This window comes from Arvicanthis niloticus, chromosome 1 (assembly GCF_011762505.2).
Source record: "Arvicanthis niloticus isolate mArvNil1 chromosome 1, mArvNil1.pat.X, whole genome shotgun sequence".
NCBI lineage: Eukaryota > Metazoa > Chordata > Mammalia > Rodentia > Muridae > Arvicanthis > Arvicanthis niloticus.
In genome coordinates, this window is record NC_047658.1 from 146,708,125 (window position 1) to 146,778,721 (window position 70,597).

General features: G+C 43.1%; 1 protein-coding gene across 2 annotated transcripts; it reads right to left on the bottom strand.

Moving 5' to 3' along the window:
* Positions 1-16,493: 16,493 nt before the first annotated feature.
* Positions 16,494-60,736, bottom strand: Pdlim1 (PDZ and LIM domain 1). 2 transcript variants are annotated; one of them, XM_034487638.2, is made up of 7 exons: positions 60,525-60,736; positions 41,252-41,403; positions 38,848-38,932; positions 33,815-34,008; positions 22,654-22,805; positions 17,278-17,395; positions 16,494-17,031 (listed from the first exon to the last, which is right to left on the bottom strand). In XM_034487638.2, the coding sequence occupies exons 1-7, from the start codon at positions 60,618-60,620 to the stop codon at positions 16,845-16,847; spliced, it is 984 nt and encodes a 327-aa protein (XP_034343529.1). In that variant the 5' UTR covers positions 60,621-60,736; the 3' UTR covers positions 16,494-16,844. The 2 variants fall into 2 exon arrangements, with proteins under 2 accessions (XP_034343529.1, XP_076776673.1); XM_076920558.1 differs by lacking the exon at positions 60,525-60,736 and adding an exon at positions 55,624-55,750.
* Between the last annotated feature and the right edge of the window lie 9,861 nt (positions 60,737-70,597).

Sequence of the window (70,597 nt, forward strand, 5' to 3'; positions counted from 1 at the left end):
ACCCAGTCTGACTTGCTTCAGCATACTTTCCCACACTGGGCATCATCCAAACTGGCAGTCTCTGTGTCACCCCAGTGTGTTGACTTTGACACAGTGTTCTAAGGTAGAAATATTCCATGCCCACAGCCCAAAGAGATCATTTCTGTGATAAGAAGCAATAATTACAAAAATGCAATCATTTCCCCTTTACAGAACCTTCTAGTTTCTCAAACCAAGTACTCACATAGTATGAACTGGAAACCACCTTTGTCAGCTGTCTGCAGTTCGGCAGTTAGAATAGCTACAACTTCCTGATGGAGTTGTTCGGAGTTCATTGACACTTCCCGGTACCTGTCTTCTTGTAACATGAACCAGAATGGGGACAGAGTCAGTGACAGAGCACTTGCCTAACAGACACAAGCCCTAGGTTTGACCCCAGCAGTGCAAAATAAGTAAACACATTACTAAAAACTATTCATTCCAGACCTTTGAATATTCTAAAAATGACCATTTCAAACCCATCCCATGGTTTATTTGTGTATGTGTTTATTTGTGGGCTGTGATTCTTATGGATTTTGAAGAATATTTTTTTATTTGGAGAACTGGGCTTTTGCAGGGCATTTTGTTATGCAAGGGGAGATGAGATGTTTCAAACTTTCTAATTAGCCATCTAGTACCTGTCTCATTGGCCAAGGAACCAAGTAGATGTTATGCCAATCACCAAGTATGCTTATGACAACTACATTCAGAGGTCAGGAAAATATCCACTGGTCCCTATATGCACTCACTCTAACAGAGAGGCCATGTTGGTGTTTTGGATCTATGAGTATCAACATATCTCAACCTGGATCCAACCAACAGTCTCCAGAAATATCTTTTTTTTTATTAATTATTCTATTTACATCTCAAATTATATCCCACTTCCCAGTTACCCTTCCACAACCCCCCATCCCACAAACTCCCTCTTCTCCCTCCCCTTTGCCTCTATGAGGGTGCTCTCCCACCTCATCTGTCCAGCATCCCCCTATGCTAGGGCATCAAACCTTCACAGGACCAAGGGCCTCCCCTCCCCTTGATGTCAGACAAGGCCATTCTCTGCTACCTATGTCTATGGAGCCATGGATCCCATCCTGTACACTCCTAGGTTGGTGAGCTAGTACCTGGGAGCACTAAGTGGTCTGGACAACTGATGTTCTTCCTATGGGGTTGCAATTCCCCTTAGCTCCTCCAGTCCTTCGGCCAGCTTCCCCTCCAGGGTCTCTGAGCTCAGTCTGATGGTTGGCTCCAAGCATCCAAATCTGCATTGGTCAATTGCTGTCCAAATCTCCCAAGAAACAGCCACACCAGGATCCTTTCAGCAAGCTCCTCTTGGCAATGGCAACAATGTCAGGTTTGGTGTCTGCAGACAAGATGATCCCCAGGTGGGGCAGCCCTCAGATGGCCCATCCTTCAGTCTCTGTTCCTTTTTTTTTTTTTTTTCTTCCTGTTTTTCCTTTGTACAGGAACATTTCTGGGTTAAAAACTCTAAGATGAGTGTGTGGCCTTATCCCATGACCAGGGATGTGCCTATTTACTGAAGGTGGTCTCTTCAGGTTCTATCTCCCCTTCTTTGCTAAAAGCATCCCTTTGGGTCCTGGAAGCCTCTCATTTCCCTGGCATATGGGACCCTCCAGTGGCTATCCCCAGTTCCTCATCCCCCACTGCTACATATTTTTATTCTACTTCCTGACCCTCTGTACCTCTTTCCTGCCCCCTCCAGTACCTAATACTGCCCTCCTTATTTCCTCCCCCTCCTCTTTTTCTCCCAGGTCACCCCTCCATTTCCCACAATCATCTCCCTTCAATGCAGAACCTTCATTTTCCTTCCTCCTAAGCTCCACATGGTCTCTGAGTTGTATAATGGGTATTGTGAGTTTTGGGGCTAATATTCACTTATCAATGAGTACATACCATGTGTGTTCTTTTGTGTCTGTGTTCTGCCTCCCTGTGACTTAACTATACTGTTAACTGAGAAAATGGCCAAGAATGCTGTGCTGGCTAGTTTTATTCTTGTCAACTTGACACAAGCTAGTTAGTTTTACTCTTGTCAGCTTGACATAAACTAGTTTTATATGAGAAGAGGAAACCACAATTGAGATTATGCCTCCATAAAATTAGCCTGTTTTAGTTTCTTTTTTATTGTATATTTTGTTTATTTACATTTCAAATGTTATCCTCTTTCCAGGTATCCCCTGTGGAACCTCATATGCCATTCCCCCTCCCCCTGCCTTGCCACCACCCACCCACCCATTCCCACCTTCCTGCCCTGGCATTCCTCTACACTGGGGCATCGAACTCCCTCAGGCCCAAGGGCCACTCTTCTCACTGACATCCAACCAGGCCATCCTCTGCCACATATGCGGCTGGAGCCGTGGGTCCCTCTATGTGTACTCTTTGGTTGGTGGTCCAGTCCCTGGAGTACATGAAGGGTCTGGTTGGTTGACAGTGTTGCTCCCCCCATGGAGCTGCAAACCCCCTCAGCTCCTTCAGTCGCTTCTCCAATTCCTCCATCTGGGACCTGAGCTCAGTCCAATGGTTGGCTGCAAGCATCTGCCTCTGTATTTGTCAGGCTCTGGCAGAGCCTCTCAGAAGACAGTTATATCAGGCTCTTGTCAGCAAGCACTTCCCAGCATCTACAAAAGTGTCCAGGTTTGACAACTGTATATGGAATGGATCCCCAGGTGGGGCAGTCTCTGAATGGTCTTTCCTTCTGTCTCTGCTCTGTACTTTATATACATATTTCCTGCTGCATTTTGTTCCCCCTTCTAAGAAACACTGAAGCATCCCACTTTGGTTTTCCATCTTCTTGAGCTTCACATGGTCTGTGAATGGTATCTTGGGTATTTCAAACTTTTGGGCTAATATCCAATCATCAGTAAGTACATACCATGTGTGTTCTTTTGTAATTGGGTTACCTTACTCAGGATGATATTTTCAAGTTCCACCCATTTGCCTGTGAATTTCATGAAGTCATTGTTTTTAATAGCTGAGTAATATTCCATAAATGTACCATATTTATTGTTATTATTCCATAAATTTACCATATGTAAATGTACCAAATTTTCTGTATCCATTCCTCTGTTAAAGGACATCTGGGTTCTCTCCAGCTTCTGGCTGTTATAAATAAGGCTGCTATGAACATAGTGGAGCATGTGTCCCTGTTATATGTTGGAACATCTTCTGGGTATATGCCCAGGAATGGTATAGCTGGGTTATCAGGTAGTACTATGCCCAATTTCCTGAGGAACCACCAGACTGATTTCCAGAGTGGTTGTACAAGATTGCAATCCCACCAGCAATGAAGGAGTGTTCCTCTTTCTCTACATCCTCGCCAGCATCTGCTATCACCTGAGTTTTTGATCTTAGCCATTCTGACTGGTGTGAGGTGGAATCTCAATCTCAGGGTTGTTTTAATTTGCATTTCCCTGATGACTAAGGATGTTGAACATTTCTTTAGGTGCTTCTTGGCTATTTCAGTTTCCTCAGTTGAGAATTCTCTGTTTAGCTCTGTTTCCTATTTATTTTTCAATTTTGAGACTTGGCATTTATTAATTTTAAGTAACAATAATTTAAAAGGTACAATGGGTTCTCATGTTACAGAAATATATTTATATAACAAAGAAAACTGACAAGGGCCATAGGCTGATATATAATAGCATCAGTTACCAAAGAAGCTAGAGATCAGTGTGAATTACCCTAGGGAACACTTGCTTTTGCTGGTTTGATTTTTTAAGAGAGTCCCACATATGTACCCACCACTGGCCTCAAACTCACTAGGTGAATTCTGCCTATTGTTCTCTTCCCTAAGCACAGATTAATGTACATAAACGAAGATCGGGGTTAACTAGATGTTAGTTGTCATCTACAGGTCTGTGTTCCAGTCTGAAAGGAGCACACATTAACATCTCAGACAGTACTGGTTTTCTGGTGTTTGGAAATTCACTGAATAAAGTCAGGTATGGTGGCAGAAACCTTAATCCCAGTATTTGGGAGACATGGGCAAGTTTAAGGCTAACCTGATCTACATAGCAAGTTCCAGGCCACGCCAGAGTTACATAGTTAAGACCCTGACTTAAAAAAAAAAAAAATAGAAGTCATGTGACACTCATATTTAGGCAAATGGTGGAATTTACAGTACCATCATAGCATTTGCAAACTTCAAGATGGTACTGAGCATTTTAAAAAAAGCATACAGGTAAAACCTCATAAGATGTGTAGTATAATTTTTCTTTAATTTAAAATAAGTGGATCAAGTTTCAATTTCCTCTGTTTCCGTTGTTAGGTCTCCCTTTTCTTACCTGATTTTGTTAATTTAGATACTGTCTCTGTGTCCTCTGGTTAGTTTGGCTAAGAGTTTATCTATCTTGTTGATTTTCTTACAGAACCAGCTCCTGTTTTGTTGGTTCTTTGTATAGTTCTCTTTGTTTCTACTTGGTTAATCTCAGCTCTGAGTTGGATTATTTCCTGCCATCTTCTTGAGGTTTTTTTGTTTTTTGTTTATTTGTTTGTTTGTTTGTTTGCTTTAGAGCTTTTAGGTGTGCTGTTAAGTTGCTAATATATGATCTCCCCACTTTCTTTTTGGAGGCACTCAGAGCTTTGAGTTTCCCTTTTAGCACTGCTTTCATTGTGTCCCATAAATTTGGGTATGTTGTGCCTTCATTTTCATTAAATTCTAAATAGTCTTTAATTTCTTTTTTTATTTCGTCCTTAACCAAGTTATCATTGAGTAGGACATTGTTCAGCTTCCATGTGTATGTGGCTTTCTGTTGTTTTTGTTGTTATTGAAGGCCAGCCTTAGTCCATGGTGATCTAATAGGATGCATGGGATTATTTCAGTCTTCTTGTATCTGTTGAGGCCTGTTTTATGACTGATTATAAGGTCAATTTTGGAGAAGGTACCATGAGGTGCTGTGAAGAAGGTATATTCTTTTGTTTTGGAATGAAATGTTCTATAGATATCTGTTAAATCCATTTGGTTCATAATTTCTGTTAGTTTCACTGTGTCTCTGTTTAGTTTCTGTTTCCATGATCTGTCTATTGAAGAGAGTGAAGTGTTGAAGTCACCCACTATTATTGTGTGAGGTGCAATGTGGGCTTTCAGCGTTAGTAAAGTTTCTTTTATGAATGTGGGTGTCCTTGAATTTGAAGCACAGCTGTTCAGAATTGAGACTTCTTCTTGGTAGATTTTTCCTTTGATGAGTATGAAGTGTTCTTCCTTATCTTTTTAAATAACTTTTAATTGAAAGTCAATTTTATTCGATATAAAATTAGCTACTCCAGCTGGTTTCTTGAGACCTTTTGCCTGGAAAATTGTTTTCTATCCCTTTACTCTGAGATAGTGTCTGTCTTTGACACTGAGGTGCGTTTTCTGTGTGCAGTAAAATGCTGGATCCTGTTTACATATCCAGTCTGTTAGCCTATGTCTTTTTATTGGGGAATTGAATCCATTGATAGTAAGAGATATTAAGGAAAAGTGATTGTTGTTTGCTGTTATTTTTGTTGTTAAAGGTAGACTTATGTTTGTATGGCTATCTTCTTTTAGGTTTGTTGAAAAAAGATTACTTTCTTGCCTTTTCTAGGGTGTAGTTTCCCTCCTTGTGTTGCAATTTTTCATCTGGGGCTGGATTTGTGTAAATATATTATGTAAATTTGGTTTTGTCATGGAATATCTTGGTTTCTCCATCTATGTTAATTGAGAGTTTTTCTGGGTATAGTTGCCTGGGCTGGCATTTGTGTTCTCTTAGGGTCTGTATGACATCTACCCAGGATCTTCTAGCTTTCATAGTCTCTGGTGCGAAGTCTAGTGTAATTCTGATAGGTCTGCCTTTATATGATACTTGACCTTTTCCCTTACTACTTTTAATATTTTTTCTTTGTTTTGTGCATTTGTTTTTTTTTGTTTTTTTTTGTTTTTTTTTTTTTGACTCTTATGTAACAGGAGGAATTTCTTTTCTGGTCCAGTCTATTTGGAGTTCTGCAGGCTTCTTGTATGTTTATGGGAATCACTTTCTTTAGGTTAGGGAAGGTTTTTTTCTGTAATTTTGTTGAAGGTATTTACTGGCCCTTTAAGTTGGGAATCTTTGCTCTCTTCTATACCTATTATACTTAGATTTGGTCTCCTCATTGTGTCCTGGATTTTCTGGATGTTTTGGGTTAGGAGCTTTTTGTATTTTACATTTTCTTTGTCTGTTATATCCATGTTTTCTATGGTATCTTCTGCATCTGAGATTCTCTCTTCTATCTCTTGTATTCTGTTGGTGATGCTTGCATCTATGACTCCTGATTTTCTTCTTGGGTTTTCTATCTCCAAGGTTATTTCCCTTTGTGATTTCTTTATTGTTTCTATTTCCATTTTTAGATCCTGGATGGATTTGTTCAATTCTTTCACCTGTTTGGTTGTGTTTTCCTGTAATTCTTTAAAGGATTTTTGTGTTTCCTCTTTAAGTGTTTCTACCAGTTACGTGTGTTCTCCTGTATTTCTTTAAGGAAGTCATTTATGTCCTTCTTGAAGTCCTCTATCATCATCATGAGATATGACTTTAAATCAGAGTATTGATTTCTGGTGTGTTGGGGTATCCAGGGCTCACCATGGTTGGATAACTGGGTTCTGATGATGCCAAATAGCCTTGGTTTCCGTTGCTTATGTTCTTGCCCTTGTGTTGTGGCCTGAGCTGCCCCATGCTTGGGGGCCAGAAATGTTGAGAACTGCTTTTACCCATTTGGGGTCCAAAATGTCTCGAACCAGTCTGTCAATGTTGGAACCCACACTGCCAAAAGCCTTGGGGACTAACTTGTTAGCCCACACTGCCCCAAGCTGCTCCAGTCTGTGGGTCGGGGTTCAGCAAGAGAGAGAGAGTGAGCACAGACTCGAGAAATGGAAACCAGACAGAGTGTGATTCAATCCCATTTATTATTCAGTCTCTCTTCTTCTCCCCAAGTCCCTAGTCCCAAGTCCAAGTTCCAAGTCTTGAGTTCCTAGTCCCTAGTTCCTAGTCCCTAGTTCCTAGTCCCTAGTGCCTCCAATAACTAATAATCCTAATGTCTAAGTCCAAATTCTTCCTCCAAGTGCCAAGTGCCTAATACTTAATAATCATGTCTTCTGAGTTCTCTAGTCCAAGTGTCTTCTTCCTCAATGCCTAATTCCTACTCCAAGTTGTACTGAACTCTTCTGTCTGCCTCTCGCCTTTTATATGTCTCACTTCTAAGCCATGCCCTTAAGTTATACCCTTAGGTCTTATCTCTAAATCTGATCGCTAAGTCAGCCCCTTAAGTCTCGGCTCTAAATCACAGTTTTAAGTCTCACACACCCAAGGAAAGATCCTGGGTATCTAAAACAAGATGTTATCAGAGTGTGCTCAGCTGTTGCAGGCTATTGTAATCAAATCTCTTGTCAGGGTATATGGCTTAAGATGGCTGCAAGAATGATAGCTGCCTTCTGTCGGCTCCCCACACCCTTGCCTCCTGCCTTCTGGTTATCTCTGGTATTAACTGGTCTTGCTGTCTCTGGCTTGTCTCTCCTGTAAGTCAGTACTCCTGGGAGACCAATTCTCTCTGGGATAAATCTGTGTATGGAGAGCTGTAGCAAAGGATCAGCTCCAGGCACAGACTGAAACAGTGCTTGTTTTAGTTTTTAATGCACTTTCTTAATTTTATCTTTTGACTATTAGTTCATTTTATTAATTAATTATTAATTGATGTAGAAGACCCCAACCATAGGGGTAGTGCCATCCCTGACTCATAGTCCTTAGTGCTATAAGAAAACAGGCTGAACAAGCCACAGCAAGAAAGCCTATAAGTAGCATTCCTCCATGACCTCTACACCAGCTCCTGCCTCCAGGTACCTGATTTGTTTAAGTTCCTTTCCTAACTACAGATAATTCACTGTAGCCACCAGCAGCCACAGTCAACTGGGTTCACCTGAAAGGGAGGCTAGGAATGGAAGAAGGGACAGTAGGGCAGGAAGAGATGAAGCCAGGACAAAGTTCTTTGATAGAGGCTTGAAGTTTATTGTTTGGCTTTCAAATAAAAAGGGGAAACTCCACCCCCACCACCAGAATTCCTTGTCACTTTAGCCAGGCAGCATGGGTGAGGGGAATCCACCCTTAATTGCTTCTGGAGGTGTCTCAAGGCAAGCTCAGCAGGCAGTCTATTCTTTTCATCTCCTGTAGCAGACTGCTGGGTCCTATTGTTTGGTCTATTGTGGTAAACAACTCGGCAGGCCTGCTCAAGGCTGGGGGAAGGGCACAGTTCCCCCCTTAAGTTTTTAAGATGACAGTGTCAATATCTGGACGGGGCACAAAATTTCATCCCGTCTAGGGTCTCAAGTGGTCAGGCAACCATGTCTGGCTTAAGTCAATGACTATATTACTCCTATATTACCTGTCTTCTAGAAAAACATGCATAGCATATTGATGTATGCCTCTGTCTCTTAGGTTTATAGAAGCTCAAGAACACTCTTATACGTCTTTGACTAACCGGCCATCATTGGCACACTCTTTCCCATATTGACCAAAACCACATTCAGACCAAAGAACCTGTGGGCATGCACTAGATGCAATTCTTCACAGCGATGTGTAACTGCCATGAAGAAAGCTGAGCTTGCTGAGAGTAATCCTGTGTGAGGGCAATCAATCTGCTTAAAATACAAGGTTCAAAGGTTAAAAGCAATATGATTATCAAGCAATGTAAAAAATAAGGTTGAGAGGGGAAATGTTTTAGTATCTAATCCAACTGCTAATTAGCAGGGATCAGACACAAGTCTGGCCACCAGGTATATAGTGAGTGGCTTTAAGTATTGATAAAAAAAAAAAAATTTGCTCTCCAGTAAGAGCAGAGACTATATGCTATGTTAAATCAGCTGACTGATTTTGAGCCATCTTCATCATTAGAATCATAATTATTAGGCTCAAAATCTGTGTCTACTTGATGGACCAATCTTTCAGGTAGCCATCAGGCTCCATTCTCTTTTTCTGAAAAAATACAGACTGAGCCACAGCCCAGTCGGGACCACACCAAGTATTAGTTAGGGGTCTCTCCACATGACCCTGGCAAATGAGCTGGAAGTAACTAGATGCCAGTGGCAATCTGATGCAGACTGACCTTTAGTATCAGTTTGCAGAAAATTCAAAATAAATAAGACAAAAGCAAGGTGTGCTTTTGGTGACCTTGGGGGCTATAATTCCCCCTTTCAAGGTTTAATGAGTCAATTTTTTAGAATGTGATGTGAACATTCAACAATTCCTTGTCCCATTGGGTTATAAGGAATTCCAGTTTTATGTTCAATGTCAAATTCCTTACAAAATGATATAAAGTTGTTTCCAGTATAGGCTGGCCCATTGTCCATTTTGAGGAATTTAGGTAATCCCATAGCATTAAAGGCTTGTAAGCAATGATCAATTACATTTCTAGAGGCTTCTCCAGAATGTAGAGAAGCAAAAAGAAATCCTGAGCAAGTGTCAATACAGACATGTATGTATTTCAATTTTCCAAATTCTGCATAATGAATTACATCCACTTGCCAAATGTGATTAGGCATAAGGCCTCTTGGATTAACACCTAAATGGGGAGCAGGAGATAAAGTAAAACAGTTAGGACATTGTTTTACAATCATTCTAGCCTGCTCCTTAGTGATCTTATGTCAGAGCCTTAAAGTGTGACTAGAGAGATGAAACTTACTATGATCTTGTCTAGCCAAAGCAACAGAATCCAAAATTAAGGCTTCTTCTATTAAAGCTCTGTCAATACAATCATTGCCTACAGCTAAAGGTCCAGGAAGACCAGAATGAGCTCTTATATGGCCAATATAAAAGGGATTTTTTTCTGGTAAGAATGGGGGTTTTGTAGTTGTGAAAACAGGGATCCAGCTAGAGTATTGAACCGCAATACACCACAAGTTTCTAACAAGGGGACAGACTGAGCCACATATATGCTGTCAGTAAAAAGATTAAAAGCATCATTTGCAGACTGAAAAACATTTAGAACTGCTGTCAGTTCTGCTAGCTGAGCAGAAAGTCCAGGTGTCTCTATGACTACCTGTTAATTATTTATGAGATACCCTGCTTGTCCTTTAGAGGAGCCATTAGTAAAGATTAAAAGAGCATTATGTAGAGGCTGCAAAGAAGTCATGTTAGGAAATATAACCTCATGTACATTTAAAAACTGTATCAATTTATCTGGAGGATAATGATTGTCTATAATGCCATTAAATCCTATTTGAACAAGCAACCAATCTGTACTATGCTGCTTTAACCAAGTATTCTGATCTGCATTAAAAGGCTGAATAATGACATCTGGGTCTTTGCCAAAATAAATCAATGCCTGTTTTCTTCCAAGTATATTATGGGCTACCACCTCATAATATGGTGGTATGTTACATTTAGGGGATATCTTTGAATGTATCCACATGAGGGGAGCCTTTTGCCACAACAATCCTGTAGGTGTATAAGTTGTATTAAAAATTAACAAATGTAGAGGCAAGGAATAATCTATGTAAGTAACAAATTGTTTCTCAGTGGCTCTTTCTACTTGTTGTAAGGCCAACAATCTTTCTGGGTTTAAGGATCAAGGGGAGGTAGGATCATCACTCCCTTTGAGAATATCAAATAAAAGTTTCAATTCCCCTGTAGTAAATTTTAACTAGGGACAAAGCCAATTGATATCACCTAACAACTTTTGGAAATCATTTAAAGTTTTTAAACTGTCCCTACAGATGATTATCTTCTGGGGACAAACAGCTTGATCTGTAAGCCTAAAGCCTAAATGATTATAAGACTCCTGAGTTTGTACCTTTTCAGGAGCTATTTGTAGTCCTTTATCAGCTAATGCCTAGTGTAAATTTCTATAACATAAAAGCAAGTCCTGAGAATCATTTCCTCCTAAAATAATATCATCTGTGTAATGACTCACGTACATCATTGGCCATTGCTATCTTACAGGCTCAATGGCTTGTGCTACAAATTTTTGACATAATGTAGGACTATTAGCCATGTCCTGAGGAAGAACTACCCATTGATACCTTTTCATTGCCTCTCTAAAATTAACAGAAGAAACACTGAAAGCAAATCTTTTACACTCCCAGGGATGCAAGGGAATGGTGAAAAAACAATCTTTCAAGTCTACTATTATTTTATAATATCCTTTAGGAATGGCTACTGGAGATGGGAGCCCAGACTGTAGAGCTCCCATAGGTAACATGGTTTCATTAACCTTTCTTAGATCTTGTAACAATTGCCATTTTCCAGATTTTTTTTCTTGATAACAAATATTGGAGCATTCCAAGGTGACTGAGATTCTATTATATGTCCTGCCTCTAATTTCTCCTGCACAAGCAATGAAGCAGCTTCTATTTTTTCTTTAGACAAAGACCACTGATCAACCCACACTGGGACATTATTAAGCCATTGAGTGTTATCAGCATGGGATGCAGGCAAGACAGTGGCCATTATGGAAAATACCCCAAGCCTCTAGGGTCAGAATGAGGCTTAGGTGCTTCAAAAGTTTTAATACCTTGTCCTTCTTTTCCTAGTCCTTGGCCAGGCAAAAATCTTTGTCTTAGCATTTGTTTAGTCACTACTTCATTAGGGCTGTACATCATAAGACACATCTGTGACAAAAGATCTCTTCCCCAGAGGGTTATAGGCAAATTCAGCATGACATAGGGCTGAATTTGTCCTGAATTGCCTTCTTCATCTCTCAAATTTAGAAGTTTAGAACTCTATTTTGGGTTATTGGCATAACCAATCCCCTGAAGGTGAGTTAGAGTATCAGACAAAGGCCAGGCTGAAGGCCATTCTTGTCCTCTAATAATCATTATGTCAGCTCCAGTATCTATTAATCCTTCAAAACTTTTTTCTTCAATTATTAACTTAAGATCAGGTCTCTTGCTAGTAATAGATTGAACCCAATACACATCAGAGGAACCAAAGCCGTCTTGTCCTCTCTCATTCTTAACAAATTTGGAAGGAAGCAGATACAAAGGAACCAAAATGAATTGAGCAATTCTTTTGTCAGCAGGTACAATTATAATGCCATGGGGGGAAGCAGCCATAATCTTAATTTCTCCCTCATAATCACTATCTATAACAACTGGATAAGTTTGCAAACCTTTTACAATACTGCTCCTTTGGGCCAGAAGTAATCCCCATGTCCCTGGAGGCAAGGGCCCAAAAACTCTTGTGGGCAGTGTCTGAACTCCCATTTCTGGCATCAGTACCACATAAGTAGTGGAACTGAGGTCCAGTCCTGCACTTCCTGGGGTTGCTCTAATAAGTTCTGAAATAGATTTCTCTGGCTTGGCAGCAGCTTCATAACCCCATAAGCTGTTGGCTGTGGATTCCTGGGGGCCTAGGGCTGGCCCCAACAATCATTTCCCAACAAGGGATGGCCCTGATTATCTGTTTTCGTTATTGCATTATCTGCATTCCTTATTATTATTATCATTATTATTATTATTCCTTATTATTATTATTTGTTAATGATTATCTGCATTCCTTAGCCCAATGATAATCCTTCTTGCACTGAGGACAAATTTCTGGCATGTGACCTGATTATTTGCTCATGCCCTTTTACTTGGGACAGTCATTTTTAAAATGACCTGAATCTCCACATTTAAAATATCTTTTGTCTTTACAGTTCTGTGCAAGCATTGCTTGTACAGTGGTCCCTTGTAAGGCAGCAGCCATGGCCAGACCCTGATGGTAAGAGGGCCCAATTTCAGTGCAAAGATGAATGTATCCATGTAAATCTGTCTTTGCTTTGTATGGCCTGATAGCTGCACGGCAAGCTGCACTAGCATTCTCATAAGCCAATTGTATAACAAAAGGAATTCCTGCTTCAGGATCTTCAAAAATTCTACCAGTTGCCTTTAGCAGCCTGTTCACAAATTCCTGAAATAATTCATCAGGACCCTGTTTAATACTGGATAAATTCCCACTAAGATCCCATTTAGTAGGTAATTGATTCCAAGCACAATGAGCAGCCATTGCAATCTGTGCATACACTCCTGCAGGCAGCTCAACCTGATTAGCATTACCTTCATATTGACCTCCTAGAAGCATGTTAAGATCCCAATCTGCATTGCCTGCCTGAGCATTCATCATGGCAGTTTTCTTACTAGTATCATGCCATTCTGAGCTCCACTGCAAATACAATGTGACAGGAAAATTCTTTCAACAGAACCTGGGTTCAGTTCCCAGACTCCACATGGCAGCTTACAACCATCTGCAACTCCAGTTCCAGGAGATCTGATGCCCTCTTCTGACCTCTGCAGTCACTGTAGGCACTTAAGTGCACTTTTAGGCAGGCAAAACACTCCCACACGTAGGATAAACAAAACAAGCAAAACCACTTGCCCTGATAAGGCAGCATAGTGGGGAAAAACAACACCAACAAAAAAAAGCAAACAAACAAACAGGCTGCTCTTCAGTCTTGGGTTTCAGTTCTAATAACTGACAGTGAACAAATAGTTTTTGTTGGGGAGACTTCTTGCCTCCCTAATGATTCACACCTGCTTTCATTATCTACTCATCTTGTGCAGTAAATACTCCTGTTGGTTTCACCCATTTGCTGATATCTTTGCCTGTCTTATTGGATATCTCTATCATCTCACCAGCATAGGTACCTCCAACAGTCGCTCCAACCTCACTGTTCCTTCTGACAACTGCATCAACCTTCCTCTGGTGCTTAAAGCATCCCTAGCTCATTATGATTCCAGTTGTCAATGTCACCCAGGTTATTAGAGAGCCCACGTTTGTATTTGCAGCTTAAACCATCATCAGCCCAGGCTGAAGAGAAGGGTCAACTGAACAATGTATGCATCCATCTGACCAAGAAGTAATAAGCCACATTCCTCATCGACTAATGAATATAAAATGCTGTGTCAATCACCAAGTATGCTTAGGCCAATTATACTCAGAAGTCAAGAAAATGGGCAAAACAAAACCAATGAAAACATTCCCTAATATTGCAGCAGTGTGCCGCATCTTTCAAGACCTTCCACAGAAGAGCCGTTGGTGAGTTATCCAGCCTTACTTAGCACTTCATTTCAGCACACCTAGTCTGCCAAACATGCCTGCTTCTACTTCAGCCATGTCAAGTCTGGCATTCTGTCTCATGTGTCCTGGGACACTTCTCTTTCTTGGTAGTAAGAGACATGCTACCTCCATGTTTGCACCATCTCCTGCAAGCCCAACCTTTTGGTTTTGTTCTCTTTAATGCAGCAGCTTCAGATCCAAATCCAGATTCCCCTGGTTATCAGTGTATGTTGTTTGATCCTATAAGGAATTTGGGATTTAGGCTATTTCCCTGATCAAGTCTAATGTGTCCCTGTATGGGTTATATGAATTTGTCCTTATATATTATTGTCCTAATAGTCAGGAGAGAGCAATCCCAAAGAGACATGTGTTCTCTTCAGTGAGAGGTTGCCCTAAATCAAGATATAGCAATAGCTTTAAAATGGAGTAGTCCCATTGAACAGATTCTAATGACTCAGGGAAAAAGGAATTCAAGATCTTCTGGAACCCAACCAACATTATCCCACACTGAGCCCTGGCTTGGTTGAAGGACTGTCAAGGTTGAAATTTTAACAACCCTTCTTCTAATCATTAGTTTAAGTGACATGCTTCCATGTTTTGTAAATGAACCAAATTTGTTCTTGTTCAGTATTTCTTACACTGATTTCCCAGAACTGCAATGCTTAAACCACCTTGCCTTATATACAAACTTTAACACAGGTAGAGTTTAAAGTAAAGACTAGGAGGTGGGGACCTAAACATTTATGATAGAAAGTAGTCTAAATACTATTAGAGTAAGCATCAACTTATCCCCCTTTTTGATGTGCAATCCTTGGGATTCTTTGCCCTAAACATGACTCTCTTTGCCTTCTTTATCTTCTACCCAGAAGGCTCTGGCTTTATGATTGACTTTTTAATTGATGTATAATCTTTACTAGGGTTTTCTCTAAATCCACTAGAAGTGAGAGCCGCTGTTTGTAAGATCAGCCTCCAAGGAAGAGTACCTGTCAGGGGTGCCCATGGATAACAGAAAGCTATGGACGGGACTCAATGAAACATGGAAAACATACTTGAAGCCGGGCGGTGGCGGCGCATGCCTTTAATCCCAGCACTTGGGAGGCAGAGGCAGGCGGATTTCTGAGTTCGAGGCCAGCCTGGTCTACAGAGGGAGTTCCAGGACAGCCAGGACTACACAGAAAAACCCTATCTCAAAAACAAACAAACAAACAAACAAAAAACCCATATTTGAAATACTGTGATGTGCTTATTTGTATGTGATTATTCCATTTTGACTGCCTTATTCTCAGGTGTGAACTCTTTAGAAGCAACAGTGTCATAATATCAAAAGGCTGGATACACAAGCATATAGCCAAAGTAGATAAATGTTAAACATCTGATTGGCACACTGTAAAGGAAAGCTGAAAAACATAATAATCACCTACTACCCATATCTGAGCTCTCTGCCACTGGTGGTCTTGCTCCTGAGATATCACACCTCCACAGTCTGCAAAAAGATTATTGAGGCATACTCTATTGACAAAGCTATCCATCTATCATTTGGGAAGTGTAGTGATTTGAATTAGAATGGCCCCCATAGGCTTATTTGTTTAACTATTTGTTCCAAAGTTGATAGAACTGTTTTAGGAAAGACTAGGAGATATGGTCTTGTTGGAGGAAGTGTGTCACTGAGAAGAGGCTTTGAAGTTTCAAAAGACTCATACCATCTACAGTGTGTCTGTCTTTCCGTCTTGTGCATTTGGACTAAGACACAAGCTCCTGCTTGTTTCTTCATTCTACCACCATGGACTCTAGGCCCCTGAAACCATAAGCTAAGTTAAATGCTTTCTTCTATAAGTTGCCTTGGTCATGGTGTTTTCTCACAGTGATAGAAAAGTTACTAAAACAGGAAGTTTTATTCCCTCAAACTCCAAGACAATTTCACTAAAACAGAGTCAAACAAGATATAATAGGGTGGTGGTCTGAATGACAGTGGCCCCCATGGGCACTGAATACTTGGTCCCCAGTTGGTGGTGCTGCACTTGTTGGAGAAAGTATGTCTTTGGAGGCAGGCTTTGAGAGTTTAATGACTCCATACCATGTCTAGTCCACTCTCAGCTTGTAGTTGAGGTTATGCACTCTCAGCTTTCTGCTCCAGAGGCTAAACCACTTGCTGTCAGGCCTCCCTGCCAAGACCATAAGCCCAAATGAACTAGTTTTTCTATAAGTTGCTTTCATCATGTTTTACCACAGCAACAGAAAAATAGCTAAGAATACTTGCTTTACTCTATATGCTTAGAGCAAGTCACAAAGATGAAAAGGAACACAGCTTGTTCATAGTAGTTTTCTCATGCCTGGGAAGAAGCCTACATCTCTCACAACCAAGAAACCAAACCTAACAGAGACTACTCCGAATTTCATGAGGCAGGACACAGAACACAGGCAGAGTCAACTAAGAGGCCACACACACTGCTTTAAAGTCTAAATTTATTAAGTCAAACAAAGTAACATCAGAGATACTACATTTGGCTTAGTTCCAACGTGACCAATGTCCATTTGCAGCAGAGAAGACTCTGAGTGAAGAAGGTGCATTGTGGTGCGGGTGAAGGGACAGGAACAAAAACCATCTCCCAGTAATGTAAAAGCAGGTGTCACACTGCCAGTGGGAGTCAGTCAGCATAGGGGAAACTCAGTGTTTACTGAGCAGGACTAACACTAAGTAATAAGCACAGGACTGTCAGGGAGGAGAGAGCCAGAACATTCTGAGAACCAGGTGCAGCAGGCTGGCTGGAGGGCAACAGACAGGGCAGGTCCTCTCAATCATTTGGGGAACACTGTGACCACATCATAGCCCTCAGGTGGTGTGACCCGCTCCCGGGCATGCTTTTCACAGTAAATCTGATCCTCTACAAAGAAATGGCCCTTCTGTTTCAGGTTGATGCCACAGTCGGTGCACACATAACATTCAGGGTGGCGATGATGGTCCCTCAGCTTCACAAACACACCCCTGCAGGAGAGAGGAAGAATGAGTCTCCATTAGTGGCACTAGGTGAGCCCTGGGGCTTCTTCAGAGGCCCTACAGCAGGCCTGATTGTGAATGGGAAGGCTCTTCATTCTAAAAGCCTCTACCATGTCAGCATAGTAAGAGTTCTGCGTATTCTGGTTATCTGTAGACTTTACCCCCAAGATACTCAACACCTAGCAACTCCCACACTTTCATGGTTTGTCCAACACCAGGGAAGCTAATACTCACACAATGCCAGTTCCACATTTGTCACAGATGGGCAGCTTCTGAGCATTCCCAACGGATGCAGCCACTTTGGTGACTGGAGCTTTGACACTTCTAAATCCTGATGGCTTGTTGGGATCCCCTAGAGGGAGAAAAACACCCAGGTTAGCCAGGAGGTAAAGAATGAAGTAAGTATTACTGAGCTCTCTCAGAAGCACCTGTGTATCTGTATGTTCAAGCCAAGACACAGCCATTGGGATCAGACAGACAGTGACTGCATGACTGCGCAAGTTGCTTGGCGTTTTGCAGTCTTTCAGTTTCCATTTGTTTAAAAAATAGGAAATCATTTTCCTCTTCATTGTTACAAAGAAAACTTTAAAAATACAGAAAGTGCCTACAGTGCCTGGCTTGTGATCATACAAACACTAACATGGGCCCAGAACATCTAAGGCTGGGAAATCCTGCCCTTGGCCAACGGACACAAGCAAGCGTGAGTTCTAAGTATACCTGCCCTAAACTACATGTGGGTTTGGTCTCATCCTCATAGAGCTTCTGTCCCATGCCATGAGTAGTACCTGAAAATGAGAGGAGTTGGGGTATCTCATCATGCTAAGTCAGCCCCTCTATAGCATGAGTCACCAGATGCTAATGCTATGTGAGAGCAAGATTGGGGTACTGTGCTGGCTTGTGAAGAACAACCACCGTGATCTTTCTTTGCTTTCCTAAGAGTATTTTTAAAGTATCCTATACTTTCCCCAGTCCCTCCTGACTATGTGTGATACAGTCTCTCAGGTTTCTCCCATTAATGTGCGATCCACTCTTAGTAGGACCAGCTATCCATCTGACAACCCATGAGATGGGGCAAGATTCAGAGGCCATCTGTAGATAGACTTGGAGAAGGCTCAGCCGAGCCCTTACCTTGATGGGTCCATACTCCAAAGCCCACAGGACCTTCTTCCTTTCTATTGGAAGAAGGCCACTGTCCTAGTTTCTATAATTGCAAGCTGTTTTATGTTACTTTGATTATTTATTAAAATGTTACATTAAAGTTTTTATGCTTAATTTTTTCTTGATGGTGTAGTGTTTAAAAGTACTAGTTGCTCTTCCAGACAAGCCAGATACAATTCCTGGCATCCTCTCAGTGGCTCACAGCTGTCTATGACTCCAGTTCTGGGGGGATCCGATACCTTGGGTCTCCTTGGGTACCACACACACACAAAAGCATAGAAATAAATGCAGGTAAAACACCCATACACATAAATAAAATTTCTAATTAAAAAATTACATTCATGTGTGTCTGTGTATGCACATGCACACAGGTACGTATGCACATGCCATGCCGTTGAGGGGAAAACGTTCAAAGGACAACTTGCAGAAGTTGGTTTTCTTCTACAACTGTGTGGGTTCTGGGGTTCAAACTCAGGTTTGGCAAGAAGCCTGTTTGCCCAATGAGCCATCTCATCCCTAAAATATGTGGACTTGAGCAGAAGGCCTCACACATGCTAGGAAAGTACCCTACTTTCCTACTTTCTAAGCTGAGTTAATTTCCCAGCCACTTATTGAGTTTTTAAATGATCTCTTTGGTGTTTGTTTTATCTTGGTTGGTTTGTTGGTTGGTTGGTTGATTAGTTGATTGAATGACTGATTTTTTTTTTTTTTTTTTTGAAAAAAAGTTCTCTCCTTTAGCCTTGCTTGTCACTACAGAACTCACTATGTAGAACTCACAGATCTGCCTGCCTCTGGTGGCTCCCAAGTACTGAGATTGAAGCCATGTATCACCACACAATCCCCTTTGGCTTTTTATCAAAGGCAAGCACTACACCTCACCCAACTGCAGCCCTACATGAAGGCATCTCAAAAAGGGTAGAGCAAGCAGCTGCTCCAGGCATCCTGCCTCAAGCATAGCAAACAGGCTCCCTCACTTTCTGGCTGAAGGTGCTTGGTTGCCTATCCTGTCTGAAGGTGTGCCACCCCTGCACATGTGCACAGTGTGGGCAGGCAAAGCAACTATGGGGGGAACAACTCAGCAAGGGGCGGACTCTCAAATATGAGGTATCCTCTTCTCATAGCCCAATCAGTCAACTGGAAAACCACCAGGAAATAAGAGATAGTGCAGAATTGTAGAAGGAGAGAAGGCAGGGAGAGATGAAATTCCTCCTTGTTAGGAGAAGCCACATCCTTTTCTGGAACTAAAAGGCTGACATTGGGAGCACTAGAGCCAGCTGAGGCAGTCCTCATTCTCAAGCCTACACTGCCACCTGCTGGCTATGGGTTGTTTACTCTCACTTAAAAAGCCATCCCTGGAAACTGGGATTCTCTTTGCTTACTTCTGGTCTCCAATTAGAAATATTCCCAAATATCTCTTCTTCCAGGAAACCCTTCATCCAAGTTTCCTTTGTTTGTCTGTTTCTGAAGAGAAACAAAAATCAGCTAATTAACATACAGCTGGTTTTCTATGCATTTCACTGATCTTCCGTGATTCCACCATGCCCACAGAATCAAGGCCATGATGCTAACAATGACAGTTCTCTGTAACTCCAGGTCATTTGAGGGTCCTGGACCTATGACAGCAGCCAGCATAAGCCTAGGGGTTTGCTTGCTACATTTCCAGGTTCTTCATCTCAGGGAGCCTCCAGCCAGCACTGTCTCCTCCATATATGACATCTCCACACAGACCTCCACTCTTTCAAGATATCCTTCTACTGACAGATGAATGGACAAACTAAAGGTGATATACAGAGACAATGGAATATGACTACAGCTTTAAAGACACAGGAAGGGGCCAACATGATGGTTCAGAGGGTAAGCCTGAGAACAGTCCCTAGACCCCACGTGGTGAAAGGAAAGAACAAAATTCCAGAAGTTGTCTTCTGACTTGCATATGCCTACTGTGGTACATGAGCACCCCAGAAACAGAGAGAGAGAGAGAGAGAGAGAGAGAGAGAGAGAGAGAGAGAGAGAGAGAGAGAGGCTAAATATATAAAAGAACAACTAAATGTGATTTAAAATTTTAAGGAAAGGAGTTCTGAGGTGTGCTACAATAGTACATAGATGTACTGAGTTTATAAGCCCATCACAAAAAAGGAAAAACTATTTTTTCTTTGCTCTGTATGTTTAGTGTTTTGACTAGTATATGGGGGGGGCTTTCTTTTCTTTTATGTATATTTCACAGTTAAAACAATCTGAAGGCTTCTATTGCCTACAAATGTTATGGTTTGTCTAGAGCAAGACAAAACATGAGAAAAGCAGAGGATGACCTGAGTTCATAAGGACAACCTGCTCCAATGGAAATTTCTGGGGTTTATCACCAACACTGTTCAACCAAGCCTTGTTCAGGCAGCTAGCTGCACTGAGCACTTCAGAGACAAACTTTCTTCATAATCTCTCCAGCAGTCGCATCGGAGTGCCGTGCCCTCGAGGGTTGCATACAGACACGAGAGCTCATACATAGAGACTAGCAACCTGATCAAGGTCTCATGGCAGGTTGCGGGTGGACCCTGGATGCCAGTGTTTCCACCCACAGAGTTCTCTCAGAACCACAAGCATCTGCCAATCACAACAGCCCTTTCTTAACCCTGGCCAGTGACCTAGGCATTGATCTTTCAAGCTCAAGGGAAAATAGGCTTCTGGGCTTTCTCAGAGGGAATTTTTTTTAAAATCAAATAATAAATAAACCCAGATTAAACAAGTAGGTACAACCAGGTAACCAGGTAAATCCCGGTCAATGAAATGTAAGTAGAACAGTAGTAGTGTGTATAAATGCAATTGTAGTGGTGATTTGTAAATGGCTCATCTGACAGGGGGATTTTGCATTTAGAGTTGGCCCCTTCCTCCCTGCTGCCTGGTAGTATGTATGATGGCCAGAGCTCCAGTCACCAGTTAGGATACACTTGAACATGAAGGCTATGGGTTTGGGTTACTTGGGCAGAAGACAAAAGAAGGTCTTGATAGCATATGGGTTCACAGCCCCATGCTCAGGTCCTTATCTGTGAGCTCTAATGAGTTTTCTGGTGCAGTCTGTGTCCAACTTTGGGCTCAGACAGACTGATGTTGCCCACCGTAACTGAAGTTTCCCATCCTTACTTAAGTTAAGGTAAAGTCACCTGCACCTTGTCATGTGTTCTGACAGAGCTGCCATCCCTATGGGTTGGATTTCAAGTTGATTATCAGTCAGCCCTAATAGTGGACTTTAAACCAAGTCTAACCAGCTCCAGCTCGTTTAGTACCAGTAGAACAACAACGTTCATCATAAAAGAAGCCATTAACAGTTGAATGGGTAAAGAAAATATGGTGTATATGAGTGACTAGTGTGTATGAGGTCAGGAGAGGTAATATAGGATGAATATGGTCCAAATATATGATATACTTGAATGAAAATGTCATTATAAAACCTATCACTTGCTGGGCAGTGGTGGAACATACCTTTAATCCCAGCACTTGGGATTAAAGTAAATAGAACTCTGTAAGTTTGAGGCCACCCTGGTCTACAGAGTGAGTTCCAGGACAGCCAGGGCTACACAGAGAGAGACATTCTGTCTCAATAAACATCACTTTTTATAATAAATCTACAGCAATAGAAAATGGGACTGGAGAGACGGCTCAGTGTTTAAGAGCACTGGTTACTCTTGCAGAGGACTGAGTTGAGTCTCCAGCGCCCATATGGTGACTCACAACTGCCTGTCACTCCAGCTCCAGGAGATCTAACACCTCTCCTTGCCTCCATAGTCACCCAGGTGCACATACACGTACATAAATAATAAAAGTGAAACAACTCCCTTTTTAAAAATTAAAACATTTGGAAAAAGTCTGAGCAACTAGGGCTAGAGAGATGGTCCCGTGGTTAGAAGTAATTGTTGCTCTTGCAGAGGGCTTGGGTTCAGTTCCCAGCACCCACATGGTCTAATAATCACTCTTAACTACAGTTCTCTTCTGGTCTTGGCAGGTACTATGTGCATACAGGGAAAGCAACCATCTGTGTAAAATAAGAGTAAATATTTTTAAGACTGAGGCAGAAAATCTAATCCAGAGGGACACTCTTGTCCCATTCCCTACAACCAACACTCCACCTCCAGCCCAGTAACCCCTCAGCCCAAGCACTGGAAAAGGAACCCAGGGCTCTGTGCATATTACATAGATTCTATTTTAAGTGTTCTACAACCAATCTGCATCTGAACCCTCTCTCCCTCCCTTCCCCTTTTCAACAAATGTTTCACATTTTTAAAAAATCAATGCCAAGCCAGAAGTGGCAGTGTGTGCTCAATATACCCTCAGATTCTGGGGAGGATGGCAAGCCCTAGGCTGCACAGGGAAACCCAGCAATCCACAGCAAGCTATGCTCTCTAGTGTGGACTGTGCTCATCTGTGTCCCAGCAGAGACAGACTCCCCACAGGGCCTCTTACCTTTCCCATCTGACTCCAGGATCTCCTGCAGAACCAGGAAGGATGTGGACTGTTTGGGGGGCTCGTTTAACTCTTGCTTCTCCTGAAGCATCTTGTAAACTTCGGATTCCTTGTCAATGATAAGGCTGCCGGAAGGATGAGGCTGAGCCAAGCTAAGTAGAATATTTAGAAACCCATCAGGACAAGGGTCAAAAGTCAGTCCCAAAACTTCACCAGGTGCTCCCTTCCAAGCACACATATTGAATGAAAGAACGAATAGTGACAGATCATCCCATGTCTCCAACTCCCCTGACAATGTTACAACGGGTCCTGGTAGGCAAAGCTGGCTGCCACTTTAGTACAGTAAGAAGCTATTTTCCCAAATAGTCTCACAATTCAATTACATTTTGGCTTACTCCCACAGATGGGGCACTCTTCCCCTCTTTTAAAATTACATAGTCAACATTATGTCAAGAGAAAATTTTGAAGAGGAAAAATGTCAACCGCAAAGTAACCACTACAGCTCAGCTGAGCCCCCTTGCAGGGGGAGGCACATGCCTTCCCTACAGTGAGCAGAGACCCCGTCTTTTCATTCCTGATGTCAAAGTGCTTCTCACGCTCCCAGATGCTCCTCATCATTCAGAATGGAACTCTCAGACCTCTGTGCCTCTAGCTGGAGGCAGCAGCCTTGACCTGCCCCATTCACAGGTATTGTAGCAAGAAGGAAAAGTTCACCGGCTTTGCTAAGTAAAGGTTCAGACCCTGGGGGCCAGGCAAACCGGACCATGCCTCCCACTTCTTCCTCTGTTACTCTGCACTCCCAGGACAAGCTGAGGCAGGCACTACTATAATGCTGGGTTTTTTTTGTTTTTTGTTTTTTTCACTAGGCCACAGCTTATGCTGCCTGGCCACAGGGAAATGATAGAAAGAAGGTAGCCCTTCAACAGTAGACTGTCCTTAGCCAGATTCCTCTCAAATTCCCAGCTCCCCTGCACAACTATGCCACACCATGGTGTACCAGCAAGACCCACCAGCTTTGTAACCTGCCTCTCTGCTGCTATTCTTGGCCTTGGGACAGAGGTCAGAGGCATATTACCAACAAATCAGCAGTTTCATTTCTGGGCCAATATAATCTCACCTGACTTAGAACCAAATATTTACAGTTTCTATAAATGAAACACAAGTTTATTCAAGTTCAACTCCTTTGGAATAAATGTAAATAAATAAACAAAAAGGTATGAAGATAAAGCCTTTCTTCAGAACAGCTCTCCAGCCATGACTGGACCAGCCAGCCGCATTCTAGGCGAAGCTCTTACTGACCCTTCTGCCTGCACTGTTACCCCCATGCATTTCCAGAGAACCCTGCTTCACACAGGATGTACTCCTTACAGAGGGTTTACTGACCCTGACTTATGACAGTGCCACACATACCAATCTTTCTCTACACTCTAACTCACTCTCCTCCCGCATACTCTACTTACATTTATTTTTTTATTTCTGCTTCCCCCTAGACGGTAAACAAGCATATTGCCTTGCTCTCTGTAAATGCCCAGATCTATCTCAGTGTATCACCCGCCCAGACTCAGAGCATCAGGTAAGTAAGTAAGCATCAATGCCATTTCCGCCTTGCTATGTTCTCCATGACCCTGTGAGCTCACCCTGAAGCAATGTAGGGTTATGGGGGGCCCACCTTCTGAGCCCACATACACTCTTTCCTCTCACTTGTATAACTTGTTCAGAAGCTGCCTGACAGATATACTGTGCCCATAAGGAGCAAGCACAAAGATCAGATGAACTACCAGTGACGGTTATTATCAATGCATGTAGATAGATCTGTACAAACACAAATACGCAGTCTGAAGTTGCTGAGGTATTAGCTCTCAGCCTCCACACCACTGAAGGACACAGCTGAGAGCAAAGGAATTCCAGCCATTGAATCCATTCCCTCATTTCCCACCCACCATTTTACAATTGGTTCATGGTCCATTTTGAAGAGAAAAAGTATGTTTTCCATGGTAATTTCCGCTAAGTTACTCCCCCTGCCCTGCTCATCTCTCCCTCTCTGTCCTTTTCCTCTCCTCTGAGACAAGCTGTAGGGAAGCCAGGACAGCCTGCTGAAACACTTAGATACTCAGGCTCCAATTGAAAGACTCAAGCACAAGGGTAAAGGCCCAGGTGTGTTTCCCTTGGACTTCAAACATATTCTGATGACAAAGTAAACAAGGTCCACAAAGGGTAACATAGGGTCTGCTACTACTGGGTAAGGCTGGTGCTGGCTGCACCTGCCACCTTTGATTTGCAATGGCTAGATAGAAGCAGCCACCCTTGCTTAGCCTGTTCACAGCCGCTAGTCTCTACCCTTGTCTGTCCCCTTCCTTGCAGCAAAGCATAGGGTAGGACAAATGGTCACCTACTGGAGTCGTTTTAAACAAGGGTCTTCTACCAGCTCAATTCCATCCTTTCTTTTAAAAAAAAGTTAGATAGTTGAGGTTGGGGCTTGGAATCTCCCCACAATAAGCATATTACATTATACTGTCTTAATCTTTTTCCTATTACTCTTCGGACTATTTTAAAATCAAGATCAGGCCATGGAATGTTTGGGGGAAGAATTTTTTTCTCTTATTTGTTATATGTTATGTCTGGAAGCCACCAAGGGAACACTAAAAATAACAGAATTAAATCATAAGGTCATCATACATTCTTCTAGCAAACAGGCTTGGGAATAATGAAAGAAAAAGAGAAAGGGAGAAAAAAAAGAGAGCAAGAGGGGAGGGTTAAAGGGAGGAAGGGAGAGAAGGAGGGAGGGAAAGAGGAAGGGAGGGAAGGGGAGAGACCAATTTACCATTTATTTCCAAATAATATGACAGCAATTTATAGGCTGGGCATTTTATGAAGTATTTTCAATATCCATTACCCTAACCAAAATACAATCAACCTAATTCAAAAGACAACACAAGACTCTAAAATTCTAAGACTTAGACATTAGGCTATAAAATATTAACATAATATCTGAAAAAGTACTTGGAATAAAAGCATGTATAAGAAATGGAGCAAAGCTGGGCAGTGGTGGCACACGCCTTTAATCCCAGCACTTTGGGAGGCAGAGGCAGGTGGATTTCTGAGTTCAAGGCCAGCCTGGTCTACAGAGTGAGTTCCAGGACAGCCAGGGCTACACAGAGAAACCCTGTCTCGAAAAAAGAAAGAAAGAAAGAAAGAAAGAAAGAAAGAAAGAAAGAAAGAAAGAAAGAAAGAAAGAAGAAAGAAAGAAAGAAAGAGAGGAGCAAAAAGATTCCTGCGTGTATATATATAAAGACCTGCATTCTCAGGACTCTGGAGACTGAGACAGGAGGCTCAAGAGTTCATGGTTAGCCTGGGCTACATAATAAAGGTACATATTTCATAGAGATCAACTTCCTCTACATAGTCTCATCCCTGTAATAAAGTGAAGCAAGTATTTCCTGACTTACTTACTGAAGTAAATATTATACTAATATAAAATCAGATGACAGTATTTTAAAAGAAAACAATAAATGATATCCCCCATAAAGATGTAAATTTCATAGCAAATAAAATTCAACAATATATAACGAGACATACATGTCACAGACGAGTAAAATGTACTTGATGTCCTAGTCAGGAATCAGTCAAGATGTTAATCAAATCGACAATTCAAAAAAATCTTCTGAATGCACGATGAATTCCAGGACAGTCTGGGCTATATAACAAGACTCTGTCTCAAAATAACTAAACCAAAAAATAACTAAACTGTCAAAACAATAGACTGGAGGGAATGTCCCTAGTTTGCTGAAGTGTATCTATAGAACTCATAGCATTGACCAATAGGGAAAAGTGGTGTCCCATGGTCGCACCCTCTAGCCACCCCTGCTCTCCACAGTGCTGTAAATTGCAGCCAGTACACTATGGGGGGAGGAACCAAATAACATGTAGGTCAGAGAAGACCACACAAGAATCACTTACTTACACAACATGACTGACACATCAAAAATTACACTTGAACCTATTTTTTTTAACTCTAGAACTAATAGATAAACTCAGGCAAAAATACAACAAAATAAACATAAAGGAAAAATTTTAAATAAAATGTAGGGGGCTGGAGAGATGGCTCAGAGGTTAAGAGCACTGACTGCCCTTCAAGAGGTCCCAAGTTCAATTCCCAGCAACTACATGATAGCTCACAACCATCTATAACATTCTATAACAGAACCCAATGGTCTCTTCTGGTGTATCTGAAGACTGCAACAGTGTACTCATATACATAAAATAAATAAAATAAAATATAGGGGCTGGATATGCTCTTCCAGAAGACCCATGTTTAGGTACCAGCACCCACATGGTGGCTGACAATCCTCTGTTATCCCAGTTTCAAAGAATCCAGCCCCCTCTTCTGGCCTCCAAAGATACCAGGCACACATGTGATGCACGAAACATACATGTAGACAAAATATTTATATACATAAAATAAAATTTTAAAAATCTTTTTAAGGGGCTGAAGAGATAGATGGCTTGGTGATTAAGAGCACTGACTGCTCTTCCAGAGATCCTGAGTTCAATTCCCAACAACCACATAGTGGCTCACAACCATCTGTAATGGAATCTGATGCCCTCTTCAGCGACAGAATGGTCATATAATTAAGTTAAAAATAAAAAAAACTCTTTAAAAATTAAATGTATTTTTTTATGAGCACACAGGCTCTGAAGGCACAATGCTATTTATAGGTGTTCAAACAGTAGATTAACTTCCTACTTGGATGTAAATCTAACAGCTATGGAACCTGTATGCTAAGAATGGAGAAACTGGGCATTAGTGCAGAATGAAATAGAATCGCAGAAGTTCAAACCTTGCCTCCTCTCCTAGTGAGTCAAGGGCAGCCTGCCTAGTGAGACCCTGACTCAAAATAAAAAGTAAAATAAGAGAAATGGGAGTGTAGTTCAATGGCAGAACAATTACATGGAATGCAAGAGTCCCGGGTTCAATCCTCAACTTTAGAACAGCTGAAAAAGGCTGAGTACAGTCTCCTCTATTCCTAGCACTTGGACGTCTGAGGCAGGAAGATTGCTGTCGGTTCAAAGGTCAGCTGTCTCACACGGTGAGCTCCAAAGCCAGGCTGGACTATACTGTGAGATTCTCCACCCCGCCCACTCTACCCCGGCACACACACACACACACACACACACACACACACACAGGAAAGAAGAATCCACAGAGTACAGTGTCAGTGGAAAGAATTCTATTCTAACACTCGTATGAAAACGGAAAGAATTGGTCTCCAGTTTCGAGATTCCTCTCACAGCTATCGTGATCAAGCCTTTGTTTATCTCACACCCACAATGATTAAGTCAAATGCTTAAAACTGAAACATAAAAAGGGAAACCAGGTTAAAAAAAATGTAAGTAGGAATTTTTAGCCTCTGGGGATAGGCAGACTTAAAACAGTCACAAGAATGACTGGTAAAATGGGAACCTCCTTAAAAGTCAGATTTGCTTGGCTGAGTCACTTCCGTCTGTAAGAGTTTATATTGGCTCTGCTTTTCCTGTATACTATTTAATTTTTGTTTTGGAGACAAGATCTCACTATGTAACCATTGTTGACCTTAAACTCTTGATCCTCCTGCCTCAGCCTTCCTACTGCTGGGGTGCCAGGCATGGGCCACCACGCCTGACCCTGCTAAATGTTGGGAATGTCGTTTGTCTGTTTCCATTCATCAGAATATGTCCAAATTTCCCCTGTGGTTTTTACATCGTTCAGCTGTGTTGTATATTTGTCATTTTTTATTTAGTTTTCTCTTTGCTAAATTCTAGTTTTAAAATATTTGCTCTTGTTTCAGTCTTAAGCGCATTAAGATGTGTTTTAATTCTCATAGTCTCTCTTAGACTATTCCACGTGTACCTGAGAAGGGATTTTGATTTTTTTTTTTTAAAGCTTGATCTTTCATTTATGCTTAGTAAATGGACAATTTTCTCATCTCGCAATTTTGAGGCGTGCCATGTATTTCTGTTCATTATTTCCCCACCACCACGGTGATACGCGGCACTAGAGTCAACCACAGCTCACACAGTAGGGCTGTACAGGCTGGTTGGCTTCTCCTCCCTTCCTCCTATTCTCCCCACTCTCTGAAAGACTAAGGTCGAGTCTGCTGTGAAGTAACTGTAAATGGTGTATTTTAATGTCAGGGCTCACGTGTTTACTGTTAGCATAAGGAAACAATGCCTGATTCTAAGTACATCTTGTATCCTGTGTGCTTTTTGTCCGCCTATTCTTGATGGATATCACAATTAGTTCCAGACCCTTTCCTTGCTTTACACTGGCTACAATCCACAGCATGATACAGAAGAAGAATGACTGGAGTGTACATCCTTGGCTCATTCTCCACCTGGGTGGGAAAGTTCGTAGCTTTTATCATTAAGGAGCATATTTAAAAGGATGAAAGAGGCCTAAAAATCTATCAGTGGATAAATAGAATGTTTTGGAAAATATGATAAAGAATAGAATACTACTCAGTCTTTAAAAAGAAAGAAATCCTGACATATACTACCTGGGTGAACCTTTGGAGCCGTATGCTAAGAGGAATATGAGTCAATCAGTCAACAAAGACAAACACTGCATGACTCCGCTTGCATGAGCAGATATTCAGAGTTCTCAACAACAGGAAGTAGAGCAGAGGCTTCCAGGGGCTTTAGGGGAAAGATAGAAGCTGTTAACCGGGTGTAGAGTTTCAGTTTTTCAATCTGAACAAATTCAACAGATCTGTCGGCTAACTTTGCACGTGTGGTTACAATAGTAAATTTTATGTCATGCAATTTTTACCGCACTTTAAAAAAAAAAAAAAAAAAAAAGGAACATACTTTTGGTATATAAGAAAAAGAAAGAAAGAGAAAAAAAAACTGGATGACTTTCCAAGGAATTATGCTGAGGAAACCCCAGAACGTTACATAGTTTATGGTTCCATTAATAAAACATTCTTGAGCTAACCAAACTGTAATAATGAGAGATTGGTGGCTGGAGGCTTTACAGTGAGGGATGTGGGTGTGGTGAATGTGGCCAGGGGTGGGTGAGGCAACAGGATTGGAATCCCAGCGCAGACTCAAATGATTTTTTTTTTTTTTGTGAGAGAGAGAGTCTCACTGTATAGACCTAGCTAGCCTGAAACTTGCCTTAAACGCACAGAGATCCAACTACCTCTGCCTCCCAAGCGCTGAGATTAAATAGAAGAAAAAGCATAACTCAGTTTTTAAATCCCTCGTCTCAAATAGAAGTACTAACTTTAAGTGATTTCAGCTCTTATTTGTCTTAAGATCATGATAAGAAAAACAATCTGAGGTGCTAGAGGGATGGCTCAGTTTAGAGCACTGACTGCTTCTTCCAGAGGACCAGAGTTCGATTCCCAGCATCCACATGACCACTAACAACTGTCAGTAACTCCTGGACCAAGGGGACCCAGTATCTTCCTCATAACTCCTCAGGCACAGCAGACGCATGGTTCTCAGACACATATGCTGGCAAAACATCCATATGCATAGAATAAAAAAAAATCACAAAAGAAAGATGAAAGACATATGGTGACACATACTTTTAATCCCAGCCCTTGAGAGACTTTGAATAGATAGCAGCGAATCTTTTATCTCCACTGCACTTGCTTAGAAATCTGCCACCTCAGGGTTTGGGAAATACCCTGAACATGATTTGGGAGACCTAGTCCTCTGGAATTTCTATGCTGGTTATGGTAGTTCAATCACTTATGCTGTGAAGAGAGCCATCTCTTCAGCAGGATGCCGGCTAGAGTACTGATAGGCAATGACTAGGAGAGAGAAAAAAGTTCACAAAAGGCCAAGGCAACTCTCCTCTCAAATGTTCTTATATGCTCCCACTCTTCCCTCTGAGCCCCTGGCACTCAGAAGTGCTGAGGCAGACGTCTCCCCACCAATGAAATCAGCAGTACCCAGCATCCCCTCAGCACCTTCCAGCACAACGTACTGAATTCCCTCGACAATCCGTAGAAAGGCCAGTGGCTAAGAGCCCACCTCAAAGATCAGAAGACAGGGTTTCAGAGGATTTACAAGGTCTGCCTAAACTCACTCACTAGGCTGTCAGGAGGCAGAGCCATTTTCTAGGACTCTATCTGCAAGCCTGTAGAAAGTAGTAGACATTGTATAAATTATGAAGTCTAGTCTGTGCATTACCAAATTTCAACAGGTCCCTTCTACACACATTTGAAGAGGTGTGAGCGAAGGTGCTAGCAATATTTCTTTCCCAGAACTGGTACACAGTAGGTACTCAAAACAGGATTACTGAGCTGAAGTCACCTAGAGGGGAAGGGAAGCAGAGGGCCTCCCCCTCCACTGTGAGCTGAGGAGACCCTCATCTGCCTTCCCAGATGGTAATGCTGCTGCTGACATTCTGACCTGCCTGGGCTGCTGCTGTACCAAGACCTACAAGACAGACAGCCACACATACAGCAAAATTATCTGAAGTGCTTGGACCCCTCCCACCACCTCCAAAAACAAAAAACAGGGAGGGTTAGCCCCAGGGAATGGGTGATGACCTCAGAGGCAAAGTATGCAGTTAGCCAGTTCTGGAACCTCAGCAAATTCAGACTAAACAGTGGGGGTGAGCCAGCTCCTGCCCTTGTGCTGAGCAGGGATGGTTACGGAGTGGCTGCTGGGTTGGCAGGATCATCTATCTCTCATTTCTGAGAATATACTAGAAACAAGCCACCAGGCAGATATCCCTATACAAGAAACATGGCAGGCTCAGCAGCTACCTTGCGTCCTCCGGCTTCAGGGATTCCCACTATTTCTTAGATTCCTGCTCCAGGAGCTTGGGCTGAAACAGATAATGGGCCCCCTTTGCTAAGGGAATCTGCAAGAAGACTTGATGAAGCCCCTCAGGCCGCTGCAGCCAAAGAAACCATGCCTGTGTGCCAGGAGCAGACAATGGGGGGCAGGGTGGGTGGGGGGGAGAGCAATCAGAGAGCATGAGAGAAGAAGAAAGGAGACATTAAGGAAGGAAAAATATCTAAGGCAGCCACACTAAAAATACTTTCCAGGCACATACTTCTCCCAGTGCATAGCAGTTCTTTTAATTAAGGATGTGTCATTTCCTGGTTTATTAAATCCAGATCATGGAACATTCCACTCTGGGACAGTAAAGGAAGGGTCACGTTCCCAGCCTCTCCAAGCACCATAAGCAGTGAAACCCAAGAATGGTGGTCCTCGGTGTTCAGATCACTGAGCTGCATGCAAGCTTCCCTTCAGGGTGTGATGCTCAGAGGATATCCTGCATGGCACTTTCCCATGTATCCCCAGCATCCCCATAACCACTTAGAAGGGCATCAACCTACCGAGCAGGTAAGACCTCACAGGAACCATGATTTGGGGTAAGAGGTAGTGATACTGGCCACTACCATTAAAGCCAGTGATCTCCAGCATCTTCTGAAACCAAAGCCTCACTAGACTCTAAGGAACATACAGATCTGTTCCATCCTGTCCTCTCTGTATCAGAGACAAAGACTTGTGTGCAGCAGATGGCCAATCAATAGTCTCAATATCTGTCTGATCTGTCTTCATCTACTATCCTCCCTCCATCTCTCTCCCACCCCTTCCTCTCCCCAGACCCTGGAGACCTCAAACACAAAGGGGTTCTTGCAACAGTCACCAAACAGTTAAGGAGCCTGGGACTGTAACCTCACCCCCCTAACTTGCATTTAAACCATTTAATTTGCACCTAAAATGAGCTAAAATGTGGACAGATTAATAAAGGTGAACAGGGAAGAAACTGAATGGCAAACTAGGCTTGTGGAGTCAACACAAAAAATCTTGAGTGAATAAAAGTCCTAAGAGGTTGGATAATTTTGGAATGCACTACATTCTTTCAAACAAAATTTGAAAGTCACCAACATTTAACAATTGGCAATTTCAGGATTAAAAGAATTCCTAACTTGTTTCAGTGAAAGTAATCGGCAGAGGTGGGACTCCTAGGCCTGCAGGAACTGTTTGGTTGGAACCACCATCCCTGTGTGGGCAGACCATAAACGTGAGGCTCCACAAGGGCAGCTCAGTTATGCTTGAACTGGCAGCTCTTACCCTGCAGGCCTTGCCTCAGCCGTATGAGTCCTAATCTGCTCCCCACCCTCCTAACTTAACACGTCATACCTAGTTCCCTTGCCATGGGTGGCTGAAGTGTCTAAATCTGGTCCCAAAGAGTCAGGGACAGAGCAAATGTAGGCCCCTCTGCTGGAAAAAACGAGAGACCAGATAGAGAGGTAAAGGCAGGTACAGCCCAAAGGTATGTGACAGAGGACATGCCTGCCTGGTTCCACCTACAGTCCCATCTCTTCTCTTGTTAAGCCAGCTTCTGTCGCAGGTCAGAATCCATCCTTACGGGTGGGCGCTTGCAGCTTCAAGGATTTATCTCTGTCATTTCTGGTCTACACTGGTAAGGAAGCAAGTAGTGCTTCACCAAGTCTGCACAACTGTGTGTGCTGCTCAGATCCAGTGGGAAATGTGCAGCGGTCCTCCCAAATACTCTACAGTGAGGACTCCCTCAGGACACAGATGGTGGTCCTGTGAAAGACCATGGCCAGAAACTGAGGATGACCACAGCGCTCAGGACAAGAATGATTCTCCACCATTACAAGATCTGTTTGTATCCTACATGGCGCTGGGCATTTTATGCTTTCTTTTCTCTCTCTTATGGGTGTGGGTATACATAGGTGCACAGTGTGGGTGCACAGGTGCTCACAGACATGTGGAGGCTGGAGGGTGACATCAAAAGTCTTCCTCCATGGCTCCCCTACCTTATTCACTGAAGCCAGAGCTCACCTGTGTAGCTAGTCTGGCCAACCTGTTTGTTCCAGATGCCCTGTCTATACCTCTGGAACTACAGCCAAGCCACCAAACCCGTGTACCATGTATGTATGTTCTAGGGATAGAACCCTGATCCCCAGGCTCAACAGCAGGTACTTGAACCTTTGACCGCTGCACCAGCAACACATTTTCTTATTTCTACTACAACCCTACAAAGAGGAGGGACGGATCCCTTTTCACGTGTGAAGAAGTTGAGTGTCAAATGTTTTCCCCCATGTTTAGTAGTGCAACTTGCTTGAAGAAACTACTGGAAAGGGCCTCTCCCGGGACTGGCCTGGGACCTCAGGGGTCTACTTACGGCCTGCTGTTCGCCTCCTCCACACTAGCTGAGGTCTTCGACTCCACAGCGTTGTTGAAGTTAGAGATGTTTTCAGATGAGTAGAGACCAGTTGGGTTGTTGTACTGGTTTGTGATGACCCGGGTGCTGGGAGCAGGTGAGGCAGTAAATGGCATGGCACTTCGGTTGTGAGCACTCCCTATGTGCAGGACTTCCTGAAGACAGGGAGCAGAGGAGAAATCAGGGAGCCGTCCACCCTATACCCTTTATCCCGTATAGTACAGGGAGAACTTCCAGCTGAGCTACAGCAGCCCTGGCTCAAATCTAAACTTCAGCTTCGGGCAGAGGGGCTCAGACCAACACAAGGAGACAATGCCTGTCAATAAGTGGTAAAGCATCCACAGATGCACAACCGCAATCCCACACACTCTCAGTCAGCTCCATCTCTGGCCCTTCCCGAGACCCAGCAGAGTTGATATTGAGTCCCTCTAGAGAGGCTAACACATCATGCCTCAGGCTACCAGGACCCAAGTCAGAGCTGAAGCATCCTTTCAGGATACATTCCAGAGGCATTGGGAAAAACGAAGAGCGTAGAGAGGTAGCTTAGACTACCACAAAGCCCTGGATGTCAGAAGGCAGAGATAATTCCCCAGACCCGAGCAGGTCAGATCAGCAAGGAGAGAGGGTAAGAAGAGGAGCAGCTGCTGACTGCATGTCTCAAAACGTGCAAAAGGCAGCTAAGGCACTGAGGGCCTATTATTCCCTGTGGTAAAACACAAGATGGAAGGTTCTGGAAGCTGGATCCAAGGCAGAACCTATGGGCAAAGGACTTTGAGTTTGTATCCTCATTCCCTGTTCTACCTCCAGAAATCTGGTGCACAATAATAACTACAACCTCTCTAGCCATCTGTGTAAACATGCCAAGACCAAAACACCATTTTTTAGATTTTTTTTATTTTATCTATCTATCTATCTATCTATCTATCTATCTATCTATCGAGACAGGGTTTCTCTCTGTGGCCCTAGGTGTTCTGAAACTCACTTTCTAGACCAGGCTGGACCCGAACTCAGATTTCCCTGCCTCCTGAGTGGTGGGTTTAAAGACATGTTCCAGACAGCCTTTTTAAACTAACATTCTTTTTTAAAAAAATTATCTGGGCTGGAGAGATGGCTCAGCAGTTAAGAGCACCAATTGCTCTTCCAGAGGTCCTGAGTTCAATTCTCAGCAACCACACGGTGGCTCACAACCATCTGTAATGGGATCTGATGCCCTCTTCTGGTGTGTCTGAAGACAGCTACAGTGTACTCATATAAAAATAAAATAAAATAAAATAAAATAAATAAAATAAATAAAGTTTTAAAAAAATTAGCACAGGTTATCTCAGTTAGCAAGGTTCTTCGTGTTCCAATGCTCAAAATCAATCCCAGCTTCCAGTGTCGCAAGCTGTGTAGCCTTCCAAACAATGCGTTTTCTGAGTTCCCAAGAAAAATTCTTCTAAACCCTGCTTTCTTCTTAAACACCTAAATGACCAAAAAAATTCTAGTTCTTCTATTGTTCTTTTTCTTTTCCTTTTAAAAAAGGAAACTTAAGTGTTTAATTAGAAAACATTATGAATGAGAACTGTTTAATTCATTAAGAAACTAGTTTAAAGTAAAAGGCAGATGAACACATTTTTTCTTTATTATTCTAGTAAATTTTTTTCAAGTCAGAATCAGTGAAGTTTAGTTGACTTTGTCCATGTCTGCACAAATAATAAAATAATAAAAACAATAAAATAATAAAAATAATAAAATAATAAAAAGAGCTTCTATTTTTGTTTGTTTGTTTTGAGACAGAGTCTCTCTCTCTCTATGTAGCCCTGGCTGTCCTGAAACTCACTATGTAGACCAGGCTGGCTTCGAATTCACGAGATCCACCTGTTTCTGCCACCAAGCCTGGCTACAAACAATCACAAAAGAGGATGTTAAAGAAAAAATTTGTCAGAAGGACTGGCTAGGTAATTTTATGTGCACTAATTCAAAGGAATCATAAAGTCATTGAACACTGTCTGTGAAAGACAGCAGCCAATTCACAGATTAGTGGCCAGGGGCTCTCACCCCCATCACTCAGGTATCATGGGTAGACACAGGGCAGCACCCAGCATGTACCCTTCTCCTGTCTCCACAGCAATTCTGGGAGCAGCAAAGGATGTTTATTCTTTAGTCTTGCCTTCAATTTCCCGTGACACGTTCTGTTTGGCCATGGGCAAGTTACGCCTCTCTGAGCTCACTTCTCTGCTTCTTCAGAAGGACATGGTGTAACACTGTCTGTGCACCAAGCAAAGGGCAGAACAGGGCAGGGTCTCAATAGGGCCCATCTTCTTTTCCCATAGAAACAAAACTAGTTCCAGTCAGAAGTCCACCTTATTGTGTATTTATTTATTTACTGCCCACATTATAGATCAGAGGACAATTTAGAAGAATCCATTCTCACCTTCCATCATGTGGGCCCCAGGGATTCAACTCAGGTCCTCAGACAGGCCTGGCAAGAGAAGTCAACTCCTCAGCCCTCCCCACCCCACCCCCACCCTGGTTTTCTTTTGTGGGAATAGTGGAGTTTTTTTCCACTGGGGTGGCTTTTTTTTTTTTTTTTAATTCTTGATTCTTGCTTTATAAAGCATCTTTCAAAAATGCATCTGGCTTGTACATAAAAGAAATATTTCTACCCCCCATGTGAATTCTAGTCTTTCCAGAAGGCAGACGGATTTAGGGCTTGCCTTTTAGAAGGGATGATGTAATTGTTTGGGCTTTGTATTTACTGGTCGCCAAGGAAACTCAATAATGAGGAAATACAAACTAGGTATGTAACTATGTTGACCTCAGATAAGCTAGGGTGTTGGTTAGCTTTACGTGAACAAGCAGATCTTTACAATATCCATGAACTCTGTTCTCAGTACTGGTCCTCTAGCTCAGAAGTCTCAGAAATGGAAGATCTGGGAAAAGGGAAGGCGGGAGGAGTTTTGCATGAGTGAAGAATAAAGAATGAAGAGAAAAACACACTCAAGCTAGCCTTTAAAGGAGTCTGAAGAATTTTTTTTAATCTGGAAATGATCTACAAAATATCAAGAAAAAGTATAACTAAGATATAGATAGTTGGTTCAAGTGAAAAGTGATCATTTTGGACCAAGTTAAACCAAAATCATTCCTTGTGTTATAAAACTATATGGGAACTTAACACATCAAAATCTAACACATACAGTACATTTAATAAACAACTAGATTACCAGAAAAACTATAATTAACTCTGGCATAATTTAAACTTGTTATACAACTTCCAGTTTACAGAATAACATTTAATGAATTTCCTTAAAGGGCTTACACAGAATTATATGTTCATGTCAGTTTCAACATGACAGGTACAAAAGATCCTTAAAAGATCTTAGCATTTTATATGATTGTTATTACAAAAAGGAAAAATTATGACTACATTTCTGAAATTTTAATGAAAGCCCGTTAAGAAATTAAGGCTTAACATCAACCATTCAATTTACATATACTCAGGAACCATAGGAATTCAATTTCATATCATTTCTATGCTATACATAACTATGTGTTATCTTTTCATTACTATTGTTATGTAAAAAACTAAGCGGTGTGCTGGCGGTGGTGGCGCACACCTTTAATCCCAGCACTTGGGAGGCAGGCGGATTTCTGAGTTCGAGGCCAGCCTGGTCTACAGAGTGAGTATCAGGACAGCCAGGACTACACAGAGAAACCCTGTCTCGAAAACCAAAAAAAAAATAAAATAAAATAAAATAAAATAAAATAAAATAAATAGTGTCTCAAACTTAGAAAAGAAAATGTCAATTTCAAATCTTCAACTGTGGTTTAAATATATAATAATTACAATCTCATTTTGAAAATTGTAAAAAAAAAAAAGCTATTTACTTATTTGTGGTTGTTTTGCATATGTGCATGTACATGTGTGTGTGTGTGTGTCTATATGCACTTGTGTGTGTGTGTGCACTTGTGAGTGTGTGCACTTGTGTGTGGAGGCTGGAGATTGATGTCTCCCTCAATCACTTCTCCACACTTTTAGACACAGAGTCTTTCCGTGAACCTAAAGCTCAGCCTTCTGGATGAGCTGGCAAACCAGCTCAAGTTGATGGTATTGCAGATGGGCACAGTCATGCCCAGCTTTGACACATGGATACTGGAAATCCAAAACTCAGGTCCTTGTGCTCATGTGAACGCACTTTACCCATAAGCCACTTTTTCAGCCACACTTACTGTTAATAATTCATTCATTTATCCAACAAGAGAACATAGTTTGTGGTAAGCAACATGGGCATTTTACCAATGTGTTCTAAATATTTTTGTATTATTTCAAAATATACCCACACAGTATTGTTATCTTAGAATACACAACTAAGGGAGAGGTAAAAACACTCTACCAAGAGATTCGTTTGTAAATATGGAATCTCAGAACAATCGACTGTTGTAGAAATTTCTACTTGACCAACAAACAATGCAGTGATTCCTTCCTATATTTTTCCAAGATCAACTGCCACCTCATTTAACTAATTTTAATGCCTTTCCTCAAGTTTCACCGTAACAAAAACAGATTTCCACCTCAGGACTCACAGGGGAAGGAAGCACTATTGAATCCCTGTGTTTCTCTTTCACTCTGCTTCAGGCCTAAAGGTATCCTCACCTCTGGGATGAGTCTTCCATATCCAATCTGTAAGAGCTGAGTTAGCTCTCAGGTTTCAGTAGAGTCCTACCAATCCTATTTACAGGAAGGCTTCTGTCCCTGTCTCCCCTCGCCTGCCTTTCTACTCCTTCTTACTCCATTGCAGGCCATATCCCTGCCCTGGGGTTTTCCAGCCCTTTCCTCTGACAGTTTCCCTTACGGGAAGAACTGAACTGAAGCCAGATCCCAGCAATGACAGTGGAGGCCTCTCCAGGCCACTTTATCCCCAGACCTCCAGTGCAGGAAAAACAGAGGCTATCTGAACAATGCCCAAGCAGGAAAGCAGCTGGCAGAGGAGGGGCAAAGATAAGCGAGTACTTACTTGGGGTTCCGATGCTAAATTCATCTTGTAGGGGTGGCGTTTCCCCTCCTCGGTCACTAGAGGAGACCAGATCTTCTGTTCAGACCTGCGGCAGATGAACAGAGCTGTCGTTCCCTCTGTTGTTTTGTCTCATTCTGCACTGCAGTGCTGATGACCAAACTCAGGTCAAGCAAGGGCTCCACCACTGAGCAATATTCCCAGCCTAAAGCTGCTGTCTTGCTCATGTTAAATAAAGAATCCAGTTCAACCTCTGTATCTACAGATTCTGCTTAGATTCAGTCAACTGCAGACAAGCTCTGCATCTGTACAGAGCGTGTACAGACTTTTCCCCTTGTCTTAGTCTTATGGTACATCAATCATGGGCAGAGCATTTCTACTGCATTAGGTAGTATAGGTAACCTAGAGATGACTTAAAAGACTGCAGGAAGATACACATAGAGTATGTGCAAGTACTACACTGCTTTGTACAGACGGGACTTGGGTAGTCATAGATTTTTGACATCCACGACAATTCTGGGGACTGACCTCTATGGACACCAAGAAACAACTTTACATGCTAAAAGCAATTTAGGGAAAAGCATCCCCTTTGTCTTAACTTCTACTCTCTGGACTTGAACCCTGACATCAAACCCACCCCCTACTTATCAATTAGATGGCATTCATGTTGGTTGACTCCTACACACAGCCTGAAGGGATTTCCCAAGCTGGCTTGCCTTCTAATCAAGCCTCAGCCTCTCTCATTACAGTCTGGGGAACTGAGGAAGCCACCAGGCTCCTCTGACTTACTAAGCCTGCCTCAGGCTGCCAACTCAATTCAAGGTGGGATAGACTTCAACTCTATCCAGGCTCAGTGTTCCTAGCTGTAGAGAGAACATCTCGTGTATTGTATGGCTGCATCGCCTGTCAATAAGAAAGCCTCTGGCCTATGCCTTAGGCAGGAAATAGAAAGTGGGATATCAGGAAGAGAAAGAATTCTGGGAAAGAAGGAGGCAGAGAGATTCACTGGGAAGGTGTGATAACTGACTCCATCATATCTAAGCATAGATAACCAGCCACGTGGCAGAATGCAGGCTAGAATACATGGGATATTTTAAGTTACATCTAATCAAATAGAGCCTAGCTATAAGTCCAAGGTATTTGTAAATATATTTTGAATCTGAATCTTATTTCTGGGAACTTGGGGCTGGGAGAAAAAAAACAGGGCCTAACTTGAACATCTAGCCTAGACCATATCACCAACATATTTATGAATCAAGCATCCTTTTTCAGTCTTGCAAAGGACTTCCTTCCTGCCAACCACACAGCAATGGTCTTAGTCTGATTTCAAGTTTTATTAGCATGGGGCTCTTTTTTTTTTTCTCTCTCTCTTCAAGATAGAGAATATTCATACTTTACTTTGTATTTGTCACAGTAACTGGTGACAATTATAAGACACACCTGTACAATTTGTTGGCAAGTGAAATTAAAAAAAAAAAATCAAGAACCTCTGAATAAATGCATGAGTGACCTGACCATGAGTTTGAGGGAGAGGATGTGGGCTGAGCCAGAAAGAACAAGAGACAAGAACAAAGGGCCAATGTGCTTTTGAAGGAGTCATAATGGAACGGTTCTCCTCCCAGAGTTAGCAGGGCTCTGAAAGGAACAAAATATTCTCATATTGTTCATCCAATCTTGGTCTGTCTAACAATCCTATAGCACAAGGAGGAGGGGAACACAAAGGTCACAAAATGTACTTGACAGAGGAGAACATAATGAAGAACTATAAAAGCGAAGGTTGGTGAGCCATTAAATAAAGCAGGTTCACCCAGCAAACAGAACCTGAACTTGATCCAACAGGAACTAGGAAGCCACTCAAAGCTGAGCCAACCACTCCTGGCATCTTGGCTTCCTAGGGCTCCTTCCACAACCAAGTGAAAGGCGAATGGAAATTCTACCCTAATTATAGCTTCCAAGGTGCGTTCCTGAGCTGTCTGCTCAACGCCTGTGCTCTTTTCCTGTAGTTCACCTTAGGTTACACTCGGCACTTTATCTAACAGTGGCTGTGATCTCACAACGCAACAGCCCCTACTCCTTGGGTGCTTGGAAGGAACACCAATCTAAATTGATACTCGGAGGACCTGAGGAAGACATTTGCATTTCATTACGCCTTAACAGTGTCTAACCCATTTTACCTCAAGATTTTCGTTAGTTGTGTCTGATCAAGTGAAAGTGTGGCAACTTAATAGAAAGAGGCAGACCTACAAGATAAACCTACAAGAGATAAGAAGCCCAAAGCCACAGACATGATGCACTTTCATCACGCACAGCACAGAACTAGGGAAGTGCAAAGACTTCTGAGAGGGGAGGCAGGTCCTGTCCACAAGCACCAGTCTATAGAAATCAGTTAATATTTCCACAGCCTCACCTGGATACTGTGAGCGTCATGTTGTCTGTGCATCCCTTAATTTTGTTCTGAGCTTCCAAGTGTGTCATACTGCTGGTATCTTCTCCATCAATGGCTGTGATCAAATCTCCGATACATAAATTAGCTATAGCAGCCTTGCTTCCGGGAGTGACCTGGCAACAGAAGGGATCACATATCAGTTACTATTTGTCTCCAGACAAACCAATGAGTAAATGCCATTGGGTTAAATACTCACTGATAAAGAGCAAAGCATAGAAAGGGAGAGCCTGGCGTGATGCTGCACATCTGTAATCCCAGGTCTAGGAAAACTGAAGTAGGAGAAAATTTGAGGCTAGCCTGAGCTACACAGTATGTTTGAGAACAGCCTCAGATATATAGCAAGACCTTGGAAGGATGAAAAAAAAAAAAAAAAAAAAAACAGGGAGAGTAGTGCAAAAGAAAGTGTGTGTGATAATTTGAATATGCTTGGTCCATGGGAAGTGACACTATTAGGAGGTGGGGCCTTGTTGGAGTGGGTGTGGTCTTGTTGGAGAAGGACATGTATCACTGTGTAGGCAGGCTTTGAGCTCTCCTGGTACCCAAGCTCTGCCAGTGTGGAAGAGAGAACCTCCTTGTGGAAGACAGTTCCCTTCTGCTGCCTTCAGATCAAGATAGAGATCTCCCTCCAGCACCACATCTGCCTGCATGCTGCCATTCTTCCTACCATGATGATAACAGACTGAACCTCTGAAACTGTAAGCCAGCCCCAATTAAATGCTTTCTTTTATAAGACTTGCTTTGGCTCTAGTGTCTCTTCACAGCAATGAATGGAAACCCTAACTAAGACAGTGTGCCAAAATTCTAATTTAACTAGCAGCAATCTTTGATGTTTATATATCTGTTACCATGTACTGAGTCTTTCCTGTATGTGACCTCATTGTCTCCTTACAACAACTTTGTAAGAAATGAACACCAGAGACTGAGCTTTATAGGAAGCAGGGTCACCCAACCAGTACACTGCTAGACACCAAGCTAGTCCCCTGCAGACTCAAACCTTGAGCCTCACTCAGTGTTCTGACCTCAAAATAAGTCATTAACATATGTTTTAAATGTACACATTTAGGGAATATTGTGTATAATAACTTCTATTTCTGTAAAATCCTAGCATATATTATAAATTAGAAGCACAGACAAAACTAGAATCACTCACAGTTACACATTTCAGTAATGTGTTAATTTCTTTACAATGATCTTGAGTTACTTTTACCATTAAAAAAAAAATCAATAAATAAAATTTTCTAAATATGGTAGTGTGGGTTTGCACCAGGAAGTTGTCCATGGTTAGGGTCCTTCCCTACAGGTGGCTGGTTTTCTACAAGCTATGCTTCCAGACCAGTCATTTCAAATTTGCAGACCATGGGATGGCCAGTTAATAAATGACACAGGTCCTCAAATCCATTTGTCCACTGAGGATTCCCAGGAGACAGAGTAAAGGTGCCCCCACATAGACCTACAACGGCATTTCAGGTGAACATAGATGCTAACATGATAAACGACACCCATTTTGAAGCAGCACTAGCCTCTGAGTAACTGTTCACTACTGGAGCAGTTTTCTTAGCAGGGATATACCAAACTGTTACCATCATCACCCCAGGGCTAGTCCGTGACTGTACAACATTAAAAGGTCATCCTAAACGGGAAGCCAGGGGAAGAATGGTACACACCCAGATCCCCAGTGCCCAAAGGAAAACCCTGTAGCTCTGGGAACTAATGGAAGATGTTTCAATCCACGGGTGTCTCCATACGCTGGTCCTTCAAAGTACCAAATCAGGATACAAGACTAAGGAAACAAGCCTCAGTTTTCCACTGCCAAGTCCCCAAAGAATCCAAACAAAACCAAAAAACACTAGCCCTCATAGGGCTGCTGGTGTGGGGGTCCTGAGGGGTCCCACTACCTATCTGGCACCCTGACCCCACAAAATGAAGAGTTGAGTTAGTCCTTAAGGTCCTGTCTGGCTTCCCCAGACAAAAACTCCCTCTGGAATGTGAAGACCGGAAACCAGTTCAGAGACCCTGACCTCCTACCCTTTCTCTCCGGCTCTCCCATCTGACTCTCACGAAACAGGAGCTGTGCTCCAGGCAGTCGCTGAGTGAGATGTCTGACACAGCCTTTCCTTTCAATAAGCAATAGGAAACTCATTCTGAGTCACTTAGTGTAGCAGTAAACACACAGGCTGACCTGGTGTTATGCTATATACAGTCCACGTTTTCCAAATGACAATGCAGACTTTTGCTTTTTTGTTTGAGTTTGTTTGATGTTTTTGGACAGTGTCTTAGGTATTCCAGGCTGGCCTCAAGCTCTGTTGTAACCACGAGCTCACTTTCCATGGTCCTAAGTATCATTTTATTTGAGATTGGTAATGGCTCTAGACTGGCAAATTCTACCTCCAAGCAGACTAGCTGAAAAACCAGGAGAACAATGTCAATCAAAGCCACTTATTTATGACCAAATGTAATAGTATAAAAGAGGGAGTCCCTTTAGGATAACCCTGAAACACTTTAGCAAGGCCTCCCCTCAGGCCACCTCCTCACTAAGCTCTAGTTTCCTCCCTGAGTTTTTTTCCACCTCAGTATTTTTGACTCTGCCTGCCTGACTTTTCTCACCTTTTAAGTCTCTACTTAAATCACACTTCTCCACGTCTTCCCTGACCTCTAAGCATGTGATAGGAGGTTCTCAAAATAAATACCCAAAGAATGATTCAGATTAAAGTATCCACTGTCCTTAAAGATGTTATCACGAACTGGGAAGATTATCCAGTGGGTAAGAGTTCTTTCAGTGTAAACATGAGGACCTGAACTCAGGTTCCCCAAGCCCCATGTAAAAGCCGAGTGTTGGTTGCTTTGTCCCAAAGCTTGGGTAGTGGGAGAGACCGGAGGATTGCTGAGGCCTGAGGGCAGCCAGCGAACTAAAACATGGCAAGCTCCAGGTTCAGTAAGAGACCTTGTCTCTCAGGGCTCTGGGAACTGTGTGGAAGAGGAGGTGGACCCATGGCAAGAGCCACGGTGGGTGATATGGAGGAAATAATGTCTTTCAGACACTACAGCGCCTGTACAGGACCAAACCAGACTGGGTCCCACTGCTGAGATGGGCAAGATATAAGCCTCCATCCCTCTCCAATTAACAAGTGATCACAAAGAAAAAAATCGTTTCTCCAAGGGAGTCACTGGGTATACAAATCACACTTAGGGGTAGACCCTGTGGCCAGGAATAGATGGCGAACTCAAAAATGAACTCAGGGGCATTTTTGAATGAAACCTTTTTTTTTTTTTTTTTTTTTTTTTTTAGTCTTGTATTGCTTTGTTTCTACTTTTTTTTTTTTTTTAACCTTACTGGTCTTTTGCTTGTATATTATGGTTTTCAATTTTGAGGTTTTCTGGGTATGTGTGTGTATAGGTATTTCCTGCTCATTCTTAGTTTCTTTTGTTTTGTTTACTTGTTTGTTCATTTTCTTTTATCCTTGTTTGTCTTTTTATTTGCCTGTTTGTTTTCTTATGAGAGAGGGAGAGAGAGAGAAAGAGAGAGAGAGAGAATGGAGAGGTGGGGAAAGTCTGGGAGAACAGAAGAGAAACCATGATCAGAATATATTGAATAAAAATACATTTATTTTGAATTTTAAAAATGTAAAGAGGAAGGACCCATCTCAGGGGGATAAGGAGAGGAGTGACAGAGCAGGGATCTGACTTTCTCTGTACCCACATGGGCACACACATACTTTATTATTTAAAATGAATATTTCAAAATAATCAACAATGTTTTTTTTAAAAAAATCAAGTAACTGTTTCCCCTTTAAAATGACTATCCTAGACTTAGAAACTTCTTTTTATGTTCAGTTGCTAAGAAGTCCGGAATTTCCAGCATTTGGTTCATTTTATGGGAGTGGCATTTCTGCAGAGAACATCCCAGCAGGCCCCAGACAAGCTAAAACCAGTCTTAGAAGCCCCACACCTGAGTAATTTGGACCTAGCAACCCATCCTTCAGTCTGATTTCCCTTTTCTTTTTTTTTTTTCTTTCTTTCTTTCTTTCTTTTTTTTTTTTTTTTTTTTTTTTTTTGAGCCAAAGGAAAGTTTTGAAAACTATAAGAAAAAAATCATCAGATCAGATCAGACACCAATGAGCTAACATTCTTTTATGAACCATCTCTTCTCTACAAGGTTGGGGCTGTGGATACAGCCCAAAAAGTAGACTGTTTGCCTTGAATGTACAAAGCTCAAGGATTGATTCTCAATAAAATATAAACTGGACACAATAGCATTTTGATTTTGGGAGGTAGAGGCAAGAAGATCAGAAATTCAAAGTTATCCTTGGCTACACAATGTACTTGAGACCAACTTAGGTTACATGAGACCCTGTCTCAAAAAAAAAAAAAAAAAAAAAAAACAAGTGGAGGTGGGAATAGGGAGGGTGGATTGAATGAATCGCAGAACTTACCTTCACAGAGCTTATTCCTCCAACAGATTTAGAGTACTCACAACATCTTGCTCGCACAGATTAGATGAGCAAGAAACCGTTAGACAACATTTTAGAGATAGGACTCGAGAGAAGCTGTAAGTGGTTCACATTCGTGCAGCTAAAAGCTTATGCCTGGTTTTAACACAGAACTCCTCATAAGAAATCCTACCCTTTCTTGCTTCAGTGTAATACCGTGACAGAGACTCTAAGTAAGTCCACTGGAAAAAAAACCCAGAACTTAAAGAGGCACATCAGCCGTGTCCTTCTTTCTACACAAAGAACTGGAGTGCCACAAAACCCTGTTGGCCAGGTGCCTCCTAGGCATGAAACAACAGTTCCACTACTCTGCACTTGAGCTGGAACCCAGAGCCCCACCCGTTATCAAACATGCCAATCATAAGACAGAATTGAAAAGGACTGCTGAAGACCTGGCTCTCACGGCTGGCAAGTTCCTGTCCTGAATGGTGTCCTCTACCGCACACCAGATGAACCTCAATCCTATCAGTGGCCACTATTAATGAGACTCACTGTATGTCAAGGACAATCTAAGTGGTTAGTGAGGACTGGCTTATGATCCTCTCATGATGCCACAGGCAGGCAATGTTATTTGCATCATTGAAGATGAGGAAATGAAGGAGCAAGGGTTAAGCCACTTGCTCAAGGTGACTCAGCTTGTGAGGAGCAAGTCAAGGCAGGCTCCAGGATCTGCTACAGCACTGTCTATCCAAATTTCTTAGCAACCATCAAATTCCATCAGAATCAGAGAATCAGCTCATGATAGAGTCAGCTTAAATTAAAAACAAAAAAAACAAAAAAACCCAGACCCATTAGTTAAGTGGACATTCCCCCAAATTCCTTCAACAGCTTCTTCCCCCAGAGATCTTGCAACTAAAGTATACAACTGTTACTATAAAAAGTAGACTGGCTTAGGTGCAACAATGTATATTAAAGAACGAGTGTTTTGTTGGTTCTGTAGCAGTCACTCAAGTTGAATTCATCCTTGGGCCCATCCCGTCCCCAGATGGCCACTCCTTACCTGAAGGCTGCCACCCTGCACACTGACTCTACACTCTAGGATCCTAAGATACCTTCCCTGTTCCCACCCAGGGTCAGCTCTTTCTGTTTGTTTTTATTATTTACATCCTGAATGCTGCTCCCCTCCCTGCCTGCTCCTCCTAGAGTCCCTCCTCCCATCCCCACTCCAACCAAACCGCATACACAGGCTGGATGAGGCCCTCAGCACAGCACAGCCCCCAGCATAGTAGAGAACTGCCTTGTCTGGCCTCAGTAGGAGAGGATGTGCCTAATCCTGCAGAGACTTGATGCGTCAGAGTGGGGAGGGGATAGCCTGGGGGCTCCATCTTACTAAGATGTTTAACTTTCACTTTTAAATCATGCAAAACAGAACTGTGATGTAGCCCTCCCTCATTCTTCAGTGAGGCACATTCACAGAGCCAGCTGCCTGACACTGACCACAAGTAAGAGCTAAGCCTCTCCTCTGTGACACTGGCACACTTCCTCCTCCCCCAGGCTTCCTTTCGCACTCACTCACTGGGCACACATCTCCGTGCATATTATGAAAGATTAGTAGCTTGTTGGTTAAGTTATGACTTCTAGAGGCAGGGGGCCAGGACTTGATATCCTTACATGAGATTTAGTGCCTCTGTGGGCCTCGCTCTTCAAGACAGATGAAGACAGCAACCCTGACATGGGAATGCTGCGGCGAGGGTTGCCTAAATGACTCAAAACAGAGCAAGCACTCAGAACTAAAGAAATGTGAGCTCTTGGTTGTGAATTCCAGGAACCACATGTTATGAAAAGGACTGAGCCTGCTACCTAGGAGTTCACAGTCCCTGGAGAGACAGGCAGATGATACATGTGCTAGATGCTATAATACAACCAAAGGCTAATGATGGGGGCTGGAGAGATGGGTCAGTGGTTAAGACTGCTTACTGAACAAGCACAGAGATGTGAGTCTGGATGCCAGCACCTGTGTAACAAGACTGATATGGTCTTCCTCTGAACCTGAAACCCCAGCACTGTAGAGAGGTGAGGGAGTGTAGAGGCGGGAAGATTGCTGGTGCTTGCTGGCTGTCCTAAGATGGGATAGGATAGATTCCAGGTTCAGGAAGAGATACTGTCTCAAAAGAATACATGATGCCTTTCTCTGTCCTTGTACCTTCATATCCATGTATGTACATACTCACACACACACACACACACACACATGCACATGTGCAAAGAGGCAGGTTAGAGCAGGCCAAGTCTCACACACAGTATGCAGACAGAACAGGGCACAAAGGAGGAAAAAGGGATACGACACTGGAAACCCAGAACAAGCTGTGAGAACCTGTATCTTTATCTAAAAATCACAATAAATAATAATGTCCTCGCTGTATTCACTGTCCAGTTCCTGCAAAGAGACAACCAGAGACCATTAGCCACGCTGAGGTTCAGATGACCTCACTGGACAGACACTTTTTGATTTAATCAGAGTTACTGTGCTCAAACACCATGACCGAAAAAGCAAGTTGGGGAGTAAAGAGTTTATTTGGATTAAACTTTTACATTGTTGTCCACCACTGAAAGAAGTCAGGGCAGAACTCAAACAGGACAGGAACCTGGAGGCAGAAGATGATGCAGAGGCCATGGGAGGATGCGGCTTACTGGCTTGCTCTTCATGATTTGCTCAGCCTGCTTTCTTATAGAAACCAAGACCACCAGCCCAGGGATGGCCCTACTCACCATGAACTGGGCCCTCCTCCAGTCACTAATTAAGAAAATGCCTTACAGGCTTGTCAGCAGCCATATCTTACGGAGGCATTTTCTTAATTGAGGTTCTGTCCTCTCAGATGACTTTAGCTTGTGTCAAGTCGATATAAAAGTAGTCAGCACACTTTCAAATGACAGTTCACACTGAACCCATTCCAGGGGTTACCCAATCAGCCACTAGCCCAGCCATGTTCTTAGTGCAACAGTTCTTAACCTATGACTGTGACCCCTTTGGGGGTTGAACAACCCTTTCACAGGGTTCATATATCAGATATACTGCATATCAGATATTTACATTATAATCCATAAGAGTAGCAAAATTACAATTATGAAGTAGCAATGAAATAATTTTTATGATTGGGGTCACCACAACGTGCATTAAAGGGCCATGGCATTCGAAGGGTTGAGAACCACTGCCTTAATGGATCTTTAGAGGGTCCTACTTAAAATCCAAGTCCTACTGGCAGCTGAATGCATGTATTCCTTTAACTGTCTGCATTTGAAATTGACAGCTGAGCCCATCAAATGAATCTGATCCGCAACCAAAGTTGCTTTCTATTCGTTTTAATTTAAATCACATATTGATAGATTTCATATAAAACCATAGACTCTAAGCTTATGAAAAAAATCTGGCAGTTCTGGGCTTAGATTTCCATGTGGTAAAAATCAGCACCAACTGAGGAGACTCCATCCCACTAAATGAGAAACATCACCCACTTAGCCACAAACCCCATCATGTTCTACTGCTTCTAGTACAGATACCCAGTATCAGCCGCCAGTTGTCATCACTCATACTGTGATTCATCTTATTCCTTCACCCTCCAGTCAGCCCCATTTATGTTGCCTCCTGGGTCCCACATATCAATGACTTTGGGACTGAGGGCTTTGTTCAAAAGCAATGCAAAGCCATTACATGTAAAAAGCACTTTATGATGGGCTGAATAGGAACTCCATGGTGGTAAAGCCCTGGATTCAATCCCCAGCACCAAAGAAAAGAACTATTTCACAGCTAGGATTACCAAACACCTTTGTGTGCCCAGGACAGTAACCTATTTCCTCTTAACTATGGAAAGCACCCCATTTTGTTCTCAAATGTTCCAACCAGCCTGGAGTGACTATGCACACCTACACTCCCAACACTCTTGACACCAAATCCAAGTTGAAGGCCATTCTGGGATCCACAATGAACTCAAGGCCAGCCTGGCCTACCAAGGAAGACCTTGTAACAAGAGAAGAAAGAAAAATCAGTGTTCTTGGACTGGATAGTAAATTAATTGTTGCTGTTTTGACATGGGAGTTTCAGCGAGCCTTTGTCAGTTGTTTTATATGTTCTGTGGCATCAATACCCCTCCCCTCTGAAGGAAAACAAAGCCAAACCTCTCTTTCCCTTTGGCTAGGCCTGCAGGTCCATTTCTCAGTGTTACAGAACACCACTCACCTGTGCTCCTTGGAGCTGGCTTCTAAACCTGGGCCCAGGAACTCACCCAGCACTCCCTAGCTCAGAACTTTATCTGCAAGGATATGGCACTGACTTACAACCTCTTAGCTACCAGATGCCCTGAAGAGATGAGGTGAAATACACACAGAGACTCAGGTCACCTCAAATCTACACGGAAGAATCCAGAAACACTCATGCATTCATTCGTTTTCACTTTCTTTCATCCTGGAGATCACAACCAGGGCCTCTGGCCTGTTAAGAGTACATTCATACCACGGGGCTACACTCTCAGTCCCTAGTCTCTGCTTTTTATGCTCCCTCGCAAAACCTCACTGGATTTGGAAACTTCAAGGGGGATATTCAGTAGGGTTTTTTCCCCCAATACTTTCTCCCTGTATTAAGTTAAATTACTAGACAGACAATAAATACTTAAACCTGAAAGCCTAATAACTCTACAAACAACATAAAGGGCTCAACTCTGCACATAGAAGGCCTTGAAGATGCTTCAGTTAAAATACTCCCCCCACCACCACCACTTAAACAGAAAGTAAGATGAATGGGAGGGAATTAGGGGAGGGAAGAGAGAAGGAAGGGAGAAGAGAGAGAAAGGAATGAGAAAGGAATGAGAGAAGAAGGGAAGAAGAAGAAGAAGAAGAAGAAGAGGAGGAGGAGGAGGAGGAGGAGGAGGAGGAGGAGGAGGAGGAGGAGGAGGAAGAGGAAGAGGAAGAGAGAGAGAGAGAGAGAGAGAGAGAGCCCTATCAGTGCTAGTCAACCTCTGAGAAGGACCTAAAAGTCAAGTATTGTAAAAGGCATGTCATCCCAGGTGGCTAGCTCACTCAACATGCTTCTCATTTTTGCCTTGGCCAGAAAACTCAGAGCTAAACTCTGTGCAATTACAAACCAACTGATTTAAAGTTCCTGGAACACTGCTGTTTCCACTTCTATGTTCCAAATAGTTCATTAAATCTTAAGTATGTCCTTGTGTTTTAAATATCACAAATGTGTGTTTCAGGTGTTGTAAATTGCCTTAAATCCAGGCAGAACAAAGAGAGAAAGGAAGCATAAATAACGAAGCAGCCATCCCTGGACTAACAAAACATGAAACTCAAGTTCCGTTGCAAGAGCAAATAGCCCTTTATGCAGAGTCTCTTGATCTAAAGGTTATGTCAGTGTTTGTAGGTATAAATGTGAGAGTCTGAACTGGGGGAGAGCCTGAGACTGCCACATTTAAATGCAGAATGTGAGTGTCCTCCCTTGGGCTCTCTTCCTTTTCAGTCTTTGAGTCCAGGCTACCACCCAGAGCCCAGAGCCACATCAAAGCTGCAAACCCTGCATGACAACACTTAGGTTGGCCTGAAACAAATCTACTTCAGAATGTTCTCGGTTAGTCCATAGCCACTTTCTCCAGACCATTAAGTAGACTGGGTGTGTGTAGATGAGCTACGTCCTAAGCCAGTTTCCCTTCATGCATAGCACAAACGCAAAACAGAAGTTGTTAGTTCACAGAGACTCAGCTGCTTTCTTGGTCTCAGCTATATTCCAAAGACAGGCAGCACAGAGACTACCCCAATTTCTCAGTAAGCCGTCCATTCTCGAGCATTCAAAAGCCTATGCATGCTTTAAAACAGCCCTGACCACTGCCACCCACAACCAAAACTTTTGAAAGAACATTCATTTTTGCAAACTGTTCTGGCTGTCTCTGTCCCTTTGCTGATCAAATGAAATTGACAATGGTGTCGATCTCATTAGGTTGTTGGAAGGGTGTCCTTAAAGGGTTAAAGGGTTTTAAACAGTGTCAGGGCTGGAGAGATGGCTCATGGATTAAGAGTGGATAGTTTTACAGAAGACCAGAATATGGTTGACAGCACCCATGTTAGACAGCTCACAACTGCCTGTAATTCTAACATGGGGATCTGACACCCCCTTATGAACTCTATGGGTACCTGCCCCCTACACACACACACACACACACACACACACACACACACACACACACACACATAATTAAAACTAAAATAAATCTTTGGGGCTGAAGAGGTGGCTCAGTGGATAACAGCACTGGCTGTTCTTCCAGAGGTCCAGAGATAGATTCCCAGCACCCAAATAGCAGTATATAATCATTCGTCTCTCCAGTTCCAGGAGATCCAGGAGCACCAGACACACACATGGTACACATACATGTGGAGAAAATACCCATGTTTAGTTGCTTTAAAAAAAAGAGTAGCTACCATTAAAACATCTTTAACAGAGGACTGGAGAGTTGTCTCATCTGTTAAGAGCACTGGCTGCTCTTTGAGAGGTCCAGAGTTCAATTCCCAGCAACCACATGGTTTGCTAACAACCATCTGTAATGTGATCTGATGTCCTTTTCTGGCACACAAGTGTCCAAGTGTCCGTGCAGAGCACTCACATACAAAAAGAAAGGAAGGAGGGAGGGAGGGAGGGAGAGAGAGAGAAAGAGAGAGAGAGAGAGCTTCTTTAACAGTATGCTCTATCCTGATGCCTAATGGGTTGGGCTATCAAACATGCTAAGCTCCACCATTGCAGTAACCTTTGGAGGTAAATACTATTATTCCCACTTCGAAAACAGCTGTTGAATAGCTGGTGAGTTTTTAGGGGCTGACCTGCCCCCTAGACATACACGGAAGAAGTGGACAAGACTAGGGTTTGAACCTCCATCCAGCTGGAGCCAGAAAATATATTTTCCCAGGATACCAAGCTGCCTTTAATTCTTCATTTGTTGTAACAAAATTTTGATGGAAAATACAGAACAATGAAGTCTACATAATCCACCATGAGATATTAATTAACTCTGAAAATGCAACTTACATAAAAAGCAGGCTGGGAGGTTTTATAACCAGATGCAAAAGGTGTTTGCCTCCGAAAAGTACACAGGGAAAAGTTTTGCCTTCGCCTTCCTGTTCTTGTCCATTTGACCTTTTGCTTTGATGAATTTAGGGTTATCTCCTTGCTTTTCTTCAGAGAGGACCTCGCATTTACAGCTTGGAGCTAAACTGGAACTTACTATACAACGCAAAGTTTTGAACTGGGAGCAATCACACCTCAACTTCCTGAGCCCCTATGCCTGGTTTCTAAATCTTCTATGGCAACCACATGTAAACTTATTAAGGATAACGTGCACATAGACAAGAATACAAACTATCGACATAATGCCTAAGGATTCTGCCCCCAAACCTCTAAAAAAGACTTACCAATGGACACACATCACCCAATAAAGAAACTGAACTTTCAAACCTCATTTGTCACAAACCTTCCAGCAAAAACTTGCCCCAATTGACACCCAAGACTTTAGGTCAACTTTGAACCTTTGCCTGCTTTATCTTGCCAGCCCTGATGTGGGGTTTTATGCCATGTGACCCAATCATCATTCGCCTATTCATTATTATTGTTAATAGTCATCTGAATTATTTCAAAAAATTAGGACTACTGGGGCAGGAGAGAAGCTCGGTAGTTAAGAGCACTTGCTGCTCTTGCAGAGGGACCTAAGCTCAGTTCAACATCTTTTCTGTACTCAATGGGTGCCAGGCGTACATGTGTTGCACACATGTACATATAGACAAAACCCTCATATGTATAAAATAAAATAAGTAAATCTAAAAAAAAAAATAACACTTTTTTTTTTACCTTGAGACTATTGGAAAATGTGTCATAGGGAGTTCTCAAACATGTCTCTTGATGCTCACATGGATACATTTCTACTATCTAAGTATCCAACTAGAATTGTAGGATTGTGGTAGGTATTTTAGCTTTAGAAGTATGAGCACTTTTATAATACTTTTAATAAAGCAAATCATCTCTGCATCACCTGAATTTAACCCATGTACATTCAGGCATCATTCATTATCTTACATGAGTCATATCTGTGTCCTTATTATCTTATCTTATATATGTTAATTAATTCAATACAGCATCTATAAAAACTCTGAAACTCTTTTCAGAAGCTGGCCTCTTACAAGATCAGTGTGTTGTTTTTCCTGCCTATAGTGGTACAAAGGAAGGGGTGTGCTGCACCCCACAAACCTTGTGATTGATGAGTGTCCACTCTATTCACCATAAGGGCACTAGAGCTGCACAAAATTACTAGCTCTTTTGTGCTAGGTTATTGTCGCTTGTCTTAGTCACTGTCCATAATGTGCAGAGATATCATGAATGACTAAGGTAACTCTTATCAAAGAAAGCTTCCAGTTCCAGAGGTTTGTTTAGTCTAGCATGGTGGCACACGTGGTGCTAGAACAATATCGAGAGCTACAACCTGATCCAAAAAGCAGAGAGAGACAGAGAGAGACACTGGCCCTGCACAGGGTTTTGAAACTTCCAAGTCTATCTATCCCCAGAGCCACATTTCTTCCAAAAAGGCCACACCTCCTAATCCTCAAATAATACCACTCCCTCCTCCCCCTGGTAACTAAGCATTCAGACATATAAGCCTGGGGGTGGGGGTGGGTGGGGGCTATTCTTATTGCAACCATCACATAGGTATACTGATTTTGAACTTGGCTTGACTGACACAGGTGCATCTGGTCATGTTCATTTGCCATAAACTGTCCCCAGATCCCCAGCTAGCACCCAAACAAGCCTTTCTCTAACCAGTCCTTAACTCTTCTGCCCTTCCATTCTCAGGGTCCCAAAGGGTTTAGGATCCCAAAACTTAAAAAAACCTCCCCCAGGTGAGACTGTGGCTTCAGGCTGTCTGAAGGATCAAGGAAAGGCCATGTTCCTTTCCAGGTTGCTCTGAGCTAAAGTTCACTGGCAATGACACAGGTACCTCAGCCAATCCTCATAGGTGCAAGGGGTTCTGAGGTAAGAAGCCCAGGAGGGTCCTGCTTCTTACACTGATGCTAGGACCAGCATTGGGTTTTCCTGGAGTTCGGCACTGAGTAACACCATTGGCAATACAATATTCATTGCCATGGCTTATCAGGAAGCAGAGCAGTGACTAAAGATGCCTGGCAGCCTTCTTGGCAATGCACTTGGTCCTGTATTCAATTTGGTCATGGGTTATAGAGTATGGAAGAGGGTGACACAAATACCATGCTTAGCATACATATTAGAAGTCATTAAAATATTTGACTCTGAGAGGACAGGCCCTGGGAGCTCGTTGGCCTAGCTATGCTGTGTGACACAGGCAAGTAATATTTCCATGCCTGTGTCTTTCGCTGTAAAATGAAACTCTTCCATGTACCTACCTCACTAGGTATTCATGAAGATTACTAGAAGGTTATTAAATAGTAGTGTCTTTCATATAAAAAGGCCTACTATATACCTCTCAAAGATTCTGAGGACTGCAAGTCGATAAAATAAGTATTTCTCATATGAATCGTTGACATTGATAGTACATTTTCTCAATCAACTGACACAGCTGAAGGCACAAGTAATGCTATCGGGGATGCTGGGCTCTGTTAGTCAGATAGATACGAATACCACTTCTTTACTTGCTGACCATTGCATTTTAAATTGATATCGCACCCCCCTAATTCACACCTCGTGTGTGGTATCTGTGGCGGCCAGACGAGTGTGCTCCCCTGAAGCTGGAGTTAGGAGTTCCCTGACATAGGTGCTCTTAATGAGCAGCTCTTGTTCTTACCCACTTAGCCATCATATTATCTTTACAGAGGAACATGACTCACACACAGGGTCACAAGGTCACCTACCAAGCTGCCTAGGACAAGAGCTCTGCTTCCAGTTCCAGGTCCCATCCTTTCGGCTTCTCCTTCCAAAGTTCGTTCTCTGAGACTCATTAGAAATAAGCCGTACTTCAAAAATTAATTTTGTAAGATAAGCGCTTTTATAACCGTAATCATTCTGTTGAAAGGACGTTAACAAGCAGTTGAGTCAGCTTTTTTTTTTTTTTTAATGTAAATGAAAACAAATTACCCAACCTGAGGGCACGTCAACTTCCTAGTCTACAGTCTACACAAAGTAAATGATACCAGCCAGTCTTGCTCTCCTCTACTGAACATCTGCATGGCAAGGCCTGGGGGACAGTAGGTAGCTTGGAAGTCATCCTGAGCCTGGCCCCACCCACTCACCCCCATACACACACACACACACACACACACACACACACACACACACACACACACACAGAGCAACCACTGGATATCTTTCCTAACCGGGAGAGTACCGCCCAGATGCAGTATCTAAGAGCTACTGTCCCTGTTTCATTCTTCATTAAAATTAACCAGCATAGAGCTGGAGAGCTGGAGAGCTCAGTAGTTAGGAGCACTTACTGTTCTTGTTGAAGACCAGTTTAGTTTAGTTCCCAGCATCCACAGCTCACAACCACCTGTCACTCAAGTTCCAGGGGAATTCAACACCCTCTTCTGACCTTCACCCGTACAAGGTACACATAGCACACAAACATACTCAAAGGCAGACCACCTAGACAAAAGATAGATAGACAAATACATAAGTAAAACAAATCCTAAAATTAAAGAAATAATCAGAACTAATCTTTAAAAAGAAAATTAACCCAGGATCCTAGAGACTGGGGAAGGGAAGCTCAAGTTTCCTCCTCAGGCCATTCCCCTGGATTCATCTGCCTCCCTTCTCCCAGCCTTGATCAACTTGATTGGCTAAGGCTTCTGAGGTGATTTACAGCACACAATGCAGGCAGGCCGCTCAGGGCCTTTAATACACGCCGGGCAGTTTTAGACATGTCTCCTTTTTATAACCTGACTGATGAGCCCTGCTCTTCCAACCTTTATGAAATGATGTAAATATCTACTTGAATCTGGAAATAAACCCTCTTGAAAATCAGAAAAGACCTTCAGGCTACAGAGTAACCACAGTTAAGCATGCCCTTGGGGTCCTTGGGGAAGAACACAAGCACTTACTATAAAACCACAGGTTCTCAGCAAAGGGTTCCCCAGGACTCAAGGGGCACATAAGTGGCAGCTCCAACTGAGAGCACCCCTTATCTTTGGCCCCACCTCTTCCTGTCTTTGGTCAGTTGCCTGAGAGAAAAACAGTCAACAGGTCACAGCAGCAAGCAATTTCAGCATGGGTGTGGATTCTCTGAAGGTTTCCCTTGAAAGCTACTAGAGGAAATAAGAAATTACAAGGGGAGAGAAAACATGTGTGGGCACACGCGCACACACGTGCACATACACACACATACAAAGGGAGGCAAAGCATGCACACACTCACATACACACACAAACACACATATACAAAGGGAGGCAAAACATACACACACACTCACACACACACACAGACACATACACACACACATAAAGAGAGGCAAAGCATACACACACTCACATACACACATAAATGAAGGCAAAACACAGACATACACTCTCATACACAAAACACAAAAACACATAGACAAGAGGAGGCAAAACATACACATACACACATTAACACACACAAACACACAAATGCTGCAGAAAAATACTCCAGAAAGCAGTTAAATATTAGGTGGATGCAACATCAGGGAGTCAAAGATAGGAGCTTTCAAATGAGATACTAGATAGAAAAGAACCTACTTCATATCCATTTATAGTTAGAAATTTGGGCTGTGAGTCTTGAATTTCTCACAGTAACATAGACGAAAGCACAAAGGAGTACTAGAAGCCAGCACGCAGTGCATGTAAAATGCTCTGTGTAAGTCTGTTTTTAAAAAGGCAAAATTCAGTATCTAATGTTTAGGATGCCTATTTAGTCAGTAAAACTATGAAGAGAAGCACAGAGTAATTACTGGATGTCAGGACAGGGCTATATTACCTAGCTTCTATGTACTGTCATCATATACCCTGGTCAGGGTGTGACTGTACAGGTGTTCGTTTTATAATCAGCGAAAACGCATTTAGAAAAAAAAAAAAAAACAAGGATCTCCAGTATCCACAACTATGGTGTTCCATTCTGCTTTAGAACTTTCATAAAAGCCTGGAGCCAATACCAGAATAATTCATGCAAGAGAAAGCAAACATGGTTATTTAAGTAAGAGGCACTTCTCTACCTGCCTAATTTTATGGCTTGCTTTGGTGTGGAGACTGAAAGTCTCCTTACACAAAAGAAACATACCAGGGAACTATATCTGTCCAGGATGAGAAATGGGGCACACACCAGCCCGAGGAGGGCAGAGCTCTTCACCAAGGCTCACACCTCACCATTAGTCACTGTTTACAGAGCACGCTACATTCTTCAACTGGTAGCCAGGAGCTGCTGTTACCCTACTGCAGTGATTAAAAAATATATATATACACTCTGGGTGCTCACCTTTGGTACATCTTGGATAAGAACTTGACTCCAGACAACACCAGCTCCTAGACAGCCCATGTCACAGTCTCTTTATGACAACCACTTTCTCATCCCCAAGTCATGAGGTGAAGGTGATTATCACAAGTGAGACTGAGTCACAGTGTCTGAGTCATTTTCACTTTTCAATTAAAAAGAAAATGTTTGCCCAAGTCATAATGAAGACGAGCTTCCCTCCAGAGCTGTATTCTCTCAGGTCTGAGGAGTTTGCACAGGCACAGATATCTGTTCATTCAACATGAGTAGGGAGTATAAAAAAATACACTGATCAGGGGCTAGGGATGTAGCTCAATTGGTAGACCACTTGCCTAGCATACATGATGTCTGGGTTCAATCCAGGACAGGAAAGACAGGAGGATCAGAAGCTCAAAGTCAACCTTGGCTATATACAGAATTAAAAGCCATTTTGAGATACATGAGACTCTAAGAGAGAGAGAGAGAGAAGAGGGGAGAGAAAAGAATAAAATTAACTACTTGATTAATTAATTAATTAATTAATTCCGGAAGATCTAAAGCAATGTGTTTTCTACTCCATACCATCTTCACTTCTGCACCGTGCCGAGTGCATCACTGAGCTATACTCCCAGCTGGCATTAAGACTTCTTTAGAAGCAGCCAAAATGACAAGCCATGACTATCCTTTCAACAGACTGCCAATCCATCATGCCCTGCCTAAAAAGAAAGTTTCTCAGAAGTGGAGAAGGTTGACAGGTTAATTATAGACACAAAGAGGGAGAACAACTGGACTATGAGGTAACTAACTCTAAATGTGCAGAGGCAGTACCCTCCAGGGGCAAGCATTTGTAGTCTGTCTGCCAGGATACACTAGGCAGGCACAGTCGGGAGCAGTCCTGGGCCAGGCTTAGGGTAAGAGGCCCATATTGATGAAAGCATAGTTCCCGTGCTGGAAAAGTTTGGCGGGAGGCTGGGAAAACAGTTCACATTTCCAATAACAAAGAAATCTCTGGAAGATAAGATGGGCAAGTGGAAGACCCAGTCTTAAAACTGGGCTGCCTGCTCATTTGGAGTAGAATGATCCGAGAGCCCCTTCCTAGGCCAAGCCCACCTGTAAGAAAGTCTGAGTGATAGGCACTAGGTACTTCCACAACTCCCACCTAAGTCCTTCAGCTGCCGGAGGCATAGCCATAAGTCAAAAGGACCCACTGGGACCGTTCACTTTCATTTCCAACCCAGAACCCCTCCAACAAAAAAAAAAAAAAAAAATTACAAGACTGGGGGAGCAAGTTTAAGGTCAGCTTCAGCACACAAATGTACCAAAGAATGGAATGTGGTTCCTCTGAGGTTTTTCTCTCTCCTTAATTAAAAGATATTTAGTAACACTCCCGGCCCCAGCATGCGACACTCGAGACACTCACACACACACACACACACACACACACACACACACACACACACACACACACACTCGCCTTCTATCTAAAGGGGCTAAAAACTCTAAAACTGTTGTCTCTCAGTGGAACATATTCCTTGTATTTGGCCCAGATCACAAGGCCAAAGTGTGGACCTCCAAATACTGAGCCTGAGTCTGTTGCACTTCAACCCCCAACAGGGATGGGTCACAGGTCTAACAGTCTGCGACTGAGTCACGGGCCCTCCCAGCTAAGAAGTTTTCAATCATCACCACCACACACCGTTGGTACTCTTCCCCAAAAGGAAATAGGCTTATCGCTGATAACCTGGAGGGCAGAAAGGTGATCTAACCGCTTTAGGCAGGGCGAGACTACGTAGGTTTATCTGGGGTTATTTCCCAACTCCAATGTTTCCTGTGAAAGGCATTACGGAGCTGAGAGCCAGCCATGGGTCAAATCCGAAGAGTGTAAAATTGTTGTTTCAGTTGTTAGCTAAACAAATCCCATTCGCCTTCCAGGGAACTCTCTTCTGTACTCTCTTTCACCTTCTCTTGCTTCCGATCAGCTCTCCCTAACTTTTTCATAGTGAAGAGCAAGGCGTGCTAACTCCCGGCGCACAGGGTCGGCGGAGCCCTAGATCTCCAGGTCCAGGCACAAAGCTTGTCTGCTTGCCGCGCCGCGCCACGCTTCCGGGGCGCAGAAAGAAAACTGTCTTTGGCCTTGACTCAGCGCGCACGGAGCCCGCTTGCCCCGGAGCGCGGCGGTCGGGAAGGGGTGGCGGATGGCACAGAGCGCTAGGCGCATAGCGCACCTGGATGCGCCCCACTGCGATCCTCTCCGAGCTCCAGCCACCCCGGGGCGCAGCGCGCCGCCACCCTGAGAAACCAGCCCGTTCCCACGCGCGTCCCAAGACGCTCTTACCCGGGAAATGGCGAGAGGTTGCTCGAAGTCCTTGCCGCCCACGAGGCGGAAACCCCAGGGTCCCGGGCCCTGGAGAACAATCTGCTGGGTGGTCATCGCTAAACACAATCGGAGGGGGACAGACGGGCAAGGCACAGGACAGCACGGCGCACGGGGCTCCCGGAGCAGCTGTCTGAGAAAGAGCGCGCGGCGCGAGTTGGGAGATCCTGGGACGGGCGGGGTCGGGAGCGAGGGCGGGGACAGATCCGCCCCGGCCGTGTCGCTGCAGCCCCGCCCGGCCCGCGCCTCCACTCCCAGCGGGCCCGCAGGACTTCGCCAGACTCTGATCCCAGAGTCAGGCTTTTCAACTCCGCCCAGCAGCCCCGAACCTCCTCCCGCACCTCCTCCAGTCCTATCCACAGCCTTCCTGCTGCCCCCAGCAGGTCCTGAAAGCAAGGTGAGACGTAAGCCTTGTCCCCACCTACAGTGGAACCTACAAACCCACGCGGTGTGCTTTGCTGAAAGTCGAAAAGGATTGAGCGAGGTCAGAACCGGTTACACTTTTGGAAACCGCAGAGACGTTTAAGAGGTGCTTTCAAGTGATTTCACCTGACGCAATTAGAAAGGCTCTCTATCTCTAGTCCCATTTTAGAGATAAAGTCATTGAGGCTGCCCGAGGTTATAAAGCACCCCTAAGGCTACGCGACAACTCGGGGATGCTAATGAATCATTTCCCTGGCTCCTTAGGCCACCCTGGAAGTTTTCCAATGCTAATGATACTATAACGGGGGAGGGGGCTATAATTAGGCTCTTTGAAGTTCCTAGAAACCTTTCCTCCTGGCCAGAGTTGAAATAGGAGGTAAGTAGGCGCTGACCTTCCCAACAGTTCCACTTCCCACAGAAGTCCAGGGTGGACCAACGCCAGGAAAGTAGTGAATGGAAAGTTCAGGGTTCTAAACTCCCTAACAGTTTTTTCTGTGAGCTACCCCCAAAACAAGTTCTCAAACCAGACTAAACCACAGCTCATGTGTTGACTGAGTGCTTCTTAGCCCTGAGTAAAAAACCAACCCCTTAAATGCCTCGGAGGCCACTCCAAGAATGACTTGAATCTGCTGTAATCTGTCTCCAACTTTGGCCACACAGGCCTCCTACTCAGCCTTGCCACCAGGCCTACCCTTCCCCCAGATAACCCAAGGCTTTTTTGCAGATACCATCTTCTTGATAAGGCCATTACTGAGAGCCATTTAAACGTCCTCTCTAGACCCCCTTTAACGTCTGCTGCCTTCATTCTCTGCCTGTCTGCAGTTTACTTACTAGTTTGTCCCACCCACATTCCTAAGCACAAGTTTCAAGTGCAGAAGGGTTTTTTAATCTTGCAAACAGCTCACTGCTGTGTTCCCCTCCTTGAATAATCTCTGGATGGTTGTAATGCATTAGCCAACCTTAGGACCACTGACCACCTCTAGACAGCACGGTTTTCCTGGTCCCCATTCATACGGGAAGCTGGACTCAGGTTGAATGGATTTGTAAAATGTGCAGCTCTTCACGTCCTTTCTGTCCTGGCCAATCATTTGTGGATCTCTGCACAGATTTACATATGAAAGAATCATCTTGTCCCTCACCTAGCACAAAGGCCAGTGTCTGGGAATGATTTGCTCATTTTGTTTTCTAAACAAGATCTTCTTAAACTTTTTCCATTTTTAACTTTTTTCATCCAGAAAAATTTTGCCCCAAGTATATGTAAAATAGATAAACACACCAAACATTTACTGAAGAAGAGAAAGAAAGAAAGAAAGAAGAAGGAAGATAAAAGAAGAAAGGAGAAGAAAAAAAGAAGAAAGGAGAAGAAAGAAGAAGTCCGTTTATTTTAAAGAATAGGGACCATGACTCAGTCACTAAGGTGTTTGACTGAAATGAGCAGGAACCTGAATTGACCCCCAGAACTCCTGTGGAAGGCTGAGCTCAGGGACAGGCATCTGAAATTCCAGCCCCTGCAGGAGCAGAGGTCACCAGGTCACCAGATCGGCTGGCTTAGTTTGCTTGGTAAAGTTCTAGGCCAATGGAAGACCATGTCTCAGACAAAAGGTGGAAGATGCCCAAGGAATGGCACCAAGGTTGTCCTCTGACCTCCACAGGCATGTCCATGCACATGCATGCATACTGCACCCACACACAGGAACACACACACACATACAGACACACATACACAAACACACACATACACAAATACACACATACACACACAGACACACACACAAATACACACATACACACACACACACAGACACACACACATACAAACACACACACATACACAAACACACACACACAATCTTTAAAACTATTCTTTGGTAAACACATAATTTTACTACTTCTCAATGACAAAAGCAAATTTACCTGCTACTTATGAGTTAGATGTGTTTGTCTTTATGTTTACATAAAGAATTAAGTCCTGACTGAATAGTTGATATGATGGGACATGAGTAGCTTCGTTGTTTTTCAGAGTTGATCGATATTTTTATGATCTTATGATTGTCAGGGCCAAGATTGCCACTTTGCATCATGGCATAGCACAGAATGACAGGGGGGTGCCTTGGGACAGTACAGAAATTGTTTCGAATTCTGTCTTCATCCCAGCCAAACATTAATTGCACAATTTCTTTATGAACCTCAAGTCAGCAACTCAAATAGCAATGTATTATGATTTTTACATGTATTTGCATGTGAGTGTGTGAGAGAGAGAGGAGGGGGTGGATCATGCACATAGCACAGCCTGCCTGTGAAGGTCAGGGAACAATTTACGGGAGTCAGTTCTCTCCTTCCATCTTGTAGGTTTCGGGATTCACACTCAGTGATCAGATGTGATGACAAAGGCCTAAATGTACCCAGTGGATCCATCTTCCTGGCCCATGTGGTTTTAGGTTTTTTTGAGACAATGTTTCAATTGTATACCAATGCTAGCCTTGAACTTGGAGAGATTTGCCTGTCTCTTGCCTCCCAAGTGCTAGGATTTCAAGCAAAAGCCACCATGCCTGGCTCTGTGTAATCATGTTTATATGTAAGAATAACTGCATTCAATAACCAATACTTTTAAAAAGTTTTTTTTAAAAGGAAGGACACTAGTGCTTTATGTCTCTGCAGAATTTGGCGGCATCAACAAATGTCAACTATTTAGCAGTCTCGATTATCTTGTGTTCTAATGAGAGAAAGTTGGGAAACCACGGCTGTTATGCTCCCCAAGGGCAAGGCCTGCCTCTTAGTCACCCTGGGTTCCTGCTAATATGAAACTGTTGCATAGTAGGTGTCCGTGTGTCTTTACTGCACACAGCTCTGTTTGTATGCAGATTCAGTGAGTGGGTACGCGATGGAATATCTGTGAGGGCTGTCCCAGTTTGCTTTGTTATTAAATATCCTCAGTGGTTCAGGCCTACAGAGTAAGACCTATGCTTCTCACCTTCTTGAGGTGCTGATTCCAAAGGCATGTTTAAAAAAAACAAAACAAAACAGGAAAAACCTGTGTATACAGCTACTTATGGCAAAAAACTCAAATAAGTAACAACAACAACAACAACAAAAGAGGCTAAGTGTATTATGGCCATGTGAAGACAGTGAGCAACATGAAAACGATAGCCTGGAAGACTCGGAGAAAGTGTTTTCAGACTGTATCAGGAGTGGCCGCCGCTCTAAAGTGCTGTTACCAGATGTGCACGAGGTCTTAGGTTCAATCCTCCAAAAAAACAAGTTTAAAATATGTGAAATGAATGGACCAAAATTATTTGCATACCATGATTTAAAAAAAAAAAAACTATATCTAGCTGGAAAAAATAAAAAAAATAAATAAAACAAGAGAAAGTTCAAAAGATAACTTTGCACTAGGGAGAATTTCTAAAGTGGGCAAGAAAGTTTACAGGATCAACCAAATGTTTTCAGCTCCTAGGCTGTAGAACAAATGTTAGTCTTTCTTAGGAAGCAGACCTTATTATCTGATCTCCCGTTCCCTTCTTAAGCACCTAGTGCTGGGCAAAAGACCCATATTCAGAAATCGCTAGCCAGCTGGCTCTGAAACGTGGGCCTTACTTTAAAACATATATATATATATTATCCACAATTAACAGTTCTCTGAAACCCTAGCTTGACTCCTGCCCCATACGGGTCAAATGGCCTTAAACAACCCCTGAACTTCAGTTTGTCTTGTTATTTTAATGCATTCCACAGAGTTTGTTGTCCTAAACATCCTTCAACAAACATCTGGGTATTGAGAAAAGAGAGGAGCCTCCAGGAGGAATGGAATGAGGGGGAAGAAGAGGGCCAAGAGACAGTGCCTAGGGAAGCCGAGTCGGGAGGGAGCACAGTAGATCTCCCCAGCCTTCACTTTTTCCGCCGCAGATTGGGAGGCCAGCTAAGGCTTTCGAGATTGCTCCTGCAGCCTCTGCAGATCTGGCCACGCCCACGCGCGGGGGTGCTGCGATAGTACTGAGCCAAGAAACCCAATCTCTGTAGCCAAGAAACCCAATCTCTGTAAAGTCGGAGGGTGTGGAGGGTTGTGCTAGGCTCCAATCTACGTATTGTCACTTACTCTGCACAAGTTCTGGACTTGCCCAGGGAATTTGGCTGAGGCCACGCTGGTTGTGACCAAGCCAGGACTGGCTCCGGAGCTCTGCGACTTTTGCCCAATGTCCTCCGGCCAGGCTGAGCGCTTCCAGCCAAGGAGTGGGAGGAGCGTGTGGTCGGGGCTAGACCTAGAGTCCACCCAGACCTGAGCGAGGCTAGAGCCACCAGGGCAGCGACAGAACTCGTGAAAACTCTAGACTCAGACGCGCTACACACTGGGCGCCCGCGTCTCCCAAGCGGGATACAAGTGCCAGTACCTGCCCCGAAACCTGGTCAAATGACATCTTGAGGGACTTGCAATTCTTCTGTGAAAAGAACCGAAGTGTAAACTCCGAGCTTTGCAAAACAAACCCATCTACCCTTAGGTTTGCGTGTCCCTTGCGGGTGCCCCACACTCCGTTCAGCACCGTTACAGACAAGTTTGGCAGACAGACTTTTCTTCTCCTTCGTGTTCTTCCTAGGAAGACATGTTGAAGTGTTAGTATTAGGTGCCTCTCAGATTTCAATTGTGTAGAGCATGCTCCGTGGCACCTCTAGCCATAAGGACAGCAGAGAAGCTGACTGGTGTACCTTCAGGTCTGGGAAGGGTGTGAACCTATGAGTTGGCAGGTCAGAGGCCTGCCACGTGCATAGAAGAGAAAGATTTGAGCAGTCAGCGGCAAGGGCCCCAAGTGTGTCACCCACAGGTCTTTTGGCTAGCTTCACACCTGGAGAGGCAGTACTAAGTGTTTTCTGAGGCTGAGAAAGGCATGTACCAAAAAGAAAGCAGAAAGAAAAAGAGGAAGGGAGGGAGAGACCATACAGAGCAAAGGTCACATTAATATTGTCCAGTAACATTAATAATGTACAATATGGTACATTAGTATTGTACAGGTGGTACAAACCTGTAATTCCAGCTGGTGGGGGGAGAGGATTGAGAGCAGGAGGATCAGCTCAAAACCAGTCTCAGATACATAATTCCAGGCTAAGATCCTGTCTCAAAAATTAAGCAAAAAAACCAAAACCAAAACAAAACAAAAACCAACAAAACAAAATACAGTTAACAATAGAACCACATTTTTCAATTTTTCCTATGTTGAATAAAAATTTCTGTGGCCACAGACATAAATACACACACACACACACACACACACACACACACACACACACACCTCTTATCTAGAGAAACTCCAGAAGTCTGAATGTGAGATGTTATCACACACAGAGTCATACATTGATAGCCTCTCCAAGGAAGGAAAGGTGTTAAGGCTTCCCATCAGGCCTAGCTCAATACTCAGGTAACACAGTTCCTCATTTATTAAACAGTGTCCTTTGACCTAGAGTGTGTGCTGGGTACTTTGCCTATGCTAATATACGTCACCAAAGTTAGAACACAGGGAATAGAGTGGCAGAGGAGCTGAGCTGTAGAATCCCGAGGAAGGGGTAGGTTACTCAGAATTACCAGGGTCCCAGAAAACCCTCAAGTCCTCCTGTCACAGCGGGGGGAGGGGGGGGGGGATGGCCAGATCTTCCTGTCCCACATAACAGTAGCAGTTGAACTCATGAACCCACAGCGGCCTGCCCAAGATCAAGCCGACATAGATGGGGGAGGAGCTCACTAAGCCACACCCCTAACTGAGGAAGGATGCCTTTCTGAAGGCTGCTGGGATAGGGAAGGAAGTGTCCTCTGGTAGGTTGTCTGTGTTCGGGTGGATAGCCCTACACTTTTGAACATCACTGATAGAATCGGTGGGTAATAAAAACAAACAAACATACATCCGGCTGTTGGAGAGGGATGTGGCATGTGGTGTGTCTGGGAGGAGTTAGAGGGAGATTATAACACTGATATAATCAAAATACACTGTGCATATGTATAAAGTTCTCAAATCGTTTTACGTACGAGCAAAGCATGGCGGGAGGGGCTGAAGAGATGACTCAGTGCTTAAGAGCACTGTTGCTCTTCCAGAGAGATTTAACTCCCAGTCCCCACCAGGCAACTCACAATGGGCTGTAACTCCAGTTTCAGGAGATCCAGTACCCTCTCCAGGCCTCTGTCAACACCAGACATGCACATAAGCAGAACACACATGCACGTACAATAAAAATACATCTAAAATTATTTTTTCAATCTCTTTAAATATGAGCAAAAGCAAATAGGCCCGTTTCGGCAACAGACAGAATGAGCAAGGCTGTAAGGGGGGGGGGGGGGGGGGGGGGGCGGGGACGGTTTACTCAAATAGCACTATTGGGTAAGGAGCAGGCTAGATATTTTGGTAGGTGGGCTCTGAGTGCTGGTGAGCCAAAAGGCGGTGCAGCCGAAACAGGCAATGACTTTCCTTTCTTCCCCTTCTGGTCCACGCATTCACTGTGCGAATCCATCCTTTCCCAGCCAGCTCCGTTTCCTCTCAGTGTTGGCCTGTGCCGCTGGCCTTCTCTGGCCACAGCTGATACAGAAGCTGCCTATTTATAGCGTTTGAGGACGGACGGACAGAGGACACTAGGGCAGTTTTCACGAGGTCAGGGCTGCTAGAGGGTGTTTTCCTCTCTGCTGTGACCTACCCACTCTCTGTGGGCTTTGGAATTCTGTTACTTCCAAAACTCTGTTCTTTTGTGGCCATGGGCATTCCCTAGGTAACATCAGCACTGCAGCTCAGTGAGATAAGAGCCAGAGGCCAGCTGGCAGGGACCGTGCTGACGCCGGGTACTGAGGCCTGTTTCCACATTCCAGAAAGGAGAGGAGGCTCAGCCACGTCTACTGAGCAATGTACCTATAGGTAGGTCATCTACTCTCATCCCCAGGCCTAGCACTAAACCTCTACCTTTATCACCTACCTACTGGCTATGATGACTTATGAAGCCCAGAAGGTAGGAAGAGAAAACCCAGACAGGAGTCTAAAGATAAAGAGGACAGAAAAAAAAATATAAGATCAGAAAAAGACTATGAAGATATTCATAATCCTGGCTAAACATTCGCTACCTGAGAACTATGCCAGGCATAGATTGTAACCCCTAGGATGTGAAGTCGAAAGAATGGCCAGCCTGGAATATACAAGAGCTTGGTGTTTTCTTTGTTTGTTTGTTTGTTTGTTTTTTGTTTTTTGTTTTTTGTTTTTAAAGAGGAAGGAGAAGAAGAGAAGGAAGAGAAAATTTCAGTACTGTCTGGGCCATTTCTTTTTTGTCTCTGTCAGCAGCTACCTATTTACTGAGTCTCATTGGGATTGTATCCATTTGTTTTAATGAGTTCTGGGTATCAAACCAACACAAGAGTGGGCATGACTATGAACTTCAAAACAGCAATGTCATAAAACAAAGAAGACTATGGAAATATTAAGACTAAAGGGAGTAGAGACAACCCGTGTGTGGTAGCTAATGATGAGCACAGTCCTGTACTGGAAGTTAAAAACTGCTATCAAGGATGTTATTGAATCAACTCACAAAATCAGGTACCTCTGGGAAATTGAGGTATCATATTAATATCTAATTTGTTGGTTGATATAGGACTGTGATCATGATAAAGAATATTCCTAAGCCTTGGTAAATACATACTGGTACAGTTAGGGATAAAAGGCTTCAAGATATATAACTTATTCTCAAATAGTTAAGAGGAAAAAAATATATATCCTCGAGAGGGATAATCTTAGCTGTCCATTGGATTTGGAATCAGTAAGAGACACACCTCTAGATTTGTCTGTGAGAATATCTCTAAAGATCTACTTCAAATGGGTACTCCATCCCACAGGTTAGGATCTAGGGCTTAGCAGAGGGAGGGGGGGCGGCGAGAAGCCAGGGGAGGACCAGCACTCATTTCTCTCCACTTCCCGACTACACACGGTGTGAGCAGCCACTCACACGCCTGCTGCCTTGCCTTCTCTACCATGATAGGCTGTCTTACTCTGACCTGTCAGAATACACTCTTCCTCCTCCGATCACTTTTGCCTCTAGTGACAGCAATGAGAAAAATGACATGCAAATGGTGAGCTCACCTGAAGGATATACAGACATGTTTTCTTCTTACAACTTTTCTGTAATCTTGGATTTATTTATAATTTTTTTTTAAAAGGAAAGAAAGGAGAGAGAGAGAGAGAGAGAGAGAGAGAGAGAGAGAGAGAGAGAGGAGAGAGAGAGAGAAGACATGGGGCTGGAAAAATAGCTTAACAGTTAAGACCACTAGATGTTTTTCCAGAGGACCTGGGTTCAATTCCCAGCACCCACATGACAGCTCATAACTGTAGCTCCAATTCCAGGGGTTCTGGAACTTTTACAAGCATACATGCAGGCAAACCACCAATGCACATAATATAAAAATAAATAAATCAAAAAGAAAAGAGAGGCTGTGTTACAACCAATGATGCTATGTTTCATAGCATCCTAACTTTCTAAATTTAGGACTTTGCCAAATGCAACAGGGCTGCAAATGTTAGTCATGAGTGATGAGAAAAGCCATCTCCAGAAGACTGATGTGAGTGAAGGCCGAAGCAAGCTGGGCCTTCTTCTCCAGCTATCTGGAAAGACAGCATTCCAGGTGAGACAAATAGAGTTAAAAGTTAAAGGAGAGAACAAAATTGCCCTGGTAACCAGTAAGGAGGCCAATGGGCTCAGGAAGAGTAAGGGAGAAAGTAGAGGAAGCTGAAGTTAGAGAGGCAGCAGCCCAGCTGGACAAGCATCTGAAAGCCCTGGAGAAAGAGGGTTGTCTCAAGGGCTAAGAACAGAAGATTAATAAAACAGGATGTGTTTTCCACACATCCTGGTTACTGTACTGAAAACAGATGGAAAGGCTCAGGTAGTTAATAAAGTGACTGACTTGCAAGCATGAAGACCTGAATCCACATTTTAAAAAGCCAGACACAGTGGCATATGCTTGTAATCCCAGGGTTGGACAGAGACAGGTAGGTCATTGTCTCACTTGAAGGTCAGTCTAGCCTACTCGAGTAAGAGACCCTGTCTCAAAAACCAAGGTAGATAGCTCCTGAGTAATGATGCCTGAAATTGTCCTGACCTCCATACATATGCATAAAAATGCAAAAGCAAAAAGAAAGGCAGATGGATGAGCAGGCAAGACACCAAAGCTAGGGAACCAATGAGTGAGCTGTTAGAGCAATGGTTCTCAACCCATGGGTCACAACCCCTTGGGAGGGTCAAATGACTCTTTCACAAAGGCTGCCTAAGACCATTGGAAAGCATAAATATTTACATTGTGATTAATAACAATATCAAAATTAAAGTTATAAAGTAGCAACAAAAATAATTTTATGGTTGGGGGTTACTATAACATGATAAACTGTACTAAAGGGCCACAGCATTAGAAAGGTTGAGAATCATTGTGTCAGGGTAATCCAGGTGAAAGACCATCATTGGCTTGAATCCAGGAGAGGGACAGAGGCATCTGATTAGTGCCTGATTCTGCCTTTATTTTAAAGCATTCGATGATGAATAGGAGGTAAAGCACAGGAGATCTGTCAAGGATGACTCTGACAAGTCTGGTGTGGCCATGGCAAGGAGAGTAT

Excerpts from the sequence above, each read along its gene's own strand:
- Pdlim1 (XM_034487638.2), bottom strand. The coding sequence starts at position 60,620 with ATGACCACCCAGCAGATTGTTCTCCAGGGCCCGGGACCCTGGGGTTTC. Across the intron at positions 38,933-41,251 it reads ATGACGCTCACAGTATCCAG|GTCTGAACAGAAGATCTGGT; the intron begins GTGAGGCTGTGG and ends CATCTGCCGCAG. Across the intron at positions 34,009-38,847 it reads ATTTAGCATCGGAACCCCAA|GAAGTCCTGCACATAGGGAG; the intron begins GTAAGTACTCGC and ends CCCTGTCTTCAG.